Genomic DNA, 71,678 nt, shown 5'->3' on the forward strand with positions numbered 1-71,678 from the left:
AATGTAGAAGGTATTTTTCCGTCCTTGAGGCTTCAACATAGATGTATCTACCAAATCATAAACTGTACAGGAATTCACAACCCATTAATTTATAACTTTTATACATGATCAAATGTACGACATGTGATAACCAGGTATGTAGAGCTAAGTACATACACTGCTGGATTACCTCCCAGAGTTCATAGCGTTTTAATTCATGTTCACCGACTTCTGACGATCTGTGAATAGCAGACTTCTATCGTTTCTTTGCACATCAGATCAGATGTGTTCTTTGATGCATGGCAATACAAAGGAATGTCCTCCTGCTGACATTCTGCAGTCTGACTCACTGCTCCAGTGTAGAAATGGAGAACGTAGATATCCCAGCACATCTGGCCTAGAAATAGAGCACTTAGACATCACAGCACATCTGACTGCCATTACTCTCACAGGAGAAATAACTCTCTGTAACTCAGTGGCCCCTAGACTCAGTAGTCCCAGCATGAGTTGGGGTCATACTAAATGTATTAACTGTAAGTCACTTTCGGTAAAAGTCTATGACGAATGAATAGTAACAAACATATTTCTTTGTTATTAGAGTATATCGACCAAAGCAAAGCTGTAGGTTCTTTCTCATTCAATGTTTCTAGCCAGAACCCAGAGAACTTTGAAGGAATGAACTGCAAGTCACCGCTATGTCCCGACCCACCTTTGGGAACCAGTGTAGCTTCATGTATTTTTTGGGGGGAAATTCACTTTCAGCTCACACTCTCCTTTCCACCCTTTCTCTCTCTTTTTTTCTCTCTCTTTCTCTCCTCTTTTCTGCTTGAGAGCAGAGTAGGCGAGAGGGATAGGTCCTGACATCTCCTGTATGACCTGGAGGCATGTGAAGCTGAGCTGTGTTGTTTTGGTGTGTGTGTGTGTGTGTGTGTGTGTGTGTGTGTGTGTGTGTGTGTGTGTGTGTGTGTGTGTGTGTGTGTGTGTGAGGGTGTGTGTGTGTGTGTGTGTGTGTGTGTGTGTGTGTGTGTGTGTGTGTGTGTGTGTGTGTGTGTGTGTGTGCAGTCTTCTAGCAAGTCTGCTGAAGCACTCATATCCAACCACACGGAGTGGGTACATTCTTAAAGATGGAATGAGTTTTCCTCTCCAACAAATCATTTCATGTGTAAATACTGTTGTTTTTCCCGGAACACATTGAACATGTTGACCTAGCTGGACAAAATGGATTCACTATTTTGTCTTTCTGTGCAAATGCCTTGTCAATTGTCAACTTTTGTCAACTTTTGAGTCTAAACGTTCTTTAAAAGTTTTTTTCTCATTACTATTCTTCTCTTTTCTCTTTTCTTTCTCCCTCTCTATCTCTCCTCCTCTGGAATGTGAAGTGTGGAAGGCTCCTCCCCTGTGTTTAGTGAAGAGAGGGAGAGGGGGATAGAGGGAGAGGAGGAGAGGGGATAAGAGAAGAATGCCTACAGAGGAGTGAGAGGGAGAGGAACAGACGGGAGCCAGGAGGTGTGCTGTGTAACTGCTTCTGAGACTCCAGACTCCTGCATGCATCTGCGGTTCCTTTCCTTGGTCTCTGCCAGGAGGCTGCTTAAAAACCCTGAGCCCACAGCTATATCCTCCTCCTCTCTTCTCTCTGACACACCACCAAACAAGACTAAGTTCTATACACATCTGCACACCAAAGTGTTCACCACAGATTCTACAAACCAAAACTTTCTACACAGCAAAGATTTCGACAATCTTTTCTTCAGTCTCCTGGCTCTTAGAGACTCTTCACGCTCTTAGAGACTCTTCAAGACAGACTGACTCCGGCGGAGACTTCTTCTAAACCTGAGGACTGTTGGATGCTCATCTAGCACATGCAGGTCATCTGTTAGCTGACTACTCTGACTGGTCTGTGTGAGAGACTGTGGGTGGCCTGAGGATTTTGTGCATCACGGAAACATTAGGTGGCCTATTTGGTCTGCAACCTTGCCTTTGTTTTGTTGGTGCAACCAGAGTGACTGAGGAATCTTCTCTTGCACGGCAGATAAGGCCTTTGTAGAGCTGGGGTCAGGTTGCACTGCGAGTTCTGGTCCTGGTTCTGAGTGTAGTAAGAAGATGAGGGGTGCAGTGTTGAGTTTGTGGGTGTCTCTGGCCCTGTGCTGCTGGGTTCTATGCTGGGCTGGAGGTGTAGAGGGACAGGAGACTGCACGTGTCCAGACACAGGTGAGACAGGCTGGACCTGTGGCACATGGGAGAGAGGTGGAGGAAGACAGGGAGGTGGTTATGATGGACGACCCTGGCGTGGAGGTGGAGGAGAGCAAACCAAAGAAGAAGAAATCTCCTGAGGAGGTAGAGGCAGGTAAGAGGTGGCTCCTTCAGTTCTTCTTCTTCTTCTTTTTTTGTCCTCTTTCTCTCCTTGACTGTATCTTCATGGTGGGCCATCAACCAGCAATCCCTGTAACAACCTCTTGGGAACAAACTTACCAAAGGCTTGGCCCAGTTTTCCCCTTGTTGCGTCTTGCTCACAAACATGCGTGGAGACCTTGACAGAGGCACTGATCCTGGTCCAGTAGAGCTCCCAGATGAATGCATCCCACACACTCCTCTCTGAAACGTGTGCATAGAGCCAACCAATGTAGTGTGTCTCATCCAAACCCAACATGCCTGATGCTATCGAATCTGAGAGAGGAGGGTAACTGAGCTGCAGCACTTTTCTATCATGTTGTTTCTCTATAGTTTAGATATGTAATAATAGTACTAAGTCATTCCTTGAGCATCTTACTGTCAAAAATTACAATTTCTCACTCACAATTTCTCACAGGCAGTGGGAAACATCCCAGTTCAGCAGTGTGCATGTGTGTGTGTGCTTGTGTGTGTGTGCGTGCTTGCATGTGTAGATGGCAAACACATCTGGTCTGGCTCATGGTAGAAGCGGGGTGGTAAGGGGTAGAAGCAGGGTGGTAAGGGGTGGTTCAGTGGGTTTCCTTTCCATCCCTTCATCATCCTTCTTTTTATAACCCTTCTCTCTTTACCCTCCTCTTACGTCCCTCTTCCCCATCCCCCCTTTATCTCCATCCTCTCTACACTCTCCATTGCATGGGGAAAACACACAGTTATCTGTCAACAATATGTTTTCAGTGAGACTGTTGACGTCTAGACTCTGTAGTGCAGTAGTCTTTATTATCCACCAATTATCTCCGAAGACCAATTTTCTAAGAGGCATGTATACATATACATATACATACAGTTCACTTAAAAAGTTTTACAACTTTCTGTTGTAGTGGAAAAGTGGGAAGATTCCCTACAGTGGATTCAACCGGTTCGTAACCATGTGGTGTTTAGCTGATGCAGAGTTGTGTTCACTCTCAGCGGGAAGAAAGTGTATGTTTCCGGTTTTCAAGGATACAGTATTTTCAACTTAACTTCCTGTTTCCCCTGAGAAACGGATCCGGGGGGACTCCGCTCAGGTGTCTTTTCACGCTTTCTACATTAGGTTAGGTTGTGAGTAAGTGTGTGGTGCGTGTGTGTGTGTTGTTGCGTGTGTGTCTGCATGCATGCCTGTGTGCGTGTGTGCGTATGTGTGGCAAACACTACAGTAATTCAGGGATGAGGGAGAGGGTTACTGTGATATACACTTACTTAGCAGTCTGACAGCATTTTCGTGGCAGAACCAACACATCTTGGGTTTCACACTTTATATCATTTATCTGAGAGAAAATATTGCATTGTTTGGCTATCTGATTGAATACATTATAACATCTTTCTGCATACCCAGGCCGTCAATTTCCAGAAGATTTGTGTAAAATACAAAAACATTTCACAGTAAGCAGAGAGACTTTATGACTGGGCCCAATTGTAACAATGGAATTGATGTTTAATGTCTGCACTATTACATTTTCCACTGCAAGCCACAACTCTGCTAGTTCTTTCCAAATCCGTTCCAGGCTGTTAGAATGAGGCTACATAAAAAAGGCTGAGTTTGCAGAACCGGGAACCACTGAGTGATCTTTCATTATGGTTGTGCTGCAGGGAGATACAATTATGAACAAAAATTGCTTGATTTATGTATTTAACTTGTGATAAAATGGCATGATTCACAGTGCCAAAGATGTCTCACAGGGATCCAGGAGTGCTTCCTTGTTTATACCTTCAGATATCCACGTATCTTCATGGACAAAACAGCCTTCTTCAGGCTTGAGTTCTCACTTATTCATTGGTTAACAGCACTTGAGGAAAATCCTTACCTACCAATAGAATGTTAGTGGAAAAGGTGCGTAGACAGAGAAAGAGCAGACCGTTTCCTGGGCAGTGTGTTTAGCTGGCCTGGCTGTGTGTGTGAGGATGTTGACATTTATATTTTAGACAGCTAGGTAATGCTGTGATCATGGAACCATACATAGCAGGGCTGCAGGAGCAGGTCTACTGAAGTCTACTGGGAGAAAACAAGCACTTCTTTGTCTGTATCAGTCCTGTGTCTGTCTGCTAGTCTGGGGATAGTTATGTTGCTACTCTGTCTGTTACAGTCCTGTGTCTGTCTGCTAGTCTGGGGATAGTTATGTTGCTACTCTGTCTGTTACAGTCCTATGTCTGTCTGCTAGTCTGAGGGCAATTACATGGATGGCAGTGGTTGACTAGTCTCTTTCCACAGCTGCAGTGTCTCTGAGTATGGCAAGTCTCTGAACACTTTTGATTACAAACTAGTTTAAAAAAAGGTTTGTTAACCATAAGTAAACTTCTTTTAAATCATTATATGAAATAGTAGTATTCCACAATACTTTCCTGGGTGAGCACTGTAGCTCTACAACTCAACTTTTTGCTTGGTGCGGGGACTGAAATGTAAATTATTATACCATTAATGAAGCATTATCCACAAGCCACAACGAACCAACCAGGAACAGTTGGACAGCTGTCGACACTCAGAGAGTTGAAGGACCGTCAACACAGTGGGTTTGAGCTTGGCCAGCTGGCTGCCTGGCCTGCAAACCAAAACAAATCAGTGACCTGGCTGACCCTGTCTGTCCGTACAAGGGTTCAGCTTCATTACTGAACCATTGAGCCCTGTGGGAGAGGGGGAATGTGTTCAGACCTGTCCTTCAGGAAATAGGAAAGAGAAGAGAGGGAAAGATAGGGCAAAGGGATACCTGTGGAGAGATTTCTCTCTCTCTCTCGCTGTAGCTAGTGGTCCCGTTTTCTGTTCCAACCTTTTATTCTCTTTCTCTAATTTGCTGGATGGAGCTAGGGTGTAGTAATGGTGGTTGTCATTTTTAATTTGAACGCTTTTTCTCACACTATCTCTCTCTCTCTCTCTCTCTCTCTCTCTCTCTCTCTCTCTCTCTCTCTGTCTCTCTCTCTCTCTCTCTCTCTCTCTTCAGCCAGGGCAAAGAAAGCTGCAGAGAGGGAGGCCAAAGCCAAGAAGCAGAAAGCCCCCAAGTCACCGAAAGCCACCAAGGCACCCAAGAAGCCCAAGGCTACCAAGGCACCTAAAGCCACCAAGGCACCCAAGAAGCCCAAGGCTACCAAGGCACCTAAAGCCACCAAGGCACCCAAGGTCACCAAGCCCAAAGCTACAAAGGCCTCCAAGACGACTGGAAGGAAGGACGAAGGGGTGAATCCGGTGGCCAGAAAACCCACTTTGGAGGAAGAGGAGGAGAAACTGCTGATTGAGCTGGGCTGGGACAGATGTACTTATAGAGGCTTTAATAATAATGTTACAGATGTACTTATACAGAGGCTTTATAATAATAATGTTACAGATGTACTTATACAGAGGCTTTAATAATAATGTTACAGATGTACTTATACAGAGGCTTTAATAATAATGTTACAGATGTACTTATACAGAGGCTTTAATAATAATGTTACAGATGTACTTATACAGAGGCTTTGATAATAATGTTACAGATGTACTTATAGAGGCTTTAATAATAATGTTACAGATGTACTCATACAGAGGCTTTAATAATAATGTTACAGATGTACTTATACAGAGGCTTTAATAATAATGTTACAGATGTACTCATACAGAGGCTTTAATAATAATGTTACAGATGTACTTATACAGAGGCTTTAATAATAATGTTACAGATGTACTTATACAGAGGCTTTAATAATAATGTTACAGATGTACTTATAGAGGCTTTAATAATAATGTTACAGATGTACTCATACAGAGGCTTTAATAATAATGTTACAGATGTACTTATACAGAGGCTTTAATAATAATGTTACAGATGTGCTTATACAGAGGCTTTAATAATAATGTTACAGATGTACTCATACAGAGGCTTTAATAATAATGTTACAGATGTACTCATACAGAGGCTTTAATAATAATGTTACAGATGTACTTATACAGAGGCTTTAATAATAATGTTACAGATGTTTATTTGATTTATACAGCGCTTTTCTAGGACCCAAAGATGCTTTGCAATATCACGTTAGTCTTTCAGTGCAGCTGGGCTGTAGGTTGAGTAGACAATATAGTCTTTTAATATAGTGTGTTGGTTTGTGACTGAATAGAACGGTTGGTGACTTAACAGAACTCTCTCTGCAGTGATTCCACCTGTGACTCCCAAGGCGCCCAAAGAGCCAGGCCAGGGTAAGAGATGGTTTGATATAAGACAATGGGATCACATATGAGAAATCAGCTTATCTCTGTGCTATGAGCTGGTTCTTTTCGCGTTAGACCTTTGAAAACAAGCAGGTCACGTCAATGTAACTTTTCAGTATAATCTCATTCATTCGCAATGCGCAGGTATTGTAGCCAATAGTTCTCTGTTGACTCTGCGTTGGGGTTTGTGTGTGTGTGTTTTTTCTGTCCAGTAGACAGGAGACCCTCAGGGCCCACACCTCCCTCTACTGGCTCCAAGACTCTGACAGAGCATGACCAAGATTACTGGGATGCCAAGCGTGCGTCTGACTTGACTCAACAGTCACTTTCACTCCAATCTTCTCTGTTTTGATGCATGAGTTCAGCTTGGCAGAGATTATGATCATACGTCATCTATAAGAAATGACAAAAAAAGCAAGACACTAATATTGTCAAAGCCTAATGTTCGTGACAGTTGAGAGGAAACACGTTCGTGTAGAGTACAGAAACAGAAAACTGTTGTTGTTCAGCCCTTTAAGACATCTAAACGTCTGTTTACAGCTGACAGTGAGAGGACCACCACTGAGGTCATTATGTATGTACCAGGTAACAGCCAATCCCGTCACGTAACAAATTACAGAACTAGTTTCAATCGTTTATTTTGCATTTATTTAACATGCACACAAATAAATACATTTTTCTTTCAGAGGAAACCACCGTGCCGCCCATGCCCTGGTACGAAGAGTATGATTATGCAGATTGTAGGTACACCACCTGTCTGTCTGGTTATTTATCATGCTGTGTAAGAGCACTCCCATCTGTAACATCTAACCTCTTGCTCTCTTTCTCTCTCCACAGTGGCAGCTAAGAAGCTAGAGGAGGAGGCAGAGAAAGCTCGCAAGGAGAAGGAGGAAAAAGGTCTGAATCCCTTTGATCTTTCTGTCAGGAAGAACCCTGTAGCTCTGTCCCTTTAGGACACCCTTACGTGTTAATTCATCACTTAGACGACTGGGTTGTTTATGGGACAAGGTATGTTATATCCTGTGGATTGCGATGTTGTCAATATCGGGGAGTGGAAGGACAGAAGTCAATCTCCATGTGGCTGTTGGAGAGAGAATGGGGTGGATTGAGAAAGAGAGAAAGGGGGAGAGGGAGAGCGATAAGGAAAATAATAGGGTTTATCAAAACAGCTGCTGTCACGTGTTGGGGCCCTGGGCCTCAGTATCAGTGAGACAGACAAGGGGGGAGGGATGAAGAGAGGGAAGAAGGGAGGGAGGGTAGGAGGGGGGTTGGGGTTAATTTTGAGTGTGTGCAGAGCAGGCTGAGCGATTTCAAGTGTACATTTGATGATGTAAAGTGGAGTTAAATTCACCACTCAGTGTAGGCCTATCAGTACAGTTTCATAGAGTAAACTGAGCCGTCTGTTTATGAGAATATGCAGACTTATTGGAGGGTAATGGAATGGCAGTAACTGTGCAGTGCTATACCGGCAGCACATATGAAAGTACAGTATTTGATACTTGCTGAGCTGGAGAGTAATGGCGGTGTCTTGCACCACAGTGGAGCGGCTGAGGAAGATGTGGGAAGAGGAAGAGGAGGAGAGGCTGAGGCAGATCCCGTTACACGCCGAGTCCAAGAGTAAGAAAATCACCTCAATACCGGTTTTCATAATCATATTCATCAATGATCAGCTTCAACTTTACTTGAACCCCTAACCCTATACTCCCAACCCTTCCCTACAGTAAATGTCTCGGGCACAGTCTTTGATATGTGAGTGTTTATCTGTCGCAGTTAGATACTGTTGGAATGCTGGCCTGTTTTCTTCTGTTTCCTGTAGTAACCTTGTTTTCTCCCCAATCAGCCTTCTGATCCGGCCAGAAATAGATGTTTACTGTACAGTCAGACTGGGAGACGACTCGCCTGTTCTCTCTCTTTCTCACTCTCTCTTTCTCTTCCAAGTGCCAGATCTGAGACTCGTGTTATGGCCTCCGAGACCTCATAAAAAGGAAAAAGAATGCTATGAGAAAGCAAAAATCTTTTGCCGCACTTGAAAACAACCATTCCCTTATTTCCCTTTCAGAATTCAAAAAAGCTTTGTGTGTGTTTGTGGGTAAGTGTGCGTGCGTGTGTTTGTTTGTGTAAGATGTGGTCAGTATTGGACTGTGTTTTTAGCCTGTTGCTCTTGACGACTACAGACCAAAACATTTAGCATGGCTGACTGAACTGTTTGTTTTGGAGTGTGTCCCATTAGTTTTCAGTTGTCTTGTTTGGTTTTCTCAGAATGCCCTCCTCTAGGCCTGGAGTCCCATCGTGTTGATGATGACCAGCTGCTGGCCTCGTCTCAGTCTCACCACGGCTTCTCAGCTCAGAGAGGCAGGCTCAACATGCAGGTACACAGAGTACACTATACTACACTACACTATAGTATAGAGATACACAGTACTACACCATAGTATTGCCTTGTCTCAGTCTCACCACGGTTTCTCTGCTTAGAGGGGCAGGCTCCACATGCAGGTACACACTGTATTCTATAATATATACTACATAACATACACACCATAGTACTGCAGATATTTAAACTTAGAATACTACATACTGGACACCAAATAAAATAAAATGTTATTGGTCACATACACGTGTTTAGCAGATGTTATTGTGGGTGTAGCAAAATGTTTGTGTTCCTAGCTCCAACAGTGCAGTAGTATCTAACAATTCACAACAATACACACAAATCTAAAAGTAAAAGAATGCAATCAAGAAATATATAAATATTAGGACGAGCAATGTCGGAGTGGCATTGACTAAAATACAGTAGAATAAAATACAGTATATACATATGAGATGAGTAAAGCAGTATGTAAACATTATTAAAGTGACTAGTGTTCCATTATTAATGTGACCAGTGATTCCAAGTCTATGTATATAGGGCAGCAGCCTCTAAGATGCAGGGTTGAGTAGCCAGGTGGTAGCCAGCTATTTAACAGTCTGATGGCCTTGAGATAGAAGCTGTTTTTCAGTCTCTAGGTCCCAGCTTTGATGCAACTGTACTGACCTTGCCTTCTGGATGATAGCGGGGTGAACAGGCCGTTCCTCGGTTGGTTGATGTCCATGATGATCTTTTTGGCCTTCCTGTGACATTGGGTGCTGTAGGTGTCCTGGGGGTCAGGCAGTGTGCCCCCGGGGATGCGCCGCACCACCCTCTGGAGAGCCCTGCGGCTGTGGGTGGTGCAGTTGCCGTACCAGGCGGGGACACAGCCTGACAGGATGTTCACAATTGTGCATCAGTAAAAGTTTGTGGGGGTCTTACAGGCCAAGCCAAATTTCTTTAGCCTCCTGCCGTTGAAGATGCGCTTTTACGCCTTCTTCGCCACACTGTCTGTGTGGGTAGTCCATTTCAGATTGTCAGTGATGTGTACGCGGAGAAAATTGAAGCTTTCCACCTTCTCCACTGCGGTCCCATCGATGTGGATAGGGGCTTGCTCCCTCTGCTGTTTCCATTGTTGGTAATCAGGCCTACTACGGTTGTGTATTCTACAAACTTGATGATTGAGTTGCAGGCATGTGTGGCCAAGCAGTCATGGGTGAACAGGGAGTACAGGAGGGGGCTGAGCATGCACCCTTGTGGGGTCCCTGTGTTGAGGGTCAGCGAAGTGGAGGTGTTGTTTCCTACCTTCACCACCTGGGGGCGGCCCGTCAGGAAGTCAAGGACCCAGTTGCACAAGGCGTGGTGCAGACCCAGGGCCCCGAGCTTAATGATGAGCTTGGAGGGTACTATGGTGTTGAAGGCTGTGCTATAGTCAATGAACAGCATTCTTACGTAGGTATTCCTGCTGTCCAAATGGGATAGAAGAGTGTGCAGTGCGATGGCGATTGCTTTGTCTGTGGATCTATTGGGTCGAATTGAAGTGGGTCTAGGGTGTCATGTAAGGTAGAAATGATATGATCATTAACTAGCCTCTCAAAGCACTTCATGATGACAGAAGTGAGTGTAACGGGGCATTTAGTTCAGTTACATTTGCTTTCTTGGGTACAGGAACAATGGTAGACATCTTGAAGTACGTGGGGACAGCAGACTGGGATAGGGGGAGATTGAATATGTCCGTAAACACTCCAGCCAGCTGGTCTGCGAATGCTCTGAGGACGCGACTAGGGATGTCGTCTGGGCCGGCAGCCTTGCGAGGGTTAACACGCTTAAATGTTGTACTCACATCGGCCACGGAGAATGAGAGCACACGGTCCTTGGGTGCAGGCTGCGTTGGTGGCACTGTGTTATCCTCAAAGCGGGTGAAAAGGGTGTTTAGCTTGTCTGAGAGTAAAACATTGTTGTCCGCGACGTGGCTGGTTTTCCCGTTGTAATCTGTGATTGTCTCTTGTCTGAGCCGTTGAATTGCGACTCCACTTTGTCTCTGTATTGACGTTTTGCCTGTTTGATTGCCTTACGGAGAGAATAATTACACTGTTTGTATTCGACCATATTCCCAGTCACCTTGCCATTGTTAATGCGATGGTTCACGCTTTTGCATTAAGTTTTGCGTGAATGCTGCCATCTATCCATGTTTTCTGCTTTGGGTAGGTTTTAATAGTCACAGTGGGAACAACATCCCCTATACTCTTCCTGATGAACTCAGTCACCGTCAATGTTATTCTCAGAGGCTACCCGGAACATATCCCAGTCTGCGTGATCAAAACAATCTTGAAGCATGGATTCCAATTGGTCAGACTAGCGCTGAATAGACCTTAGCATGGGTACATCCTGTTTGAGTTTCTGCCTATAGGAAGGAAGGAGTAAAATGGAGTTCGGATCTGATTTGCTGAAGGGAGGGCGGGGGAGGGCCTTGTAGGCATTTCGAAAGGGGGAGTGTTTTACCAGAGTGAGTACTACAGCAAATGTGTTGATAGAACTTTGGTAGTGTTTTCCTAAAATGTTCTTTGTTAAAATCTCCAGCTACAATAAATGCGGCCTCAGGATATGTGGTTTCCAGTTTGCATTATGTCCAGTGTAGGTCCTTGAGGGCCGTCGTGGTATCGGCTTAAGGGGGAATATACACGGATGTGACTATAACCAAAGAGAATTCTCTTGGGAGGTAATACGGTCTGCATTTGATTGTGAGGTATCCTAGGTCGGGTGAACAAAAGGACTTGAGTTTCTTTATGTTATCACAATCACACCATAAGTAGTTATTAATCATGAAACATACATCACCGCCCTTGTTCTTCCCGAAGAGTTTTTTATTCCTGTCTGCACGATGTACTGAGAACCCAGCTGGCTGTATGAACGGGGACAGTATATTCCGAGAGAGCCATGATTCTGTGGAAGAGAGTATGTTACAGTCCCTGATGTCTCTCTGGAAGGAGATCCTCACCCTGAGCTCGTTTACTTTATTGTCCAGAGACTGAACATTAGCGAGTAATATACTTGGAAGTGGTGGATGATGTGCACACCTCCTGAGTCGGACTAGAAGTCCACTCCGAATAGTTGTTCTCTGCTGGCGGCGTCTTGGAGCAGCCTCTGGGATAAGTTCAATTGCCCTGGGGGGTACGAACAAAGGATCCAATTTGGTAAAGTCATATTCCTGGTCGTAATGCTGGTGAGTTACCGTCGCTCTGATATCCAAAAGTTATTTTCGGCTGTATGCAATAACACAAAAAATGTTCTCGGCTAATAATGTAAGAAATAACACAAAATACTAAATATTGCAAAGTTGCTTTGGAGCTAGAAGCAGAGCTGCCATGTCTGCCGGCGCCATCTTGCCACCATAGTACTGGAAAATGGGCACAGGTTCCTCTCAAGGTTCATTCCTCCCTAGGGAGCTTTTCCTTCCAGCTATCTCCTCAGTTATATCTTTAGGGGATGCTGCATGATTGACCAGTGAGAGGATTATTTTGTCTCCCCAGAGTTCCGGTGATGACGACGGTGTGTACGGGGGTGCGTGGTGCGCAGAGCCAGAGGAGAATAACCACTGGTTTGAGGTGGACGCTCGCAGAGAGGTGGAGTTCACTGGAGTAATTGTACAGGGCAGGAATTCAGACACAGCGTAAGTCCTGCTGTCCGGGATCACTGCCCCGGGGTCACTGCACTGTTCACACAACCAGGGCCAGTTGGAATCCCCATTAGCCTGCACAATTGATTTGAAATGAACAACACATGAAATGAATCCAAACCAAACAACATACACATCAATAGGTTTTTTATCCATTAGATAAGCAGAATGCTGCAAAAGTGATTATCGGGAAAAAGTAATAGGAAATTGAATATTTCCTGTGGAACCAACTGGCACTATGAATGTTAAAGATTACACAATTTGGATATTCGTATGACTTGTAAAGTCTCTTTCTCGCTCTCTCTCTCTCTCTCTCTCTCTCTCTCTCTCTCTCTCTCTCTCTCACTCTTCTCTCTCTTTCTGTATTTCAGGGAAGATTTTGTGTCCACGTTCCACGTGTCCTTCAGTAACGACAGTCGTGATTGGACGGTGCTCCACGATGGCTATGCTGAGTGGGTGAGTAACCTCTTAAGATTGGTCAGCGCAGCTGCCAATTTATTATCCAATTTATCTCTCAACTTTCCTCCTCTCTAATCTTTCCCCTCTCCATCCCTCCAGTTGTTCTATGGCAATGTGGATAGGGACACTCCAGTGATGGTGCAGTTTGATTGGCCAATCGTGGCACGTTACATCCGTATCCTTCCCCAGAGCTGGAACGGTAGCCTGTGTCTCAGAGCTGAGGTCATGGCCTGCCAACTGCCAAGTGAGTACAATACAATACATAACCCCATCACATCAGTGAAAACATCCCCTCCAAAAACACCAGAACCTCATCACATCCCTAACTCCATCACCTCCCGAACCTTGTGGTGGCTAATTTCTGCATTACCAAATGAGGAGAGTTATAAACTTCACACACCAGTCAGAGTTATACTTAAACTACATATTTAATAATAAGAGCTTTGCAAAAGCCCTTGACTTTCAATGATGCGCTATCTCTAATGAACCATTGAAAAGTGTCTACACAAAAGTACAAAGATCTTTTATAGCCAAGATACACCCCTCTCAACGTACATGACGAACCACAGATACATAGAATGGGTCACAAGGTTAAGTTTTGTATGAAAGATATCTATAAAACATAGCAGACAGCAACTGCTGTGTCAACAGTTTTCATTGTATAGACCAGTGTCTGGTCCTCCTACTCCAAACTGGAACCGTCTCTCCCTGGTACGGTATAGAACAGAACCATGTTATCTGGAATGCTCTTTAGGCTTTATTACCCAAAGACATCGTAAATCTCCTCTGTCAGTGCTATCTCATAGAGGCCCATCCTCAGTAAGACACACACACATATGTAGACAATGTTCCATTCTGTCCTCCTCCCTTCCTGATATTCTGCATAGCACCAGGGATATGTGAAAGACAAGCCTGACCTCTCCCCTCTCTGGGCCCCAAGTGACTGAGCCCCAGCTGAGGGAAAAGTGCAACTGCCAACATTCATTATCCAAATGGATACATTCTAATGACAAGTATGTCACATAAGCATATTATGCAAATAAAACATCTTAATTATCTATGTTACCCAACTAATTCTGATTCATCCGCCACAACTAAAATGATCATAATCACGCCAACAACCATCCCCGTTACTCTCCCATGAATGATATCGCCCATATGAATTCCACCACATGCTTCCAATGTTTGTCCTCCCTTCACTCCCCGCAGGCAGCTTCCGTAGTGAGAATGAGGTCCACCCCACAGACGACCTGGACTACAGACACCACAACTATAAGGACATGAGACAGGTGAGTCTGAAATGAGAGTGGGGCACAGGTGGGTATGTCAGGTGAGATAGCCACTGTCCCTCTTTCATCTCTCCCTCATCCCTCTCCTCTCTCTCTCCTCCTCTCCCACTCTTTCCTCCTGCTCCCTCTCCTCCTCTGTCACGCCCACCTAACACATCACTCTCCTCGCTCCCTCCATCTTTCCATCTTTCCCTCGATCTCTCCCATCTCCCTCCCTCCATCACTCCCACATCTCTCTCCTCCCTTCCTCTCTCCCACCTCCCTTCTCTCTCCTCCCTCCCTCTCTCCTTCCCAGATGATGAAGGTGATAAATGAGGAGTGTCCTAACATCACAAGGATCTATAACATTGGGAAGAGTTCTGCTGGCCTGAAGATGTACGCCATGGAGATCTCTGACAACCCCGGGGAACACCAGTCAGGTGTGTGTGTGTGTGTGTGTGTGTGTGTGTGTGTGTGTGTGTGTGTGTGTGTGTGTGTGTGTGTGTGTGTGTGTGTGTGTGTGTGTGTGTGTGTGTGTGTGTGTGTGTGTGTGTGCGAGTGAGTAATAGGTGCGAGTGAGTAATAGGTAATAGCCATACAGCAACAGAACTCGCACACATACTAAGTGATCACAAAACACTGTCACATAAAGACATCATCTTACTCAACAGGTGAGCCGGAGTTCCGCTACACGGCGGGTCTCCATGGCAACGAGGCGCTGGGGCGGGAGCTGCTCCTCCTGCTGATGCAGTTCATGTGTAAGGAGTACAATGACGACAACCCCCGAGTGCGCCGCCTGGTGGAGGGTGTGAGAATACACCTGGTTCCCTCACTCAACCCAGACGCCTACGAACTGGCTTACGAGATGGTGAGGGACCTGGGCTCATTCCAGAAAGATGCTCCAACAAGGGATATATATTAATTGATGAAACTGGAACCAATGTAACATTACATAATGTTCCATATCCAATTTCTCTCCCCTCTAGTCCCAAACTGCCTGCTCTAAGAAGTGTATTTGCAATAATCTCTCCAATAGAGATCGCATTTTCTCACCTCTCCTCTCTCGTCTCCAGGGCTCTGAGATGGGGAACTGGGGTCTGGGCCACTGGACGGAGGAGGGATACGATATCTTCCAGAACTTCCCGGACCTCAACAGTGTTCTGTGGGGGGCAGAGGACAGGGGCTGGGTCCCACGCATTGTACCCAATCACCACATCCCACTCCCAGAGAACTTCCTCAATGGCTCTGTGGGTGTTTGGGCTCGAGACGTTGTTGTTGTTTCTGTTATTGATTTTGTACTGTTCAATTTCCAATTACACTACAGTCTCTATTTTCTCTCTCGCTTTGTCTCACTCTTTCTCTCTCTCTCTCTGCAACTTCCAATTATACTACAGTTTCAATTTCTGGGGTTACATCTCTATTTTCTCTCTCTCTCTCTCTCTTTGTAGGTTGCCCTGGAGACCAAAGCTGTCATTAACTGGATGGAGCGGACCCCATTTGTGTTGGGAGCCAATTTGCAGGGGGGAGAAAAAGTGGTGGCATACCCGTTTGATATGCAGCGGCCTCCAAAGGCTGCAGGGGTGGGTTCAGTTGTGACTGAAATAAGATAAAGCAGGAAAAATAATATCCTATATTGGGAATCTTTATCTAGGGAATTTCAGACGTACCCATAGATTTATATCTGCACAGGGACCCAAGAGAATAGGATCCCATTTCCAGCCCTGCTATCTTCTATTACATTAACATAATCTGATTCCTGTGTCTTTCAACAGACGTTGGGGTCTCGGCGTGGGTCTCGAACCGGTATGGACCATGAGATGAATGAGGAAACCTGGGCCCGGATGCAGCGTCAGAACGGGGACGCGCTACGGGAGACGGCAGATGACACCATGTTCCGCTGGCTGGCCATGTCGTACGCCCACAGCCACTTGACCATGACGGAGACCCAGCGGGGCTCCTGCCACACCGACGACATCTCTGGGGGACAGGGCATCATCAACAGGGCCAGCTGGAAACCTGTGGTGGGGAGTGAGTATCAATGGGGACGGGGACAGACGTGAAGAGTGGAGGAGAGGCGAGAGAAGAGAGGAATCTGAAGGAGGGCGCGAGAGAGAGATAGGGAGAAAAAAGGAGAGAGAGTATTGAGGTAACAAAAGTTTATTACAAAAACAGTGGGGCAGGCAAATGACAGGTCAAGGGCAGGCAGAGGTCAGTAATCCAGAGCAGAGTCCAAAAGGTACAGAACAGCAAGTAGGCTCAGGACAGGCAGAGGTCAGTAATCCAGGGTGGTGTGACAAGGTACAGAACATCAGGCAGGCTCAGAGCAGGCAGAATGGTCAAAACCGGGAAAACAGGAACTAGAGCAAGACAGGAACACGGGGAAAATGCTGGTATGCTTGATGAAACAAAATGAACTGGCAACAGACAAACAGAGAACACAGGTATAAATACACTGGGGATAATGGGGGAGATGTGCGACACTTGGAGGTGGGTGGAGACAAGCACAAAGATGGGTGAAACAGATCAGGGTGTGACAGAGAGAGGAAGAAAGAAGTATGAAGAATCAGGTTAAAGAGAGAGATAGAGAGAAGCAGAAAGCGTTAAGAAACTCCTAATTAACACTATCTCATGTTTTATACTTCCCTCATGATTTAAACCCCCAGGTATGAATGACTTCAGCTACCTGCACACCAACTGCTTTGAGCTGTCCGTCTTCCTGGGCTGTGACAAGTTTCCACACGAGAGTGAGCTACCTCTGGAGTGGGAGAACAACCGAGAGGCACTACTGTCCTTCATAGAACAGGTCAGAATACACACTACAAAGACAACATAAATTAATGTTTAATATTATCTTGTTTTTAATGTATTTTACTGTGCCTTTTGTTACTTTATGTTATTTTATGAAAGTTTGGTATTTGGTATTTTGGTATTTTATTAGGAGCCCCATTAGCTGTTGCAAAAGCAGCATCTACTCTTCCTGGGGTCCACACAAAACATGAAACATAATACAGAATGACATAATACAGAACATCATTAGACAAGAACAGCTCAAGGCCAGAACTACATACATTTTTAAAAAGGCACACGTAGCCTACATATCAAGGTATACACACAAACTATCTAGGTCAAATAGGGGAGAGGCGTTGTGCTTCGAGGTGTTGCTTTATCTGTTTTTGAAACCAGGTTTGCTGTTTATTTGAGCAATATAAGATGGAAGGAAGTTCCATGCAATAAAGGCTCTATATAATACTGTATGTTTTCTTGAATTCGTTCTGGATTTGGGGACTATGAAAAGACATGTCTGGTGGGATAAGTGTGTGTGTCAGAGCTGTGTGTAAGTTGACTATGCAAACAATTTGGGATTTTCAACACATTAATGTTTCTTATAAAAAGAAGAAGTGATGCAGTCAGTCTCTCCTCAACTCTTAGCCAAGAGAGACTGGCATGCATACTATTTATATCAGCCCTCTGATTACAATTAAGAGCCGCTCTGTTTTGGGCCAGCTGCAGCTTAACTAGGTCTTTCCTTGAAGCACTGGACCACACGCCTGGACAATAATCAAGATTAGACAAAACTAGAGCCTGCAGAACTTGCTTTTTGGAGTGTGGTGTCAACAAAGCAGAGCATCTCTTTATTAGGATAGACCTCTCCCCATCTTTGCAACCATTGAATCTATATGTTTTGACCATGACAGTTTACAATCTAAGGTAACTTAGTAATTTAGTCTCTTCAGTCTCTTGTTCAACAGCCACACCATTCATTACCAGATTCAGCTGAGGTCTAGCACTTAAGGAATGATTTCTACCAAATACAATGCTCTTAGTTTTAGAGATGTTCAGGAGCAGTTTATTACTGGCCACCCATTCTAAAACAGACTGCAACTCTTTGTTAAGGGTTTCAGTGACTTCATTAGCTGTGCGTATATGGTTGAATCATCAGCATACATGGACACACATGCTTTGTTTAATGCCAGTGGCAGGTCATTGGCAAAAATAGAAAAGAGTAGAGAGCCTAGAGAGCTGCCCTGCGGTACACCACACTTTACATATTTGACATTAGAGACGCTTCCATTAAAGAAATCCTTTGAGTTCTATTAGATAGATAGCTCTGAATCCACGATATGGCAGAGGTTGAAAAGCCATAGCACTTAAGTTTTTTCAACAACAGGTTATGGTCAATAATATCAAAGGCTGCACTGAGATCTAACAGACCAGCTCCCACAATCTTCTTAATATCAATTTCTTTCAACCAATCATCACTCATTTGTGTCAGTGCAGCACATGTTGATTGCCCTTCTCTATAAGCATGCTGAAAGTCTGTTATTAATTTGTTTACAGAGAAATAGCATTGTATTTGGTCAAACACAATTTTTTTCCAACAGTTTGCTAAGAGCTGGCAGCAAGCTTATAGGTCTGCTGTTAGAACCAGTAAAGGCCGCTTTACCACTCTTGGGTAGCGGAATTACTTTGGCTTCCCCCCAGGCCTGAGGACAAAGACTTTCCTCTAGGTTCAGATTAAAAATAGGACAGATAGGAGTGGCTATAGAGTCAGCCAACATCCTCAGTAGCTTTCCATCTAAGTTGTCAATGCCAGGAGGTTTGTCATTATTGATCATTAACAATAATTTTTCCACCTCTCCCACACTAACTTTACAAAATTCAAACTTGCACTGCTTTACTTTCATATTTGTGTTTTTATGCATGAATATAATTGCTCACTGTTTGTCGTGGGCATTTCCTGCCTAAGTTTGCCCACTTTGCCAATGAAATAATCATTAAAATAATTGGCAACATCAAATGGTTTTGTGATGAATAAGCCATCTGATTTGATGAAAGATGGAGTTGAATTTGACTTTCTGCCCATAATTTCATTTAAAGAACTCCAAAGTTTTTTTCCATCATTCTTTATATCATTGATCTTGGCTTCATAATAAAGTTTCTTCTTTTTGTTGAGTTTAGTCATATAATTTCTCAATTTGCAGTAAGTAAGCCAGTCAGATGTACAGACAGACTTATTAGCCACTCCTTTTGCCCATCTCTTTCAACCATACAGTTTTTCAATTCCTGATCAATCCATGGAGCCTTAACAGTTCTAACAGTCAGTTTCTTAACAGGTGCATGTTTATCAATTATTGGAAGAAGCAATTTCATAAATTCATCAAGTGAAGTGTCTGGATGCTCCTCATTAATCACATCAAACCAACAAATATTTTTAACATCATCCACATGAGTAACAGAAAAATCTCTTATAATCTCTTATAAACTATTTTAGGCCCAGCTGTTGGGACTTTGGCATTCCTGGATATAGCCACTATATTGTGATCACTGCATCCAATGGGTATGGATATAGCTTTAGAACAAAGTTCTACAGCATTAGTAAAAATGTGATCAATACATGTGGATGATCTTGTTCCTGTAGTGTTTGTAAACACCCTGGTAGGTCAATTAATAACCTGAACCAGGTTACAGACAGTGGTTACAGTAAGAAGCTTCCTCTTGAGCGGACAGCTTGGTGAAAACCAGTCAATATTCAGGTCCCCAAGAAAGTAAGGGTGGCAGGTAGCCTAGTGGTTAGAGTGTTGGGCCAGTAACCGAAAGGTTGCTGGATTGAATCCCTAAGCTGACAAGGTAAAAATATGTTGTTCTGCCCCTGAGGAAGGCAGTAACCCACTGTTCCCCGGGTGCCGAAGACGTGGATGACGTTTATGGCAGCCCCCGCACCTCTGATTCAGAGGGGTTGGGTTAAATGCGGAAGATACATTTCAGTTGAAGTCATTTAGTTATACAACTGACTAGGAATCCCCCTTTCCCTATATGCCACTGAGTAAATGCTGTACTTGATTGAATTGCGCCCAGTGATGTCATCTGAGCGTTGAGCCCTGATAGAGGTTCTGTTTCCTGTGCCAGGTGCATCGTGGGATAAAGGGTATAGTGAGGGACATGGAGGGCAAACCTCTGGCCAATGCCACCATCTCTGTGGAAGGTATCAAGCACGACGTCAAGACTGGTAAACCTGCATTTAACCACACACACACACAGCACATCGCAGAGGAAGACCAAAGACAAATGTACATGGTAGTTCCTTCCAAAATGATTATATAACATGACATTTCTGATCCTCTCGCTCTCTCTTTCTGCTCCCTCCCTTTCTCACCCCCTCTTCCTCCCTCTTCATCTGTCTCTATCTCTTTTTCTCTCTCCCCTCTCCCCCCCGTAGCTGCAGCCGGAGACTACTGGCGGTTGTTGAACCCTGGGGAGTACCGTGTGATGGCCCGCGCCGACGGCTACACTCCCCAGATCCGGCTGTGCATGGTGGGCTACGACTCCGGAGCCACCCCCTGCAGCTTCACCCTGGCCAAGTCCAACTGGGATCGCATCAAGCAGATCATGGACCTCCACGGCAAGAGGCCAATACGGCTTGTCACCAAGGCACCGCCCCAGGCAGGAATTGACATCAGTGGTGGAGCCGTTGGCAGCATGAACACCACAAAGACGGACACCGGTGGCAGGGCGGCCGACTCCCAGAATGCTAAGAATCTCCGCCGCTTACGGCTGATGCGCCTGCGCCAGCTGCGCCTGCGGAGACTCAGGGCCAACCTCTCCACCACCACGACCGTTGCCACCACGACCACCACACCGGCCCCCACGACGACGGCGGAGCTGGTGACCGAGAGCACTACTTCCTGGTATGACTCGTGGTTCCCTGTGGAGAGTTCGTACACAGAGCCCACGCAGGCCGAGATCCTCACAGAAATCCAGGATTCAGAGCCCACACAGGACTACACCTTTGATTACAAGTTTGATGATTACTAAATTTAATTGAATTGCTAAAGTAACAAATTACAGTTTGTAAATACACAATCATGGGCTAAAAGGCATTATTCAAATTGTGGGAAATAAAAAACAACTTTAATTCTGTCCTGTGTTGAAAGACAATATTGTAACTGCATTTTTGTAGCACTTTTTATATTAAAATAATAATACTTTCTTTGTGCTCTTCTATTAATGTCTCATGATGGTTTTACATTTATTCTGATATATTTTTGTGACGCACACACATTGATCAGAGAATAGGTCACATTCTTTCTGTGCTGATCAGGGAGTCAAAGGCATGTTATTGGTATTATTTACTCAAGCAAGCCTACTCTGAGATATCTAGCCTTGCTATTATGTTGCGGGTCAATTTGATTCATTTCCACTTTTGAGTTGTCTAAAATACTAGTTAACCTCTCTTTTTCTCCATGAAATTAAATTACTTTTCCTCATTTAGGGTCATGAACCTCATGAAGTCATGAAACTTCAAAATGTGGACACACTGATGTGTTGTGGGATGTCTGTCTAGACTGTGTATAAAACATGATGTTGGAGGTCATTTTGACCCAGAGGCTTTCATGTGTATAGATAAATCCAAAATAAACAAGTGTCTGATGTATTTTGTTTTGACTGGTTCTGATTGCACTTTTATAATTATGCTTCGGTTAAAATGAGTTTCCCAAGCTTCTCCTTCTCAGAGCGAGAGCAGCTGATCTCTGACACAGACACTCAAAAATGAGCTCCGAAAGATGTTCAGTCAATGAAGCCTTATCCCAAATTCTGGACTGTGACCGTCAAATAGAAGAAGAGGTTTCAGAGACAGAGGACATTTCAGAGATGGAGGACGATGCTGTTGGTGATCCAGATTGTGAATTTTTCTTTGGTGAAGAGGATTCAGAGGAGGAGTCTGCCATACCATCCCCTCCATCAGATGAGAGAGAGAGAGCATGCAACAACCATCATCCAGAGAAGAGAGGACAAGGAAGTCTAAAGATGGTAAAATAGAATGGTCACCATCACCACAACGAAGTCAAGGTAGACTGTCAGCTTCCAATGTAATCAGAGTTGATCCAGGGCCTACACGATTTGCTGCCACTCGAGTCCATGATATACAATCAGCTTTTGAGCTCTTTTTACCCCCAAGCAATAGAGAAGATTGTACTGGACATGAACTTGGAGGGGAGCCGTGTGTTTCAAGAGAACTGAAAGCCACTAGATCGGATTGACTTGCATGCGTACATTGGATTGTTGATATTAGCTGGAGTGTACAAGTCAAACAGAGAAGAAAAGGCCAGCCTGTGGAATGAAGAAAATGGAAGGCCAATATTTCGGGCAACAATTTCTCTGCAAGAATTCCAAATAATTTCTCCGGTGATTCGCTTTGATAACCGTGATACTAGACCCGGTCAATGTGAAAGAAAAACTAGCTGCAATCAGAGATGTATGGTATAAATGGTTGGAAATTCTACCGTTACTGTACAATCCTGGTACTCATGTTACAGTGGATGAACGCTTTGTTCCATTCTCCCATGCGCCACAGGTCCAGCCTGTCTCACCTGTGTCTGGACACATGCGGTGTTCTGTCCCTCTACACCTCCAGCCCAGCCCAGAACCCAGCAGCACAGGGCCAGAGACACCCACAAACTCAACACTGCACCCCTCATCTTCTTACTAGCCTCAGAACCAGGACCAGAACTCGCAGTGCAACCTGACCCCAGCTCTACAAAGGCCTTATCTGCCGTGCAAGAGAAGATTCCTCAGTCACTCTGGTTGCACCAACAAAACAAAGGCAAGGTTGCAGACCAAATAGGCCACCTAATGTTTCCGTGATGCAGAAAATCCTCAGGCCACCCACAGTCTCTCACACAGACCAGTCAGAGTAGTCAGCTAACAGTTGACCTGCATGTGCTAGATGAGCATCCAACAGTCCTCAGGTTTAGAAGAAGTCTCCGCCGGAGTCAGTCTGTCTTGAAGAGTCTCTAAGAGCTTGAAGAGTCTCTAAGAGCCAGGAGACTGAAGAAAAGATTGTCGAAATCTTTGCTGTGTAGAAAGTTTTGGTTTGTAGAATCTGTGGTGAACACTTTGGTGTGCAGATGTGTATAGAACTTAGTCCTGTTTGGTGGTGTGTCAGAGAGAGAAGAGGAGAGGAGGAGGATATAGCTGTGGGCTCAGGGTTTTTAAGCAACCTCCTGGCAGAGACCAAGGAAACTTAGATGCATGGAGGAGTCTGGAGTCTTATCAGCAGTTACACAGCACACCTCCACCTCCGGAGTAGGGCTGTTTAAATTATGTTTAGTCACCTGTCTCTTTTAAAAAGTCAATCAGGAGATTCGATTAAGCTGGACCGGGTGCCCAGGTGGGTGGAGTTTGCACCAGGTGAAAAGTGAATTTGTTTTGGATCCAGGCTACTGCCCCGCTCTGGCCGACGGTGAAGTCGGCTCAAAACAAAGTGATGTAGGTTAAGCACGTGGAGTAATGAGTAGGAATCTGTTTCTATTTGCAAAAGTGATTGCTTTCGATTAAAACGCTTTATCTGCCTATCCAATGAAAACTAGTTTGAAAATTCAAACATATACAGTATATACTGTATATAAAAGGATCACGTCTAGAGGAAACCTGGCACCATCCCTATGGTGAAGCATGGTGGTGGGAGCATCATGCTGTGGGGATTTCTTTCAGTGGCAGGGACTGGGGGACCAGTCAGGATCGAGGGAAAGATTAACGGAGCAAAGTACATAGATCCTTGATGAAAATCTGCTCCAGAGGTTTCTGGACCTCAGGTTCCCCTTCCAACCGGACAACGACCCTAAGCACACAGCCAAGACAACACAGGAGTGGCTTCGGGACAAATCTCTGAATGTCCTTGAGTGGCCCAGCCAGAGCCTGGACTTGAACCCGATCGAACGTCTCTGGAGAGACCTGAAAATACCTGAGCAGCGACGCTCCCCATCCAACACGATAGAGCTTGAGAGGATCTGCAGAGAAGAATGGGAGAAATTCCCCAAATACAGGTGTGCCAAGCTTGTAGCATCATACCCAAGGCTGTAATTGCTACCAAAGGTGCTACAAGAAAGTGCTAAGTAAAGGGTCTGAAAACTTATGTTATATGTGATATTTCAGTTATTTATTTTTAATACATTTGTAAAAAATAAATATAAACCTGTTTATGCTTTTTTTATTTGTGGGGTATTATGTGTAGATTGATAGGGGATTATTTATTTTATTTAATCCATTTTGGAATAAGGCTGTGACGTAACAAAATGTGGAAAAAGTCAAGGTGTCTGAATACTTTCCGAATGCACTGTATATTCATAGTATGTCTACCTCAATTATCTTGTACCACTGCACACTGACTGGGTACTGGCACTCCCTGTACATAGCCGTGTTATTTTCTACTCCCTATGTGTGTGTATATATATATATATATATATATATATATATATATATAGTAGTCCAAGGGCATGACTAATATATATATAGCCATGTTATTTTAAATCAGTATTTAACTGTGCATTTATTCCTCGTGTCAGTTTCTATTTAATTTTTTAAAATCTTATCTTTAACTCTGCATTGTTGGAAAAGGACCTGTAAGTAAGCATTTTACTGTTAGTCTACACCTGTGGCTACAAAACATGTGACAAATACAATTTGATTTGATGCCATGTTGTCCTCTTCATCAGGTTCTGTTTTTATCTGTCCAGTTGAGGGGCTGGGTAGTCTCCCTCTGTTTTCTTCACTTTGGGTTAGGCTTCTCACACAAGCAATAGTGAATATGGGGTCTTTAGCGTCAAACTCCATAGCTTGAAACTGCTCTTCCTTCTGACCGGTCCTGAGTTCGTCCTGTTTCTCTTTTAATATGTGTGGGCTCTGGGTCCTCTTGCCCTAGACTGGGGCTCCACTCCTGTTCAGTGCAGCTTCCCAGAGGAAACCTCTTCACAGACTGGGGGAGTGAGTTGATGGGCCAGGGGGTCTGAAAAATGAAATATAGCCACCTATAAATCAAGGAATAATTAGTGATATTTCAATCAGACATGGTTTCCATAGTTATCTTTATGTACCCTGAGGTTCAAGCAGAAATACTGCTAGCTGGAACATAGAGTCAACAGTCCAACAAAAGACTCTAATGACTACTAGCTTATGTTAGTGCAGCTAGCTAGCTAACATTGGTGAATCTGCTGCTGATACACTTGATCTGATTTGATTATTCTTTTAACAAAACATTGTCTGATTTATGTTATATTTAGCTAGTTGATACAAACCTGTCCTCTTTTTGCGGTTGATTGTGCTGTTTTCTGGTTATGGTGACTTAATTGCACACACGACTGGAAGTAAGAACTGATCAAGTTGTTTGACTTGGGTCAGTACAATCCAGAATCCATGGGACATCCCTACCCACTAAACTTAACCCTTTTAAATTAATGGGTAGTGACGTCCCAAGGATCCCAGATAGCATGGAACATTAGACTTTTGGGGTGATTGTGTTCTAATTCTCTACCTAAATCCCCCGGACTTGCCTTCTCTCTACATGTAGGCCTGGACTGTGAACTGATTCTATGCCTGTCTCTGGAAACTGGATGGCCCAAAAAAATGAGTCATGCCCTTGGACTACTAAAATAATCCATGGTATAACTCCCTCCAGGCCATGGCACGCCCATGCCTCCGAGTACACGCTTCATGGAGAAGGGTAGTGAATCACACCACAGCACAGCCCCACTATGTGCCAAATGTTCTATACCATCATTCAGGTTAAGCTGCCTACCAACCATGTGTGCAGCATGCCTTTGACACTTGGAACATTCTATCCAATATCCTTGTTTCATGGTTAAAACCCATGAAATGTAAAACAAGATATGGCCTTGCGATTATGATCTATTCAATTCTTTTAAACCATGTCATGACTTTTGGAAATTCCTCTAGCTTTTCTACAGTGTCCACTCGTATAGCACCACTTTGTGAATACATCCAAAGCATGTCCCCAAACAACCTTTCTTTAGAGGGAGAGACCTCTGGGACTGACATGATTAATAGCAAACTGCTTAAAGAGCACAAACCATTTAATAAATCTTACACTTTGTTGAATTCTTATGTTACAAAGAAACAATACCCACACGTAACCATCTGAAATCACAGACATTTCAAGGTACATCATATGTGTAGTAAAACAGGTGTTGCATTTCAGTTACGGAAGTAAATTGAGATTCCAATTCAATAATAGAAAATGACTTATTGAAACGAAGTGGCAATTTTCATTCTTCGAATTAGGATTTGGAACACTAGTGAAGGTAATTTGCATCAGTGGAAGTTCAGAGTAATGCAGTCATTATTACATTACTGTGATAAACACCTGTTGTGTTGAGGGAAGGCACATTCCGTTGAGTTCACAGAACGTTTTCTAACCAGACAATGTTTCCTAACCAGACAACTCGTATGTCGGTTCACTGACAGAGGAGTAATGGTGCTGCTGGTAGGTTCCTCAAACCTGGGTGGTATTCATTAGTGCACACCGGTTCAAGACGGAGCAAAACTCAAATAAGCGTTTCTTATTGGAAAAGTTCAGGCAGTCCCGCCCTGTTCCAGTCAGTTTTCTTCCGTTTGGGGTCTAGTGAATACCACCCTGATGTTGGACACTCCGGCTGCATCTCAGTAGTCTACAATGGCTTCCTCAGCTCGTCTCCTCTCCATCCGAACTGATCTGGAAACTGGTGACGTCCTAGGCTAGCTGTGCAGAGCAGTCGGATTGGTGCACGTTGACACGGAGGCCTAGGATTTGCCAGCCTTGCCCCCTCGGCTCCTCCCCCCAATGTAGCGGAAACTCTTCAAGGGGTTCTTGCCTCGGAAGTCCTTCTAGGAAGAAAAAGGGATGAGACGGGTTTAGACGGATCAGAGTATCCATTACAGTTTTGAAAGTAAACGCTTGCTTATTGTTTGTTGCTCCCAGTGTGAAGGAAATAATGGGAAAAAAGCTAATGGAATGTCTGCAACTGTTTGCAACTCCCCAGCGTGGTCTTTGTTGAGCTAGGTTAGGGTTAAGGCTAGGGGTATAGGGTTAGGGATTATGCTAGGGTTAGAGTTATGTCTGGGCTAGAGTTAGTTCGGAACCTTACCTTAAAGGTTGTCTTGACGACCCCGTCAGGTTTGGGCTTCTCTCTCCTCTTCCTCCTCTTCCTGCCGGACATTGGGTTGGCCACTCCCCTCAGCATCGGAGGGACTGAATCGGGCCAATGAGAATATTGTTTACATATCACCATAAGCTGAGTGTAAGGTTGAAAACCATTATTGATAGGAGAGAGGTCCCTAAGCAATGTGTGTGTCTTACTGAGGTATTCTGGTACGTTCTTCAGGTGTGGCTTGATGACAGCAGGGTGCAGGTCTTTGTCGTGCCTCAGCAGCTGCAGGTCTCGGGGGTTGTCCTCAAAGTATGTCTGAGTGACAGAACAACTGACCAATCAGTGCCATGGAAAAGGAAGCGAAACAGAAAGGGGAGAAGGAGAGAGAGAGAAGCCCACTCACCTTGAGTTTCTCTGAGTTGAGCAGCTCCTGTTTGATCTCTTTCAGTCTGGCCTCCCTCACCGCCTGCTTAGTCACTGACCGCATGGCATCCTAGACACACACATGTATTCATACCAAATCAAAACTCTTATACTACCTGGTGTATAGCCCACAGCTTTTCATACCGCACCTGCCCACACCCACTGGTTCTGTCCAACTCCCAACTGCAAAAACTGGTCCCGAACCCAACCGCAGTCCCACAATGTTATTTTAGGCGTATGTGGCTCACTTGCCAGCCATATCAAAACACGCAAAAATAACCTAAGTAGTAGATTAAATTACCAGACATTCTCACATGGCCCATTATATTAGGCTAATCAGTATTACTGGGCTATATCAGCCAATAGGCTAGACGTAGTTTGAAGAGAGCAGAGTTGGAGAGACTTGCACTTTCTCTTGAGCTACGTTTTATAGCCTAACTTTTAGGAGCAGGACGATTTTCAGATGGAGACAAATGTGGGTGATCAATATTTATTTATAGGCAATGTAGTAAACTATAGCCTAATCATATTTAAGAAGTACATTTCCTTGGAAAGTTGCCCCATACTTCTCTGCCCATGCATAGGCTGTATCCTACTCTAATTGAGACCACACACACACAAACCTGATCTCGCAGGTATGGCTACTGAACCGGAAGCAGCGAGAATGACGACAGCGACACTTTCTACGTTTTGCATTGTCGTATAGGATATAGCCGACCTCCTAAGAGGACGATTTGCAGGCAGAGACAAAATGGGTCATTTGTATGAAAATGAAAACCGCTCGCGTCGCTCACCATGCTAGCCTACACACGCGCGTTCCGCCTTTATCCCATCATGCCATTTTTGAATTGCTCACTCACGTTGGTTGAGCGGCCTCCACATCTTTCCGTGATCCATATTTATTAGTGAAACTCAGTCTAATTCTATTTAAAACTACATTTCCTTGGAGAGATAACCGCCACGTGACTCTCCGACCCACGCAAAGGCAGCCTACTCTCTTTCATTGACACCACACATATACTTAGCGCGCTTGATCTCGCACGCCGACCAGGGTTACTTAACTTCAGGAGCGAATTGTACAACAAAAAAACATGCTTTTAACACAATAGATAGGCCAACTCATGCAAAGCAGAAACACAACCGTTCCCAAATGATCTGCGGAACAACAAAAATAGTTGGAATCCCAAAGTTGTCCGTCTGACCGCACACTCCCGACCGCAGCGTGAAAAATCCAGACCGCTCAGCAATGATCTCTGTTGGGACCCGCAGCCCTCTAGTGTGAGGTGGACAGGTGTGATATAACATCCCAGGTGTACTGTACGTACCCGGCAGCGGTATCTGAAGCCCTCAATCTCCTCCATTTTAAACCCGTACGGCTTCAGAGCGCACTCGGCGTTATCTGAAAAACGCACAACACAGAGATGCTAGGTCAGACACACACAGACTACCGTTACATCCGCACGGAGAATAGGTCCGTCACAAATACAGACTACCTCAGATAGAAACACAGTGCCTGAGCGTACCTCCCATGAGTGCGTCCTCCACATCTGCCAGTAGGGGGAGCTCTGTGTGTGAGATGAAGGTGAGAGCGGTGCCTGGGTTGTCTGCTCGTGCCGTTCTACAGAAGGAAAAGGTTGAATTGTTGAGCTTTACCCAATACCTTCATCCTTTGAGCGGAGAGCTCAGGGGCAAATTTTTAATGGCACCCTCTTCTAGAGCTCTGCTCAAAAGTAGTGCACTACAGGAGCAATAGGGCGTGATTTGAGATGTAGCCTTTGTGGGTTATTTCAGAGGTGCAGGCTTGTTTCTTCAAAATTGGGCAATACAATTGTATTCTGTTGACACTGACCGTCCAACACGGTGGATATAGGACTCCACGGTGGTGGGGAAGTCAAAGTTGATGACGTTGGAGACATTCTGGAAGTCTATTCCTCTGGAGACGCCGTACTCCTTGTCCTTGGCTCTGTGGGAGTCAGGTGTGAGAGGTCAAGGGTCATTGTACCATCACCTGGGGTTTATTACCTATGAACCGAACCAAACGAAGCGGGGAGCTATGTGAATTTGTCCAATAGAAACTCGATTCCGTTGCGAAACGTTTTGCTACAGTGTACACTAATGATTACCCCCCCACCCCACCCCGCATTAGCGCAGAGTTGAAGAACAGCTTCCTAACTAAGTGGCTCCTTCTCTGCTACAACAAATAGCTTCAGTCCAACTGGGCACAAACAGTATCATTTCAACTCTGGATAAGGCGTTAAGAATGACCGACTGCTAAATTACTAAATTGTATGTTGCGGTATCCCATACCTCCCTGCATTCTTCTTCTTCTTCCCTTTCCCCTCGGCGGCCTGCACTGTGGTGGTGGGATCAGCCAATGCCTGCTCGTCCGTGGCGATGATATAATCATAGAACCCCTGGTTAAACTGGGTGATGATGTGACACCTGGGGAGACGGGGCGAGAGAGCACAGGAAAGTGTTCAGATTTTGATGGATAAACAGATGGATGTCAATCAACACCCGCATGGTTCCTTCCCACCCTTCCTCCTCACCTGGAGTGGACAGGCAGCTCAGAATTGAGTACACAGGTGGGGATGCTGAACTGTTCCAGGAACAGTTTGAGTCTGTAGCACCTTTCCACTGCCCCAACAAACACCAGGGTCTTGCCCTGAACCAGGTGCAGTTTCAACAGGGTGTAGATGAGCAGGAACTTATCCTCTTCCTCACACTGAACACTGTACTGCTGCAGCTGGGAGCTGTCTGGCAGCTGGGAGCCCTGCAGCTTTAGAATCACCTAGGACACACACACACACACACACACACACACACACACACGTATGAGAGGAATTCTGACAGAGAATATGCTATTAAAGCAGGGCCGTGTTCAGTTGGGCACACCGTCGAAAAACGTTTTGAAAAGGAAGACTAAAATGAGCACTACTCTTGTTTGTGTTTTTCTTACAGGATTGTGCAGCAGCAGTTCCTTCAGGGCCTGGACATCCTCACTGAGAGTAGCGGACATAAGGAACGACTGGTAGATCTTCGGCAGGTGGCTGATGGAACGACACATACAAATTTACAAAAAAAGTTACATGGGAAAGGGAGATTTCCCTCTAAACAGGTTTCCATCCAACCTTTTTATGCGAGTAAAGTAAATGTCACGACAGGCCTGATGGAAACAGGAAATGTGTCAACTAAAGAAAATTACCCTAGACTAGGTGGGGTCTTTTTTGTGTCTGCAAAGATAGTTCTACGAGAAATGGCGGCGGAAACCCCTTTATTGCGAAAAGATTGATATAATAACCATTGTATCGAAGCAAACGGAGTCAAGGAACGATATGTCGTGTGGTCCTCCCACCGCGATTCGAGTAAGCACGCACTTTATTAGGCTACAGATGAAATAAGTTGTGACGAACTTCACAGGGTGGTGGAAGTGCACGGTGACGAGGTTTGATGCTGCTTTTCAAATGAATATCGAGGGTCTTACTCTGGTGGCATGATTGACTGCCATGTGACAAATTTTGTTTTTGTTATCTTGCTCTTATCCATAATAATCTCATCATATAGGTAGTCTTCCCGCACTATCTGCAAGCTATTGGCTAGAGAACACCTGCTAAGACCAGAGTGGGCAAACATTTAACCGCAAAAGTTATTTGTATGTGCACTGTTATTGTGCACTGTCATCGCGCACAGTCCTTTATGCCAAACACGTCAATTTGATGGAAACATCTCGTTGGGGAAATGAGCATATTGATTTTAGAATATTCACATACATCTTTTGCCAATTGGATGGAAATCTAGCACATTTCAACATAACCACTCACAAACAGTAGTCCATCATAGATTAGTGACACTATCAGAGTGTGTGTACGTCTCTCCGTCTTGGTGTCTTACCACAGCAGGCTCTTGAGGTCAGCCTCGAAGCCGAAGGAGAAGAGCAGGTCAGCCTCATCTATGACTAGGGTCTCCAGCGAGGCCTGCAGGTCCAGGCTATGGGCACTGAGGTGGGCCAGCACCCTAGAGGGGGTCCCCACTACCACATCTGGCTTCTCCATCAGGATGGGCCTGCCATGAAAACACACACACACACACGCATAAAGACTACACATCCTTCTTCCCAGGCATTGATACAGAGACCAAAACAATGTATCCTGTAACAATATGTCAGATGACAGTTGAGCAAACAGACCTCTGGGCAGACAGGTCAGCCTTGCCGGAGATGTCTGCCACCCTCACGTCTCTGGCACAGTAGACAGTCAGCTGGCGGATCATGGCCTGTACCTGCTGCCCCAGCTCCTTGGTAGGAACCAGGATCAACGCTCTCACTGCCTGCTCACGGACATTCTGGAGAGAACACACACACGCGCGCAAGGTTCAAGCTGCTCCCCCTCGCTACATCGCCTACCACTATGATAACTACGGATTAGTCTTAGCCCAATCGAAGGGCTATGCCACTACTACCAGAGATGGTCTAACGCACAGGTGTCAAACTCATTCAACGTATGGAAGACTCAAGTCTCTTTGGGTTTCCACTCCTCCCTTGTACTTGATGGACCAAAGAATAATCAATTAAGATCACTGGTTAGTTAGGAACTGCACTCACCTGGTTGAAGTCTTACTTGGCCACGCTCTAGCCTCTAGGAATCAGAGTGAAAGACTCCTCTCTCTCGTCTAACATTTTGTGAACAGTCCCATGAATGTACTCTACCTGTTGTTCTGATTTTGTCATGTAGGAGGTAATCGGAGACAAAATACCCAGAGAGTAGAGTTATTAACCTGACTTTCAGTATGCTGGTCTGTACATCGGTTTGTATTTTCAATGCGAACGCAATTAGCATGCGACTTGCATAGTATGTCAACAATGGCCGAGTTTAACCCGAAGCACAGACCAAATGTTATCCCACGCAATCAGCAGGCAAATTTCACAAGCACTTCCAGGTGACTGCAAAGGAACACGCTTCGGTCGACAACGATCGGTTACATGCAGCTATTGTTCACAAATTGTGCATCACATGAAACTCATCAGAACCTACCGGTGCTACAAAACGTTGGGTAAACAACATTTTTCCTGTGGCTACCCCAACCACACTTCCTACAGCCAAACGTACCAACAGCACAGACAACCAGTAAAGTACGCTTAAATATCATTTTATTCAACATTCTGGCTTGTTGAAACTATTGAAGATTTTTTAAAGCAAATTATTTTGGACTGATAGCCATGGAGTACCCATGGTAACAGTGATGTATAGACCGCAGCCATACCACCCTTCATCCGTGGAATAAGTTTGACACCCATGGTCTAATGTTATAAACCCCTTGATACAGTATGGCCTTTACTACTACTACTTCTCACTTGTTTGGATGACAAGATACGCTGGATGACGGGCACAGCGTAAGCAGCTGTTTTTCCTGAGCCAGTCCTGGCCCGGGCTAGAATGTCCTTGCCCTCCAGAGCCAGTGGAATGGCTTTCTCCTGGATCAAAGTGGGCTGAGCCCAGCCCAAGTCCGCCAGCGCCTAGGTGGGGGAAAAAAATAAGTGTCTTAGTTACTAGCTAGGAAATCATATCAGAACAAAATGCTGTGGGACGTTATATGGCCTCATTCGTTTATTTCTGAAATATTCTGCTTGACAACTTCTTGAATTTCCTGTATTTAAGGTGATTGTTTAAATAACTAGCTAACTAGTTACATATCGAAATAACGTAGTTACATGGCTAACTAGGTTAATTCTACGTCCCATTTAAAATCGAATACGTTGATATCCAGACAGATTGATAGGCAAAGTAAACACTTTTACATGGTAATTTGTAAGTCGCTCTGGATAAGAGCGTCTGCTAAATGACTTAAATGTAAAATGTATCTAGCTAACAGTTAGCTATCGTTAGCGGGGTATGTTAGCTATCCTAGCAATGTCTAGTATCAACTGGCGTATAGTTCTCAGATTTATATCACAATTGAGGTCAGGCAATTGAACAATTAATTTATCCTCATATAGTTTCACAGGAGAGAAGAACATCTACCTTCAAAATGCGATCATCTATGCCCATTTCATGGAACTGCAGCCTGTCGGTAGCCATTTCTTGTCTCTACTGCTTCCACCAGGCTTCGACACGTGTGTACGTCGCTTGACTTCTACGTCATCCATCACTTGAGCAGGGACGCGTAGACATTTTCTATTTGTTTTTACGAAAGGCAACATTATTCCCGTCAATTAATACATTTTCGAATCTATATTTTGGCCGTTTTTAATTCGTTAAAATATTTACAAATCACGTATGCAATCATAAATAAAATTGATTATTATACCACAACTCAATTTTGTAAAGACCAGTAAACTCTGGATGGCGATATTAGACTACTTTTCCTTAAAAGCACACGTTTTTAATCTCGAAACATGATATATATTCCTTTCTCCAAGCAGCAGGATACTATGCTGACCGCAGGAGCCACGGGGCACGAACGCAGATATTTTTCTCACTCAAAATATGTCCCCTGCAAAGTGCAGTGCAACTGTTTTTCACAGCATTGCAACCATCTATGAAAAAATAAATGAATAATTTTGACGTATTTAAGCAAAACTTAGCAATGCAATACACTGTATATGGGATACTTATTGGGTTGTAGAGAAAAAAAGTACTGTCTCATAAACTGGGGTGTGAAATACTCAGTAGGGTCTCTACTAACCAAATATTGTTTTGGGGGACTATGTTACATTACCTGCTGCTGGCTTTTCACTCCGCCCCTCCATAGCCCCCAATAAAATACGTTATATTTGGTAAAAAAAATATTGGCTTGTAGAGAGTACTGTTCTACCGGTCTCGACTAAAGTGGGGGTGGAAAATAGAAAGTAGGGTCTCTACTAACCAAATATGGTTCGTTTTGGAGGTAAACTGTAGCGAACATATCCAGCAGCACTTCGTTCTCCACCTCCTCCATAGCCTCAAATGCAATACACTGTAATACACTGTACATGGGATACATAGGTTATTGGGTTGTAGAGAGAACTACTCTACCTGGCTCAGCTAAAGTGGGTGGGTCTCTATTCTCTACTAACCAAATATGGTTCGTTGTTGAGGAGGACTGTGTCTTACATATCCAGAATCGCAGCTTTAAATGACCTGGTAATATCCACGGTCCTGAAATCAATACACACTCAACAAAAAATAAAAGAAACCAAAACGAAAATCTCATTTATTTACAAGTGAAATGTAATGAATATTAACAAGGCTATTAGGACACAGTATAATCACACTTTCTGAACAGGAATGGAGAAAAGGATTTACAAGTTGTAGGCTGATATGTGCTGCTCATCTGTCAAGGTTTGTTGGTAGGGTCACATAATTCCATCCATGTCAGCAGGAAGGCTCAGATAATGAATTATACTCATGAGGAAACATTCTATAACTGCAGGTGGCAGTAAATCACCAACCTTGACTTTATACCTCGTCAAACAACACACTCCAGATGGCAGTATGTACCCTTTCAGTTTGTTTACCAACTCATTTTTATTTTTTACTAGGCAAGTCAGTTAAGAACAAATTCTTATTTACAATGACCAGCTCCAAAGACCTGTAGAGAGAGAGCATGAGGGAAAGGGGGATAACTAGTCACAACAATGCATTCAACTGAAATATGTCTTCCGCATTTAACACAACCCCTCTGTCAACATCCACATCTCAGGGCCCATTTAACTGCCTTGTTCAGGGGCAGAGCGACAGATTTATACCTTGACAGCACAGGGATTTGATCTAACAACCTTTACTGGCCCGGTTACTGGCCCAACGCTCTAACCACTAGGTTACCTGCCGCCCCTCGTAGAAGTATTAGTAGAAAATGGACTACTTCAAAATGGAGATGGGTTAGGGTTTGGCCGGGGTAGGCTGTCATTTTTTTAAAGCACTCGGCCATCCCGTTCTGTGAGCTTGTGTGGCCTACCACTTCGTGGCTGAGATGCTGTTGCTCCTAGATGTTTCCACTTCACAATAACAGCACTTACAGTTGACCGGAGAAGCTCTAGCAGGGCAGAAAGTTGACGAACTGACTTGTTGGAAAGGTGGCATCCTATGACGGTGCCACGGTGAAAGTCACTGAGCTCTTCAGTACGGGCCATTCTACTGCCATTGTTTGTCTATGGGGATTGCTAGTTTTAATCACTCATCATTATTAATGATTAACGACTAAAACTGCTGTAATTTCTAAATGTAATCTACAAAACAAACTAAAATAAAATAAAAACCATCATGAATTATGTTTCGTTTTAGTTTTTTGGGGGGCAAAAATCTAATGGCGTTTTCAAGTTTTTTTTGGGTGAGAGAGATATATTTGTATATATCCAGCGTACACTTAAATCCTGGGAAAATTGGTTCCTGTTTCAGTCATGTCTTTTGTCATGTTCGTGTGGGTAAAACAAGAACACCCTAATGATTGGTTGACAATAGAGCCTCCCGCGAATCAGGTGATGGCTGCATGGGGCAGTTGGTGAGAAGCAACTGCAGTCAAAATGACCTTGGATCACATCATTTTTGTAAAGTTCATGTACAGTGCCTTCAAAAAGTATTCAAAACCCTTGATGTTTAACTGCCTGAATTTAAAATGGATGAAATTTAGATTTTTTTGTCACTGTCATACACACAATACCCCATAATGTCAAAGTGGAATTATGTTTTTCAACATTTTTACAAATTAATTGAAAATGAAAAGCTGACATTTCTTGAGTCAATAAGAATTCAACCCCTTTGTTATGGGAAGCCTAAAAAAGTTATAATGTGCTTAACAAGTCACAATAAGTTGCATGGACTTACTCTGTCTGCAATATTAGTGTTTAACATGATTTTTAAATTACTACCTCATCTCTGCATCCCACACATACAATTATCTGTAAGGTCCCTCAGTCAAGCAGTGAATTTTAAACACAGATTCAACCACAAAGACCAGGGAGGTTTTCCAATGCCTCGCAAAGAAGGGAACCTATTGGCACATGAGTAAAAATATTAAAAAAAGCAGACATTGAATATCCATTGAGGATGGTGAATTTATTAATTATACTTTGGATGGTGTATCAATACACCCAGTCACTACAAAGTTACAGGCGTCCTTCCTAGCTCAGTTGCCGGAGAGGAATGAAACCGTTTAATGGCAGTGATAGGAGAAAACTGAAGATGGATCAACAACATTTTAGTTACTCCACAATGATAACCTAATTGACAGAGTGAAAAGAAGGAAGCTTGTACAGAATACAAAATATTCCAAAACATGCATCCTGTTCGCAACAAGGCACTTAAAGAATGTGGCAAAGCATTTCACTTTTTGTCCCAAATACAGTGTTATGTTTGGGGAAAATCCAATAACACAATAACACATTACTGAGTAGCACTCTCGATATTTTCAAGCATAGTGGTGGCTGCATCATGTTATGGGTATGCTAGTAAGAACTGGGGAGTTTGTTAGGATAAAAAAATGAATGGAGATAAAAACAGGCAAAATCCTAGAGAAAAACCTTGTTCAGGGTGCTTTCCATCAGACACTGGGAGATGAATTCACCTTTCAGCAGGACAGTAACCTAAATCTACACTGGAGTTGCTTACAAGAAGACAGTGAATGTTTCTGAGTGGCCGAGTTACGGTTTTGACTTAAATCTGCTTGAAAATCTATGGCAAGACCTGAAAATGGATGTAGGCACTGTAGGTGTAAAGGACATCACGCTGCTTGCTTAGCGAGTATCACTTCCTCCTGATTATGCTCGCACCGAGGCTCGAACCCAGTATCTATGCCTTGCTAGCACACGTGACCACCCTCCCGAAGTATCTTACCAGTCGGCACCACACTAACAGCTAGCTATTTGCTGGCATAAGTGGGGACACTTCAGGCTGAGGAGTACGTTTTACACATCCCCATGTACTACACTTGCACCTGTCTGACAATTTTTCTCCCCAGAATGCAACACACTTTGAAAGGCGGTGACCAACGATGGTCATCGACTTGACAAAAGTGATCTGCTTGATCGTGGCCATTGAGATGAGCATGCTGCAAGGCTTTGCTCTCACAAAGTCACACAGAGTATCTGTGCATATGCAGAGCTTCACGCTGCTACAACGTGGTAACCAAAACGGCGGAGATGTTGAGCCTCGTGCTTCCATGCTCCTGGTTGTTGTGGAAAATTACCCACTGCTACAGTTTACTTTGTGCGTCTGCATCATCTTGTGTCATCTCGCTAAGTCAACCTTTAAACTTAACCTAACCTATGACCTGACTAATCACCTTATGCAAACAAAAGGCAGACAACAGGGTTGAATAGAGAGACAAAGATTTTAAAAAAAGGTCAACTCGGCCAGGTAAACTACTCCTCATCCTCTCTTTCTTCCTCTTCCTCCATCTCTCCTCAGACGTCAAAGTGTCCTCCTCCTCTTCTGCCCTCCATGATGCCAGCACACTGACAGAAACCAGGCATGCTGGGTAGCAAGCCGCAGCCTCTGCTCAAATCTCCCAAGATCCCCCCTCTCATCCCCAGCATATGCCACTCTGAGGCCAAGCGTGAGTAGACCAAAATCGCACCCTATTCTCCATATAGTGCACTAATTTGGCCAAGATCCACCTAGGGTCACAGAAAGGCCATAGAAGTTGTGAACTATATAGGGAATAGGGTTCCATTTAATATCTCTCTCTCTCTTTGCAATGTCAATCTCTCACTCTCACTCTCACATTCTCACTCACTCACTCACTCACTCACTCACTCACTCACTCACTCACTCACTCACTCACTCACTCACTCACTCACTCACTCACTCACTCACTCTCTCAGAGGGATTGCTGCAGACTCCATTTTGTGTGTGTGGGGGGGGGATTGATGTTTGATGGCTGGGGCAGAGGCACCAGAAAGAGACCCGCTGAGGTGTGTGATTTGTCTCTTTGTTCACCTCAAAGGAAGATGTATGTTCTGTGAGATTGGGCCATGTGTACGTGTATGTGTGTTTCAGGGTGGACAGCAGAGTGAGGGGTTGTGACCAGAAGAGGAGGAGGTGGAAGGAGGAGGAGAATTGAGCTCATCCCCCCAAAAACTCCACTACCACACCTCAAAGTCCTGCCCTCTTCCCCTGCTTCCCCAGAGATTGGTGAGTCCACCTGTCATTCATTAATTTATCCAATCAGTCATTCAACAAATTTGTACATCTGGTAATTGATCCTCCCCTCCCTTCTCCCTGTCTCCCTCAGTGTGTCCTGTGACAGTCTAGAGCTACAGCGTCGCTACCCCCACCTCCCTCTTCTGCCACCTGACAATCAACTGGATTGACAGCTTTCCTACTTGTTTTGTTTTGCCCTTTTCCGCTCTATGTGGTACTCCATCTACAAACCAGTGACAGTGAATTGGAATGAACAACCCTCCCTCTCTCTCCAGCAGGTATAAGTGTTTCTGTTACCTGATGTCTGGCGGATGGTACCTACAGAGGAGGACTACAACACATTCAGAACTCAACATCAGATGTGTGTGACCTTGTGTTTGTGAGTGAGTTCCATCCGTATCCTCTAGTAGTCACAGCTCGCTGCTGTTCTAAAGCTTTGAGAATGTCTGTGTATCAGGAGGGGGCCCCTCTCCCTGCCAACCTGTGCCTGGTTACGAAGCGTAGTCCTGGGCTAGCCCTCTGCCCCCCCCCCCCCCCCAACATGATAGATGTATTGTTTTCTAAACCTGCTTTAGTCCTGCTCACTTTATCCTTTTTCTCTCTTTTTCAGGAGGATGAGTGGATAAAGAAAGAGAGCAGCGGAGGATAGGGAGGAGGAGACTGATGACGACAGAGAAGAGAAACAGAGGAAGAGAGAGAGCGAGAAAGAAGTCGGTATGAAGATACAAAAAGACTGGTTTGGGGAAAGTTATATGCCAGAGGCTGTGTGTACTAAAATTGCATTATATTGTTCTTAATTCTTTTCAGAGAAGTTGGGAGAGGGGATAACATATGAGAGATTAGACTGCCTCTTAAAGCACAATGTAAGTCCCACATACACTGTGAAGACTAGAGTCGCTCAAGAGAGAAAACTACTATACTTCATGGTTTCTCATCTCTCTCCCCCCTTTCTCACTCATCTCTCTCCCTCTCTGTAGGTGCTGTCGCGTGGGGTGTTGTTGGCCTGTGTGTTCTTTGACCGACAGCTCACCGGCAGCGTCAGGCGAGCTGACCTTGACAACATCTAACTGTCACTAGGGCTGTGGCTCACACCTACCCAGGTGCAGGAGTTGTTGAATAAGGTGTGTGTGGAGGGACAATGTCCATACAAGATAGCCTCTCGCTGGGAGGAGCCAGAACCTAATATCTGCATGGAAGGCTATGCATTCTCTTATCTAAAATTAGATGAGAATTCTAAGGAATTCCTATGGCCAAGCCTTCTCTGTGTCTATGTGTCAGGCGATTGCCTCAAGGCCAGGATGTAAAGTGGATATTCCAACGGCCCTAGAGCTATGAGATCAGAGGTGTTTACACAATCAATTTAAATAACGAGAAATGGCCTCACTTTTACTCTCCTGTTGGATGATAACATTGTGAATGACCATTATACACACGCACACACACACACACACACACACACACACACACACACACACACACACACACACACACACACACACACACACACACACACACACACACACACACACACACACACACACACACACACACACACACACACTGAGCGAAAGAGTGGTGGCCAATAAAGATAAGGATCTGTACTTTACTCTGTTTCTACAAGATAAATATAGATATTGAATAGATAATGACATAATGGACAAACAGAGATACTGGATACATCTACCTTCTTTACATGCCACAGTTTATGTAGGGTACGTTTTTGACCATGACACCACTTAGGATAGACAATGACAAAGTCCTTGTTTGAACCTTTACACAAACACGTTCATAAACAGTCATGTAACATACAGTCGTGGCCAAAAGTTTTGAGAATGACACAAATATACATTTTCACAAAGTCTGCTGCCTCAGTTTGTATGATGGCAATTTGCATATACTCCAGAATGTTATGAAGAGTGATCAGATGAATTGCAATTAATTGCAAAGTCCCTCTTCGCCATGCAAATGAACTGAATCCCCCAAAAACATTTCCACTGCATTTCAGCCCTGCCACAAAAGGACCAGCTGACATCATGTCAGTGATTCTCTCGTTAACACAGGTGTGAGTGTTGACGAGGACAAGGCTGGAGATCACTCGGTCATGCTAATTGAGTTCGAATAACAGACTGGAAGCTTCAAAAGGAGGGTGGTGCTTGGAATCATTGTTTTTCATCTGTCAACCATGGTTACCTGCAAGGAAACACGTGCCGTCATTATTGCTTTGCACAAAAGGGCTTCACAGGCAAGGATATTGCTGCCAGTAAGATTGCACCTAAATCAACCATTTATCGGATCATCAAGAACTTCAAGGAGAGCGGTTCAATTGTTGTGAAGAAGGCTTCAGGGCGTCCAAGAAAGTCCAGCAATCGGGGCACCACCAGTACAGAGCTTGCTCAGGAATGGCAGCAGGCAAGTGTGAGTGCATCTGCACGCACAGTGAGACAAAGACTTTTGGAGGATGGCCTGATGTCAAGAAGGGCAGCAAAGAAGCCACTTCTCTCCAGGAAAAACATCAGGGACAGACTGATATTCTGCAAAAGGTACAGGGATTGGACTACTGAGGACTGGGGTAAAGTCATTTTCTCTGATGAATCCCCTTTCCGATTGTTTGGGGCATCCGGAAAAAAGCTTGTCCAGAGAAGATAAGGTGAGCGCTACCATCAGTCCTGTGTCATGCCAACAGTAAAGCATCCTGAGACCATTCATGTGTGGGGTTGCTTCTCAGCCAAGGGAGTGGGCTCACTCACAATTTTGCCTAAGAACACAGCCATGAATAAAGAATGGTACCAACACATCCTCCGAGAGCAACTTCTCCCAACCATCCAGGAACAGTTTGGTGACTAACAATACCTTTTCCAGCATGACGGAGCACCTTGCCATAAGGCAAAAGTGATAACTAAGTGGCTCAGGGAACAAAACATAAATATTGTGGGTCCATGGCCAGGAAACTCCCCAGACCTTAATCCCATTGAGAACTTGTGGTCAATCCTCAAGAGGCGGGTAGACAAACAAAACCCCACAAATTCTGACAAACTCCAAGCATTGATTAAGCAAGAATGGGCTGCCATCAGTCAGGATGTGGCCCAGAAGTTAATTGACAGCATGCCAGGGCGGATTGCAGAGGTCTTGAAAAAGAAGGGTCAATACTGCAAATATTGACTCTTTGAATCAACTTTATGTAATTATCAATAAAAGCCTTTGACACTTATGAAATGCTTGTAATTATACTTCAGTAATCCATAGTAACATCTGACAAAAATATCCAAAGACACTGAAGCAGCAAACTTTGTGGAAATTAATATCTGTGTTATTCTCAAAACTTTATCCACGACTGTTTACAAACATGTTAAGTCTCTCTCTTTGTGTGTTCAAGTAACTGTGGGCTGTTACGTGGAGCTCCTATAAAGGAGAGGGCGTATGGCTGGAAGTCTGGAGGGTCCAGGGAGGCAACACCAGGCGTGGGGGGTGAGGCGGTGTCCGACAGGGGCAGTGTGGTCAACATCCCCAGCCTGCTGCAGGCCCTGGAGGCAGCAGACGGGACAAGGCAAGCCCCGGAACTCAGCATCACAGCCCTACAGGACACACTGGGTTATACATGCACACGTACCTCTCTCTATTTTCATTCTCTCTCTCACACACACCGCTCACACGCTCACTCGCTCACTCCTCACTCACTCACTCACTCACTCACTCACTCACTCACTCACTCACTCACTCACTCACTCACTCACTCACTCACTCACTCACTCACTCACTCACTCGTGACGACTTTAGAACAGGAAACCAGGGCCATTTGGAGGAAGTGAGCGCATGGAGACACATCAAATCAAATTTTATTAGTCACATGCGCCGAATACTACAGGTGTAGACCTTACAGTGAAATGTTTACTTACGAGCCCCTAACCAACAATGCAGTTTAAAAAATACGAATAAGTATAAGAAATAAAAGTAACAAGTAATCAAAGAGCAGCAGTAAAATAACAATAGCAAGACTATATAAAGGGGGTACCGGTACAAAGTCAATATGCGGGGACACCGGTTAGTCAAGGTAATTGAGGCAATATGTACATGAAGGTAGAGTTATTAAAGTGACAATGCATAGATGATAACAACAGAGAGTAGCAGCGGTGTAAAGGGGTAGTCTGGGTAGCCATTTGATTTGATGTTCAGGAGTCTTATGGCTTGGGGGTAGAAGCTGTTTAGAAGCCTCTTGGACCTAGACTTGGCGCTCCAGTACCGCTTGCCATGTGGTAGCAGAGAGAACAGGCTATGACTAGGGTGGCTGGAGTCTTTGACAATTTCTAGGGCCTTCCTCTGACACCTCCTGGTATAGAGGTCCTGGATAGCGGGAACCTTCGCCCCAGTAATGTACTGGGCCGTAAGCACTACACTCTGTAGTGCCTTGCGGTCGGAGGCTAAGCAGTTGCCATACCAGGCAGTGATGCAACCAGTCCTCTTGATGGTGCAGGTGTATAATCTTTTGAGGATCTGAGGACCCATGCCAAATCTTTTCAGGCTCCTGAGGGGGAATAGGTTTTGTCGTGCCCTCTTAACGACTGTCTCGGTGTGCTTGAACCATGTTAGTTTGTTGGTGATGTGGACATCAAGAAACTTGAAGCTCTAAACCTGCTCCACTACAGCCCTGTCGATGAGAATGGGGGTGTGCTCGGTCCTCTTTTTCCTGTAGTCCACAATCGTCTCCTTTGTCTTGATCACGTTGAGGGAGAGGTTGTTGTCCTGGCACCACACGGCCAGGTCTCTGACCTCCTCCCTATAGGCTGTCTCGTCATTGTCGGTGATCAGGCCTACCACTGTTGTGTCATCTGCAAACTTAATGATGGTGTTGGAGTCGTGCCTGGCCGTGCAGTCATGAGTGAATAGAGAGTACAGGATGGGACCGTGCACACACCCCTGAGGGGCCACTGTGTTGAGGATCAGCGTGGATGTGTTGTTACCTACCCTTACCACCTGGGGGTGGCCCGTCAGGAAGTCCAGGATCCAGTTGCAGAGGGAGGTGTTTAGTCCCAGGGTCCTTCGCTTATTGATGAGCTTTGAGGGCACTTTGGTGTTGAACGCTGAGCTGTAGTCAGTGAATAGCATTCTCACATAGGTGTTCCTTTTGTCCAGGTGGGAAAGGGCAGTGTGGAGTGCAGTAGAGATTGCATCATCTGTGGATCTGTTAGGGCGGTATACAAATTGGAGAGGATCTCGGGTTTCTGGGATAATGGTGTTGATGTGAGCCATGACCAGCTTTTCAAAGCACTTCATGGCTACAGACGTGAGTGGTACGGGTCGGTAGTCATTTAGGCAGGTTACCTTAATGTTTTTGGGCACAGGGACTATGGTGGTCTGCTTAAAACATGTTGGTATTACAGACTCTGACAGGGAGAGGTTGAAAATGTCAGTGAAGACACCTGCCAGTTGGTCAGCGCATGCTCGAAGTATATGTCCTGGTAATCCGTCTGGCCCTGTGGCCTTGTGAATGTTGACCTGTTTAAAGGTCTTACTCACATCGGCTGCGGAGAGCGTGATCACAGTCTTCCGGGAACGGCTGGTGCTCTCATGCATGTTTCAGTGTTATTTGCTTCGAAGCGAGCATAGAAGTAATTTAGCTCATCTGGTAGGCTCGTGTCACTTGGCAGCTCTCGGCTGTGCTTCCCTTTGTAGTCTGTAATGTTTGCAAGCCCTGCCACATCCGACGAGCATCAGATGGTTTAGTACGATTCGATCTTAGGTCTGTATTGGCGCTTTACCTGTTTGATGGTTCGTTGGAGGGCATAGCAAGATTTCTTATAAGCTTCCGGGTTAGAGTCCCACTCCTTGAAGGCGGCAGCTCTAGCCTTTAGTTCAGTGCAGATGTTGCCTGTAATCCATGGCTTCTGGTTTGGGTATGTACTCACGGTCACTGTGGGGACGAAGTTATCGATGCACTTATTGATGAAGCCAATGACTGATGTGGTGTACTCCTCAATGCCATCAGAGGAATCACGGAACGTATTCCAGTCTGTGCTAGCAAAACAATCCTATAGCTTAGCATCTGCTTCATCTGACCACTTTTTTATTGATCGAGTCACTGGTGCTTCCTGCTTTAATTTTTTCTTGTAAGCAGGAATCAGGAGGATAGAATTATGGTCAGATTTGCCAAATGGAGTGCGGGGGAGAGCTTTGTATGCATCTGTCACGCCCTGACCTGAGAGAGCCTTTTTTATGTCTCTATTTAGGTTTGGTCAGGGTGTGATTTGGGTGGGCATTCTATGTCCGTTTTTCTATGCTTTGTATTTCTTTGTTTTGGCCTGGTATGGCTCTCAATCAGGGACAGCTGTACATCGTTGTCGCTGATTGGGAGTCATACTTAGGCAGCCTGTTTTCCTTTCGGGTTTGTGGGTAGTTCATTTCGGTTTAGTGTTTTGCACCTGACAGAACTGTTTGGCTGTCGGTTTCTTGTTTTTTTTTGTTTAAGTGTTCTATCTTTAATAAATTCATGATGAGCACTAACCACGCTGCGCCTTGGTCTACTCTCTTCAACGACGGTCGTTACAGCATCTCTGTGTGTGGAGTAAAGGTGGTCCAGAGTTTTTTTTTCCTTAGGAGCGTTTCCTCTGGGTGTGCGTTTTCCTGTTTGCTTATGGCAGAATACTGCTCATTGAGTGCGGTCTTAGTGCCAGCATCAGTCTGTGGTGGTATGTAGACAGCTACGAAAAATACAGATGAAAACTCTTTAGGTAGATTGTGTGGTCTACAGCTTATCATGAGATACTCTACCTCAGGCGAGCAAAACCTTAAGACTTCCTTAGATATCATGCACCAGCTGTTATTTACAAAAAATACATAGTCCGCCGCCTCTTGTCTTACCAGACGCCGCTGTTCTATCCTGCTGATACAGCGTATAACCAGCCAGCTGTATGTTGATAATGTCGTTGTTCAGCCACGACTCTGTGAAGCATAAGATATTACAGTTTTGAATGTCCCGTTGGTAGTTTAATCTTCTGCGTAGGTCATCGATTTTATTTACAAAGATGGCACGTTTGCTAGGAGAATGGAAGGCAGTTTATACGATTCCCTACAAATTCTCAGAGGGCAGCCCACCCTCCGGACCCTTTTTCTCCGCCTTCTCTTCACGCAAATGATGGGGATCTGGGCTTGTTCCCGAGAAAGCAGTATGTCATTCATGTCGGTTTCGTCGGACTCGTTAATGGAAAAAAAGGATTCTGCCAGTTCGTGGTGAGTAATTGCAGTTAACATGTCCAGAAGTTATTTTCTGTGATAAGAGACGGTAGCAGCAAAATTATGTACAAAATAAGTTAAAAAACAAGTTACAAACAATGCAAAGAAAAAACAAAAAAACACAATTGGATAGGAACACGTAAAACTTCAGCCTTCTTCTCCAGCGCCATCTTTTTCACATTGGTGTTCCCGTTAGTGAAATGAAAGAAAATTAAGTATGGGGCAGAGGGATAAGGCATTCTGCTTAGTAAGCATAGTGAGTAGGAATGAAGGTCAGTCAATCTGGAAAATTTCAAGAACTTTGAACATTTCTTCAAGTGGAGTCACAAAAACCATAAAGCGCCACAGGAAATTATGAAACTGGTTCTCATGAGGACCGCCACAGGAAAGGAAGACCCAGAGTTACCTCTGCTGCATAGGATAAGTTCATTAGAGTTACCTGCCTCAGAAATTGCAGCCCAAATAAATGCTTCACAGAGTTCAAGTAACAGACACATCTCAACATCAATTGTTCAGAGGAGACTGCGTGAATCAGGCCTTCATGGTCGAATTTCTGCAAAGAAACCACTACTAAAGGAGACTTGCTTGGGCCAAGAAACACGAGCAATGGACATTAGACCGGTGGAAATCTGGCCTTCGGTCTGATGAGTCAAAATGTTGAGATTTTTGGTTCCAACCGCCGTGTCTTTGTGAGATGCAGAGTAGGTGAATGGATGATCTCTGCATGTGTGGATCCCAACGTGAAGCATGGAGGAGCAGGTGTGATGGTGTGGGGGTGCTTTACTGGTGACACTGTCTGTGATTTATTTAGAATTCAAGGCACACTTAACCAGCATTGCTACCACAGACTTATGCAGCGATATGCCATCCCATCTGGTTTGCTCTTAGAGGGACTATCATTTGTTTTTCAATAGGACAATGACCCAACATACCTCCAGGCTGTGTAAGGGCTATTTGACCAACAAGGAGAGTGATGGAGTGCTGCATCAGATGACCTGGTCTGCACAGTCACCCGACCTCAACCCAATTGAGATGATTTGGGATGAGTTGGACCGCAGATTGAAGGAAAAGCAGCCAACAAGGGCTCAGCATATGTGGGAACTCCTTCAAGACTATTGGAAAAGCATTCCAGGTGAAGCTGGTTGAGATACTGTCAAGAGTGCACAAAGCTGTCATCAAGGCAAAGGGTGGCTACTTTAAAGAATCTCAAATATAAAATATATTTTGATTTGTTTAACACTTTTTTGGTTACTACATGATTCCATATGTGTAATTTCATAGTTTTGATGTCTTCACTATTATTCTACAATGTAGAAAATAGTACAAATAAAGAAAAAACACTGAATGAGTAGGTGTGTTAACTTTTGACTGGTACTGTATATACTTTAGTATACTGTACTTGAAATACCAGGATGTCATATCAACACAAAATAAAATCACTATACTGGTCAAATAATATAAATACCATCAACGGATAAATACTATACAATCAAAAACCAGTGCACGTTTTCTGGAATCTGGAACAGAATTTAGCTGTTTAGGAAAGGAATGTTTTTTTGTAGATCTAATTAAGTTATAATTAGAATTCAGTTTAAGTCTGACTGAGCAATAAGAGGGCAGACAGACGGCCTCTTGACTTCATATTCTACCACTAATAAAAGTATCCACTGTGAATAAACTGATAGAAATCAGTGCAGTTTTTACCTGATGAAATGTTACTTTAAACAAAGAAAAGGAAGTACTCGCGGGAAAACCACGTGTTTGGAAATGTGACTGTCACCATGTCAGAGGCCGTGTGATTCAGAGTGTGTGCCTGTGTCAAAAACGGTGTTATGCTTCCGTCAGCGATTGGGCAGGAAGGCATGTGACAGAACAACCATTTCAGCTCTTGATCACTCCACCAGACAGGTCCTTTGAAGCTCAGTTGGTAGAGCATGGCGCTTGTAACACCAGGCTTTTATGTCTGATCACACGAGAACAGAATTTATCACCGGCTTCAGTCAGTTTCTATAGTTTTCAATATATATATATTTTAAATCAAAATAAAAGCCAGAAAAACAGACAGAACATACACAATGTCCAGATAGAAACACAGTGTGTAGAACAGACATGCCTGTCTGTCATGCAGAGCTAGTAGTGGCATCAGGTCTGTGTGTTGCAGCCCATCGAGTCAGCTCCAGGATGAGGTGTTTTTGGGTGAGAAGAGACACAACTGGAGGGGGTATGCCCTCTAAGACCAATAGTAAGACTGACTGATCCTGCAGCCTGTTCTCTCACCAGACTACCATTAAACATCATTTGAGGCCCAGATCCTTTAGCGAACTGGTGGAATGAACACAACTCAACTCAAGCTATCTTTGGCTACAATTGCTGCTCAAGCTTTTTACCACCCAGCTAGCACACAACGTTCTGAGAACCATATGTTTCTTAGAGCTTGGTGAGAGCGTATTTGACCTATGGTTATTTTGCATACAACCTTCCCACAACATTCTGTGAATGTTGCAGGGTAGTTGCTTGGCTTTGGAACATCCTTAGCACATTTATTAAGGAAATGTACAAAAAAAAATACTTTTTGGGTATTTCATTACATTAACTGAACGTTTCCTAAAAGTTCAAATATGGTTACATTTCATTAAAATGTTGGTAATGTTCTAGGACCGTTCTCCAACTGGTTTAACATTGAGAATGTTCTCAAAAAGTTAATAGAATGTTAAGGAACAACGTTCTTTTGTGTGAATTTCAGTACTTCAGCATAATATTTCCTACAGGTTTCCTCATGGTTCTATTTAAAGTCATGTCCTCAAATTGTTCTGAGAACGTTAAGAAAAAATTCCATAAAAACCACAAGAAAACTTTTGTAACATTGAGAGAATGTTTTAAGAATATTATTTAAAGGGATAATCCACCCCAGAAATAAAAATCATGAACCTCCTGTCAATTTGGTGAAAGCTTATTTTTTAAATATTTTATTTCACCTTTATTTAACCAGGTAGGCCAGTTGAGAACAAGTTCTCATTTACAACTGCAACCTGGCCAAGATAAAGCAAAGCAGTGTGACAAAAACAACAACACAGAGTTACACATAAACAGACATACAGTTAAAAACACAATAGAAAAATCTATGTACAGTGTGTGCAAATGTAGAAGAGTTGGGAGGTAAGGCAATAAATAGGCCATAGAGGCAAAATAATTACAATTTAGCATTAACACTGGAGTGATAGATGTGCTGATGCTGATGTGCAAGTAGAGGTACTGGGGTGCAAAAGAGCAAGAGGATAAATAACATTAACAATATGGGGATGAGGTAGTTGGGTCTGCTATTTACAGATTGGCTGTGTACAGGTAAGCTCCTCTGACAGCTGATGTTCGACTCCAGCTTCAGTGATTTTTGCAATTCGTTCCAGTCATTGGCAGCAGAGAACTGGAAGGAAAGGCGGCCAAAGGAAGTGTTGGCTTTGGGGATGACTAGTGAAATATACCTGCTGGAGCGCGTGCTACGGGTGGGTGTTGCTATAGTGGCCAGTGAGTTGAGATGACAGTGGGTTTGGCGACGAATATGTAGTGAGGGCCAGCCAACGAGAGCATACAGGTCGTAGTAGTTGGTAGTATTTGGGGCTTTGGTGACAAAACGGATGGCACTGTGATAGACTACATCCAGTTTGCTGAGTAGAATGTTGGAGGCTATTTTGTAAATGCCATCGCCTTAGTCAAGGATCGGTAGGATAGTCAGTTTTATGAGGGTATGTTTGGCAGCATGAGTGAAGGAGGCTTTGTTGTGAAATAGGATGCCAATTCTAGATTTAATTTTGGATTGGAGATGCTTAATGTGAGTCTGGAAGGAGAGTTTACAGTCCAACCAGACACCTAGGTATTTGTAGTTGTCCACATATTCTAGGTCAGAAGCGTCCAGAGTAGTGATGCTAGTCGGGCGGGCAGGTGCGGGCAGCAATTGGTTGAAGAGCATGCACTTAGTTTCACTAGCATTTAAAAGCAGCTGGAGGTCACGGAAGGAGTGTTGTATGGCATTGAAGCTTGTTTGGAGGTTTGTAAGCACAGTGTCCAAAGAAAGGCCAGATGTACACAGAATGGTGTCGTCTGCGTAGAGGTGGATCAGAGAATCACCAGCAGCAAGAGCGACATCATTGAGATATACAGAGAAAAGAGTCGGCCTGAGAATTGAACCCTGTGGCACCCCCATAGAGACTGCCAGAGGTCCGGACAACAGGCCCTCCGATTTGACACACTGAACTCTTTCTGTGAAGTAGTTGGTGAACCAGGATGTCATTTGAGAAGCCAATGCTATTGAGTCTGCCAATAAGAATGCGGTGATTGACAGAGTCGAAAACCTTGGCCAGGTCGATGAAGACGGCTGCAGAGTTCTGTCTATTATCAATAGTGGTCATGATATCGTTTAGGACCTTGAGCATGGCTGAGGTGCACCCATGACCAGCTAAGAAACCAGATTGCATAGTGGAGAAGGTACGGTGGGATTCAAAATGGTTGGTGATCTGTTTGTTAACTTGGCTTTCAAAAATTTTAGAAAGGCAGGGCAGGATAGATATAGGTCTATAACAGTTTGGGTCTAGAGTGTCTCCCCCTTTGAAGAGGGGAGGGGTAGCCAGGAAGAAAGCATGCCAGCCTTAGAAAAATGCTTATTGAAATGATTGATTATAGTAGATTTATCGGTGGTGACAGTGTTTCCTAGCCTCAGTGCAGTGGGCAGCTGAGAGGTGCTCTTATTCTCCATGGACTTTAAAGTGTCCCACAACTTTTTGGAATTAGTGCTACAGGATGCACATTTCTGTTTGAAAAAGCTAGCCTTAGCTTTCCTAACTGACTGAGTATATTGGTTCCTGACTTCCCTGAAAAATTGCATATCGCAGGGGCTATTCAATGCTAATGCGGAATGCCACAGGATGTTTTTGTGCTGGTCAAGGGCAGTCAAGTCTGGGGTGAACCAAGGGCTATATCTGTTCTTAGTTCAATTTTTTTTGAAGGGGCATGCTTATTTAAGATGGTGAGGAAAGCACTTTTAAAGAGCAACCAGGCATCCTCTACTGACAGGATGAGGTCAATGTCCTTCCAGGATACCCGGGCCAGGTCGATTAGAAAGGCCTGCTTGCTGAAGTGTTTTAGGGAGCGTTTGACAGTGATGAGGGGTGGTTGTTTGACCGCGGACCCATTACGCATGCAGGCAATGAGGCAGTGATGGCTGAGATCCTGGTTGAAGACAGCAGAGGTGTATTTAGAGGGCAAGTTGGTCAGGATGATATCTAAGAGGGTGCCCATGGTTACGGATTTAGGGTTGTACCTGGTAGGTTTCTTGATCATTTGTGTGAGATTGAGGGCATCTAGTTTAGATTGTAGGATGGACGGGGTGTTAAGCATGTCCCAGTTTAAGTCACATAACAGTATGAACTCTGAAGATAGATGGGGGGCAATTAATTCACATATGGTGTCCAAGGCACAGCTGGGTCTGAAGGGGGTCTATAACAAGCGGCAACGGTGAGAGACTTGTTTCTGGAAAGGTGGGTTTTTAAAAGTAGAAGCTCGAATTGTTTGGGCACAGACCTGGATAGTACGACATAACTCTGCAGGCTATCTCTGCAGTAGATTGCAACTAAGCCACCTGTGGCAGTTCTATCTTGTCGGATAATGTCATAGTTGGGGATGGAAATTTCAGGATTTTTGGTGGCCTTCCTAAGCTAGGATTCAGACACGGCTAGGACATCCGGGATGGCGGAGTGTGCTAAAGCAGTGATTAAAACAAACTTAGGGAGGAGGCTTCTAATGTTAACATGCATGGAATCAAGGGTTTTACGGTTACAGAAGTCAGCAAATGAGAGCGCCTGGGGAATGGGAGTGGTGCAGGGGCTAAGGCTTGAGCTAATGCTCAAGTTAACATTAGTAAGTAAGCCAAAACACTGTTAGTCTGTCGAAATAACATTCGCCGTTTTCCACTTGTCAGCCACATAGTTGCACTTGAACTAGAATACAAGCAAGCGATGTTCCCACCAAAAAAATGTCACTGAGCAAATGTCAGGTCTGCTGAGTGCAAACTTGAACAATGTGAAAATTCTGTGCAACTTTAAATCAAATCAAATTGTATTGGTCGCATATACGTGTTTAGCAGATGTTATTGCGGGTGTAGCAAAATGCTTGTGCTTCTTGCTCCGACAGTGCAGTAATATCTAACAATTACACAACATATACCCAATACACACAAATCTAGTAAAGGAATTCAGAACATACAAATGTATGAACGAGCAATGTCAGAGCAGCATAGAATAAGATACAGTAGAATAGTATAGGATACAGTATATACACATGAGATGAGAAACGCAAGATATGTTGACATTATTAAAGTGACGAGTGTCCCATTTATTAAAGTGGCCAGTGATTTCAAGTCTATGTATATAGGCAGCAGTGTCTATGTGCTAGTGATGGCTATTTAACAGTCTGATGGCTTGAGATAGGAGGTGTTTTTCAGGCTCTCGGTCCCAGCTTTGATGCACCTGTACTGACCACGCCTTCTGGATGATAGCAGGGTGAACAGGCAGTGGCTCAGGTGATTGTTGTCCTTGATGATCTTTTTGGCCTTGCTGTGACATCGGGTGCTGTAGGTCTCCTGGAGGGCAGGTAGTTTGCCCCCGGTGATGCGTTGGGCAGACCACCCTCTGGAGAGCCCTGCGGTTGTGGGCGGTGCAGTTGCCGTGCCAAGCGGTGATACAGCTGAACAGGATGCTCTCGATTGTGCATCTCTAAAGGTTTGTGTGGGTTTTAGGTGACAAGCCAAATTTCCTCAGCCTCAAATAAAATAAAATAGCATTTTTCACATGTGCCGAATACAACAGGAGTAGACCTTACAGTGAAATGCTTACTTACAAGCCGTTAACCAACAATGCAGTTTTAAGAAAAATACATGTTAAGTAAAAAAATTGAAAATAAAGTAACAAATAATTAAAGAGCAGCAGTAAAATAACAATAGCAAGGCTATATACAGGGGGTACAGGTACAGAGTCAATGTGCGGGGGCACCGGTTAGTCGAGGTAATATGTAGAGTTAAAGTGACTATGCATAGATAATAAACAGAGAATAGCAGCAGAGTAAAAGAGTGTGTGGGGGGGGGGCAATGCAAAAAGTCCTGGTAGCCATTTGATTAGCTGTTCAGGAGTCTTATGGCTTGTGGGTAGAAACTATTGAAAAGCCTTTTGGACCTAGACTTGGCGCTCCGGTACCGCTTGCCGTGCAGTAGCAGAGAGAACAGGCTATGACTAGGGTGGCTGGAGTCTATGTCAAATTTTAGGGCCTTCCTCTGACACTGCCTGGTATAGAGGTCCTGGATGGCAGGAAGCTTGGCCCCAGGGCCGTTCCCACTACCCTCTGTTGAAGCTGGCGCTATTGTGCCTTCTTCACCACACTGTCTGTGTGAGTGGACCATTTCAGTTTGTCAGTGATGTGTACGCTGAGGATCTTGAAGCTTTCCACCTTCTCCACTGCGGTCCCGTCGATGTGGATAGGGGGATGCTCCCTCTGCTGTTTCCTGAAGTCAACGATCATCTGCTTTGTTTTGTTGACTTTGAGTGAGAGGTTATTTTCCTTGCACCGCACTCCCAGAGCCCTCATCATTGTCTCGTCATTGTTGGTAATCAAGCCTACTACTGTTGTGTCATCTGCAAACTTGATGATTGAGTTGGAGGCGTGCCACGCAGTCATGGGTGAACAGGGAGTACAGGAGGGGACTGAGCACGCACCCTTGTGGGGCCCCAGTGTTGAGGATCAGTGAAGTGGAGGTGTTGTTTCCTACCTTCACCACCTGGGGGGGGGGGGGGGGTACTATGATGTTGAATGCTGAGCTATAGTCAATGAACAGCATTCTTACATATGTATTTCTCTTGTCTAGATGGGATAGGGCAGTGTGCAGAGTGATGGCGATTGCATTGTCTATGGATCTATTGGGGCAGTAAGCAAATTGAAGTGGGTCTAGGGTGACAGGTAAGGTAGAGGTGATATTATCCTTGACTCGTCTCTCAAAGCACTTCATGATGACAAAAGTGATTGCTACGGGGCGATAGTCATTTAGTTCAGTTACCTTTGCTTTTTTGGGTACATGAACAATGTTGGCATCCTGAAGCATGTGGGGACAGCAGATTGGGATAGGGAGAGATTGAATATGTCCGTAAACACACCAGCCAGCTGGTCTGCGCATGCTCTGAGGATGCTACAGTCGATATGTTGATAGAACTGCTGTTAGAACTTCGGAATCCTTTTTCTCCAATTTGCTTTGTTAGCTACAATAAATGCAGCCTCAGGATATGTGGTTTCCAGTTTGTATAAAGTCCAGTTGAGTTCTTTGAGGGCAGTAGTGGTCTCAGCTTGAGGGGGGGATATACACGGCCGTGGCTATAACCGATGAGAATTCTCTTGAGAGACAATACAGTTGGCATTTGATTGTGAGGTATTCTACATAGCTCAACATTAATAACACAGCCCCCAACAACCCAACCTTGCTGTATTTACAGAAAACAACCCAACTATTGACTCAATGCTTGCAACCCAGCAATTGGGTCATCCAAACAACGCAACATTTTAGAGTGTAACTTACCTCTCAAAGCCATGCATGGAAGAAGCCTTGACCTGTCTGGTGCACACATATTTCTCGGCCCTCAGTTTGATTGAAGGCCTTCATCTGTATTTTTTCCTTGTAACTGATTGCTTCCAGTAAGAGAGAATTAACATCACATGATCAAGATGAGCTAGCTACTAATTTAAAGCAATGAAAGATCTCATTGTTACAAAGAATGTATGCATGGGCTACATTTATGATAATAATGCATGCATTTACTTACCTAATCAATCTTTAAGACGATACACAAATGTATTTCAACAACAAAAAAAGTGTTACAACTGAGTGCACCACAAACATATGTCCAGGGTGAATAGAGAGTACAGGATGGGACCGTGCACACACCCCTGAGGGGCCACTGTGTTGAGGATCAGCGTGGATGTGTTGTTACCTACCCTTACCACCTGGGGGTGGCCCGTCAGGAAGTCCAAGATCCAGTTGCAGAGGGAGGTGTTTAGTCCCAGGGTCCTTAGCTTATTGATGAGCTTTGAGGGCACTTTGGTGTTGAACGCTGAGCTGTAGTCAGTGAATAGCATTCTCACATAGGTGTTCCTTTTGTCCAGGTGGGAAAAGGCAGTGTGGAGTGCAGTAGAGATTGCATCATCTGTGGATCTGTTAGGGCGGTATACAAATTGGAGAGGATCTCGGGTTTCTGGGATAATGGTGTTGATGTGAGCCATGACCAGCTTTTCAAAGCACTTCATGGCTACAGACGTGAGTGGTACGGGTCGGTAGTCATTTAGGCAGGTTACCTTAATGTTTTTGGGCACAGGGACTATGGTGGTCTGCTTAAAACATGTTGGTATTACAGACTCTGACAGGGAGAGGTTGAAAATGTCAGTGAAGACACCTGCCAGTTGGTCAGCGCATGCTCGAAGTATATGTCCTGGTAATCCGTCTGGCCCTGTGGCCTTGTGAATGTTGACCTGTTTAAAGGTCTTACTCACATCGGCTGCGGAGAGCGTGATCACAGTCTTCCGGGAACGGCTGGTGCTCTCATGCATGTTTCAGTGTTATTTGCTTCGAAGCGAGCATAGAAGTAATTTAGCTCATCTGGTAGGCTCGTGTCACTTGGCAGCTCTCGGCTGTGCTTCCCTTTGTAGTCTGTAATGTTTGCAAGCCCTGCCACATCCGACGAGCATCAGATGGTTTAGTACGATTCGATCTTAGGTCTGTATTGGCGCTTTACCTGTTTGATGGTTCGTTGGAGGGCATAGCAAGATTTCTTATAAGCTTCCGGGTTAGAGTCCCACTCCTTGAAGGCGGCAGCTCTAGCCTTTAGTTCAGTGCAGATGTTGCCTGTAATCCATGGCTTCTGGTTTGGGTATGTACTCACGGTCACTGTGGGGACGAAGTTATCGATGCACTTATTGATGAAGCCAATGACTGATGTGGTGTACTCCTCAATGCCATCAGAGGAATCACGGAACGTATTCCAGTCTGTGCTAGCAAAACAATCCTATAGCTTAGCATCTGCTTCATCTGACCACTTTTTTATGGATCGAGTCACTGGTGCTTCCTGCTTTAATTTTTTCTTGTAAGCAGGAATCAGGAGGATAGAATTATGGTCAGATTTGCCAAATGGAGTGCGGGGGAGAGCTTTGTATGCATCTGTCACGCCCTGACCTGAGAGAGCCTTTTTTATGTCTCTATTTAGGTTTGGTCAGGGTGTGATTTGGGTGGGCATTCTATGTCCGTTTTTCTATGCTTTGTATTTCTTTGTTTTGGCCTGGTATGGCTCTCAATCAGGGACAGCTGTACATCGTTGTCGCTGATTGGGAGTCATACTTAGGCAGCCTGTTTTCCTTTCGGGTTTGTGGGTAGTTCATTTCGGTTTAGTGTTTTGCACCTGACAGAACTGTTTGGCTGTCGGTTTCTTGTTTTTTTTTGTTTAAGTGTTCTATCTTTAATAAATTCATGATGAGCACTAACCACGCTGCGCCTTGGTCTACTCTCTTCAACGACGGTCGTTACAGCATCTCTGTGTGTGGAGTAAAGGTGGTCCAGAGTTTTTTTTTCCTTAGGAGCGTTTCCTCTGGGTGTGCGTTTTCCTGTTTGCTTATGGCAGAATACTGCTCATTGAGTGCGGTCTTAGTGCCAGCATCAGTCTGTGGTGGTATGTAGACAGCTACGAAAAATACAGATGAAAACTCTTTAGGTAGATTGTGTGGTCTACAGCTTATCATGAGATACTCTACCTCAGGCGAGCAAAACCTTAAGACTTCCTTAGATATCATGCACCAGCTGTTATTTACAAAAAATACATAGTCCGCCGCCTCTTGTCTTACCAGACGCCGCTGTTCTATCCTGCTGATACAGCGTATAACCAGCCAGCTGTATGTTGATAATGTCGTTGTTCAGCCACGACTCTGTGAAGCATAAGATATTACAGTTTTGAATGTCCCGTTGGTAGTTTAATCTTCTGCGTAGGTCATCGATTTTATTTACAAAGATGGCACGTTTGCTAGGAGAATGGAAGGCAGTTTATACGATTCCCTACAAATTCTCAGAGGGCAGCCCACCCTCCGGACCCTTTTTCTCCGCCTTCTCTTCACGCAAATGATGGGGATCTGGGCTTGTTCCCGAGAAAGCAGTATGTCATTCATGTCGGTTTCGTCGGACTCGTTAATGGAAAAAAAGGATTCTGCCAGTTCGTGGTGAGTAATTGCAGTTAACATGTCCAGAAGTTATTTTCTGTGATAAGAGACGGTAGCAGCAAAATTATGTACAAAATAAGTTAAAAAACAAGTTACAAACAATGCAAAGAAAAAACAAAAAAACACAATTGGATAGGAACACGTAAAACTTCAGCCTTCTTCTCCAGCGCCATCTTTTTCACATTGGTGTTCCCGTTAGTGAAATGAAAGAAAATTAAGTATGGGGCAGAGGGATAAGGCATTCTGCTTAGTAAGCATAGTGAGTAGGAATGAAGGTCAGTCAATCTGGAAAATTTCAAGAACTTTGAACATTTCTTCAAGTGGAGTCACAAAAACCATAAAGCGCCACAGGAAATTATGAAACTGGTTCTCATGAGGACCGCCACAGGAAAGGAAGACCCAGAGTTACCTCTGCTGCATAGGATAAGTTCATTAGAGTTACCTGCCTCAGAAATTGCAGCCCAAATAAATGCTTCACAGAGTTCAAGTAACAGACACATCTCAACATCAATTGTTCAGAGGAGACTGCGTGAATCAGGCCTTCATGGTCGAATTTCTGCAAAGAAACCACTACTAAAGGAGACTTGCTTGGGCCAAGAAACACGAGCAATGGACATTAGACCGGTGGAAATCTGGCCTTCGGTCTGATGAGTCAAAATGTTGAGATTTTTGGTTCCAACCGCCGTGTCTTTGTGAGATGCAGAGTAGGTGAATGGATGATCTCTGCATGTGTGGATCCCAACGTGAAGCATGGAGGAGCAGGTGTGATGGTGTGGGGGTGCTTTACTGGTGACACTGTCTGTGATTTATTTAGAATTCAAGGCACACTTAACCAGCATTGCTACCACAGACTTATGCAGCGATATGCCATCCCATCTGGTTTGCTCTTAGAGGGACTATCATTTGTTTTTCAATAGGACAATGACCCAACATACCTCCAGGCTGTGTAAGGGCTATTTGACCAACAAGGAGAGTGATGGAGTGCTGCATCAGATGACCTGGTCTGCACAGTCACCCGACCTCAACCCAATTGAGATGATTTGGGATGAGTTGGACCGCAGATTGAAGGAAAAGCAGCCAACAAGGGCTCAGCATATGTGGGAACTCCTTCAAGACTATTGGAAAAGCATTCCAGGTGAAGCTGGTTGAGATACTGTCAAGAGTGCACAAAGCTGTCATCAAGGCAAAGGGTGGCTACTTTAAAGAATCTCAAATATAAAATATATTTTGATTTGTTTAACACTTTTTTGGTTACTACATGATTCCATATGTGTAATTTCATAGTTTTGATGTCTTCACTATTATTCTACAATGTAGAAAATAGTACAAATAAAGAAAAAACACTGAATGAGTAGGTGTGTTAACTTTTGACTGGTACTGTATATACTTTAGTATACTGTACTTGAAATACCAGGATGTCATATCAACACAAAATAAAATCACTATACTGGTCAAATAATATAAATACCATCAACGGATAAATACTATACAATCAAAAACCAGTGCACGTTTTCTGGAATCTGGAACAGAATTTAGCTGTTTAGGAAAGGAATGTTTTTTTGTAGATCTAATTAAGTTATAATTAGAATTCAGTTTAAGTCTGACTGAGCAATAAGAGGGCAGACAGACGGCCTCTTGACTTCATATTCTACCACTAATAAAAGTATCCACTGTGAATAAACTGATAGAAATCAGTGCAGTTTTTACCTGATGAAATGTTACTTTAAACAAAGAAAAGGAAGTACTCGCGGGAAAACCACGTGTTTGGAAATGTGACTGTCACCATGTCAGAGGCCGTGTGATTCAGAGTGTGTGCCTGTGTCAAAAACGGTGTTATGCTTCCGTCAGCGATTGGGCAGGAAGGCATGTGACAGAACAACCATTTCAGCTCTTGATCACTCCACCAGACAGGTCCTTTGAAGCTCAGTTGGTAGAGCATGGCGCTTGTAACACCAGGCTTTTATGTCTGATCACACGAGAACAGAATTTATCACCGGCTTCAGTCAGTTTCTATAGTTTTCAATATATATATATTTTAAATCAAAATAAAAGCCAGAAAAACAGACAGAACATACACAATGTCCAGATAGAAACACAGTGTGTAGAACAGACATGCCTGTCTGTCATGCAGAGCTAGTAGTGGCATCAGGTCTGTGTGTTGCAGCCCATCGAGTCAGCTCCAGGATGAGGTGTTTTTGGGTGAGAAGAGACACAACTGGAGGGGGTATGCCCTCTAAGACCAATAGTAAGACTGACTGATCCTGCAGCCTGTTCTCTCACCAGACTACCATTAAACATCATTTGAGGCCCAGATCCTTTAGCGAACTGGTGGAATGAACACAACTCAACTCAAGCTATCTTTGGCTACAATTGCTGCTCAAGCTTTTTACCACCCAGCTAGCACACAACGTTCTGAGAACCATATGTTTCTTAGAGCTTGGTGAGAGCGTATTTGACCTATGGTTATTTTGCATACAACCTTCCCACAACATTCTGTGAATGTTGCAGGGTAGTTGCTTGGCTTTGGAACATCCTTAGCACATTTATTAAGGAAATGTACAAAAAAAAATACTTTTTGGGTATTTCATTACATTAACTGAACGTTTCCTAAAAGTTCAAATATGGTTACATTTCATTAAAATGTTGGTAATGTTCTAGGACCGTTCTCCAACTGGTTTAACATTGAGAATGTTCTCAAAAAGTTAATAGAATGTTAAGGAACAACGTTCTTTTGTGTGAATTTCAGTACTTCAGCATAATATTTCCTACAGGTTTCCTCATGGTTCTATTTAAAGTCATGTCCTCAAATTGTTCTGAGAACGTTAAGAAAAAATTCCATAAAAACCACAAGAAAACTTTTGTAACATTGAGAGAATGTTTTAAGAATATTATTTAAAGGGATAATCCACCCCAGAAATAAAAATCATGAACCTCCTGTCAATTTGGTGAAAGCTTATTTTTTAAATATTTTATTTCACCTTTATTTAACCAGGTAGGCCAGTTGAGAACAAGTTCTCATTTACAACTGCAACCTGGCCAAGATAAAGCAAAGCAGTGTGACAAAAACAACAACACAGAGTTACACATAAACAGACATACAGTTAAAAACACAATAGAAAAATCTATGTACAGTGTGTGCAAATGTAGAAGAGTTGGGAGGTAAGGCAATAAATAGGCCATAGAGGCAAAATAATTACAATTTAGCATTAACACTGGAGTGATAGATGTGCTGATGCTGATGTGCAAGTAGAGGTACTGGGGTGCAAAAGAGCAAGAGGATAAATAACATTAACAATATGGGGATGAGGTAGTTGGGTCTGCTATTTACAGATTGGCTGTGTACAGGTAAGCTCCTCTGACAGCTGATGTTCGACTCCAGCTTCAGTGATTTTTGCAATTCGTTCCAGTCATTGGCAGCAGAGAACTGGAAGGAAAGGCGGCCAAAGGAAGTGTTGGCTTTGGGGATGACTAGTGAAATATACCTGCTGGAGCGCGTGCTACGGGTGGGTGTTGCTATAGTGGCCAGTGAGTTGAGATGACAGTGGGTTTGGCGACGAATATGTAGTGAGGGCCAGCCAACGAGAGCATACAGGTCGTAGTAGTTGGTAGTATTTGGGGCTTTGGTGACAAAACGGATGGCACTGTGATAGACTACATCCAGTTTGCTGAGTAGAATGTTGGAGGCTATTTTGTAAATGCCATCGCCTTAGTCAAGGATCGGTAGGATAGTCAGTTTTATGAGGGTATGTTTGGCAGCATGAGTGAAGGAGGCTTTGTTGTGAAATAGGATGCCAATTCTAGATTTAATTTTGGATTGGAGATGCTTAATGTGAGTCTGGAAGGAGAGTTTACAGTCCAACCAGACACCTAGGTATTTGTAGTTGTCCACATATTCTAGGTCAGAAGCGTCCAGAGTAGTGATGCTAGTCGGGCGGGCAGGTGCGGGCAGCAATTGGTTGAAGAGCATGCACTTAGTTTCACTAGCATTTAAAAGCAGCTGGAGGTCACGGAAGGAGTGTTGTATGGCATTGAAGCTTGTTTGGAGGTTTGTAAGCACAGTGTCCAAAGAAAGGCCAGATGTACACAGAATGGTGTCGTCTGCGTAGAGGTGGATCAGAGAATCACCAGCAGCAAGAGCGACATCATTGAGATATACAGAGAAAAGAGTCGGCCTGAGAATTGAACCCTGTGGCACCCCCATAGAGACTGCCAGAGGTCCGGACAACAGGCCCTCCGATTTGACACACTGAACTCTTTCTGTGAAGTAGTTGGTGAACCAGGATGTCATTTGAGAAGCCAATGCTATTGAGTCTGCCAATAAGAATGCGGTGATTGACAGAGTCGAAAACCTTGGCCAGGTCGATGAAGACGGCTGCAGAGTTCTGTCTATTATCAATAGTGGTCATGATATCGTTTAGGACCTTGAGCATGGCTGAGGTGCACCCATGACCAGCTAAGAAACCAGATTGCATAGTGGAGAAGGTACGGTGGGATTCAAAATGGTTGGTGATCTGTTTGTTAACTTGGCTTTCAAAAATTTTAGAAAGGCAGGGCAGGATAGATATAGGTCTATAACAGTTTGGGTCTAGAGTGTCTCCCCCTTTGAAGAGGGGAGGGGTAGCCAGGAAGAAAGCATGCCAGCCTTAGAAAAATGCTTATTGAAATGATTGATTATAGTAGATTTATCGGTGGTGACAGTGTTTCCTAGCCTCAGTGCAGTGGGCAGCTGAGAGGTGCTCTTATTCTCCATGGACTTTAAAGTGTCCCACAACTTTTTGGAATTAGTGCTACAGGATGCACATTTCTGTTTGAAAAAGCTAGCCTTAGCTTTCCTAACTGACTGAGTATATTGGTTCCTGACTTCCCTGAAAAATTGCATATCGCAGGGGCTATTCAATGCTAATGCGGAATGCCACAGGATGTTTTTGTGCTGGTCAAGGGCAGTCAAGTCTGGGGTGAACCAAGGGCTATATCTGTTCTTAGTTCAATTTTTTTTGAAGGGGCATGCTTATTTAAGATGGTGAGGAAAGCACTTTTAAAGAGCAACCAGGCATCCTCTACTGACAGGATGAGGTCAATGTCCTTCCAGGATACCCGGGCCAGGTCGATTAGAAAGGCCTGCTTGCTGAAGTGTTTTAGGGAGCGTTTGACAGTGATGAGGGGTGGTTGTTTGACCGCGGACCCATTACGCATGCAGGCAATGAGGCAGTGATGGCTGAGATCCTGGTTGAAGACAGCAGAGGTGTATTTAGAGGGCAAGTTGGTCAGGATGATATCTAAGAGGGTGCCCATGGTTACGGATTTAGGGTTGTACCTGGTAGGTTTCTTGATCATTTGTGTGAGATTGAGGGCATCTAGTTTAGATTGTAGGATGGACGGGGTGTTAAGCATGTCCCAGTTTAAGTCACATAACAGTATGAACTCTGAAGATAGATGGGGGGCAATTAATTCACATATGGTGTCCAAGGCACAGCTGGGTCTGAAGGGGGTCTATAACAAGCGGCAACGGTGAGAGACTTGTTTCTGGAAAGGTGGGTTTTTAAAAGTAGAAGCTCGAATTGTTTGGGCACAGACCTGGATAGTACGACATAACTCTGCAGGCTATCTCTGCAGTAGATTGCAACTAAGCCACCTGTGGCAGTTCTATCTTGTCGGATAATGTCATAGTTGGGGATGGAAATTTCAGGATTTTTGGTGGCCTTCCTAAGCTAGGATTCAGACACGGCTAGGACATCCGGGATGGCGGAGTGTGCTAAAGCAGTGATTAAAACAAACTTAGGGAGGAGGCTTCTAATGTTAACATGCATGGAATCAAGGGTTTTACGGTTACAGAAGTCAGCAAATGAGAGCGCCTGGGGAATGGGAGTGGTGCAGGGGCTAAGGCTTGAGCTAATGCTCAAGTTAACATTAGTAAGTAAGCCAAAACACTGTTAGTCTGTCGAAATAACATTCGCCGTTTTCCACTTGTCAGCCACATAGTTGCACTTGAACTAGAATACAAGCAAGCGATGTTCCCACCAAAAAAATGTCACTGAGCAAATGTCAGGTCTGCTGAGTGCAAACTTGAACAATGTGAAAATTCTGTGCAACTTTAAATCAAATCAAATTGTATTGGTCGCATATACGTGTTTAGCAGATGTTATTGCGGGTGTAGCAAAATGCTTGTGCTTCTTGCTCCGACAGTGCAGTAATATCTAACAATTACACAACATATACCCAATACACACAAATCTAGTAAAGGAATTCAGAACATACAAATGTATGAACGAGCAATGTCAGAGCAGCATAGAATAAGATACAGTAGAATAGTATAGGATACAGTATATACACATGAGATGAGAAACGCAAGATATGTTGACATTATTAAAGTGACGAGTGTCCCATTTATTAAAGTGGCCAGTGATTTCAAGTCTATGTATATAGGCAGCAGTGTCTATGTGCTAGTGATGGCTATTTAACAGTCTGATGGCTTGAGATAGGAGGTGTTTTTCAGGCTCTCGGTCCCAGCTTTGATGCACCTGTACTGACCACGCCTTCTGGATGATAGCAGGGTGAACAGGCAGTGGCTCAGGTGATTGTTGTCCTTGATGATCTTTTTGGCCTTGCTGTGACATCGGGTGCTGTAGGTCTCCTGGAGGGCAGGTAGTTTGCCCCCGGTGATGCGTTGGGCAGACCACCCTCTGGAGAGCCCTGCGGTTGTGGGCGGTGCAGTTGCCGTGCCAAGCGGTGATACAGCTGAACAGGATGCTCTCGATTGTGCATCTCTAAAGGTTTGTGTGGGTTTTAGGTGACAAGCCAAATTTCCTCAGCCTCAAATAAAATAAAATAGCATTTTTCACATGTGCCGAATACAACAGGAGTAGACCTTACAGTGAAATGCTTACTTACAAGCCGTTAACCAACAATGCAGTTTTAAGAAAAATACATGTTAAGTAAAAAAATTGAAAATAAAGTAACAAATAATTAAAGAGCAGCAGTAAAATAACAATAGCAAGGCTATATACAGGGGGTACAGGTACAGAGTCAATGTGCGGGGGCACCGGTTAGTCGAGGTAATATGTAGAGTTAAAGTGACTATGCATAGATAATAAACAGAGAATAGCAGCAGAGTAAAAGAGTGTGTGGGGGGGGGGCAATGCAAAAAGTCCTGGTAGCCATTTGATTAGCTGTTCAGGAGTCTTATGGCTTGTGGGTAGAAACTATTGAAAAGCCTTTTGGACCTAGACTTGGCGCTCCGGTACCGCTTGCCGTGCAGTAGCAGAGAGAACAGGCTATGACTAGGGTGGCTGGAGTCTATGTCAAATTTTAGGGCCTTCCTCTGACACTGCCTGGTATAGAGGTCCTGGATGGCAGGAAGCTTGGCCCCAGGGCCGTTCCCACTACCCTCTGTTGAAGCTGGCGCTATTGTGCCTTCTTCACCACACTGTCTGTGTGAGTGGACCATTTCAGTTTGTCAGTGATGTGTACGCTGAGGATCTTGAAGCTTTCCACCTTCTCCACTGCGGTCCCGTCGATGTGGATAGGGGGATGCTCCCTCTGCTGTTTCCTGAAGTCAACGATCATCTGCTTTGTTTTGTTGACTTTGAGTGAGAGGTTATTTTCCTTGCACCGCACTCCCAGAGCCCTCATCATTGTCTCGTCATTGTTGGTAATCAAGCCTACTACTGTTGTGTCATCTGCAAACTTGATGATTGAGTTGGAGGCGTGCCACGCAGTCATGGGTGAACAGGGAGTACAGGAGGGGACTGAGCACGCACCCTTGTGGGGCCCCAGTGTTGAGGATCAGTGAAGTGGAGGTGTTGTTTCCTACCTTCACCACCTGGGGGGGGGGGGGGGGGTACTATGATGTTGAATGCTGAGCTATAGTCAATGAACAGCATTCTTACATATGTATTTCTCTTGTCTAGATGGGATAGGGCAGTGTGCAGAGTGATGGCGATTGCATTGTCTATGGATCTATTGGGGCAGTAAGCAAATTGAAGTGGGTCTAGGGTGACAGGTAAGGTAGAGGTGATATTATCCTTGACTCGTCTCTCAAAGCACTTCATGATGACAAAAGTGATTGCTACGGGGCGATAGTCATTTAGTTCAGTTACCTTTGCTTTTTTGGGTACATGAACAATGTTGGCATCCTGAAGCATGTGGGGACAGCAGATTGGGATAGGGAGAGATTGAATATGTCCGTAAACACACCAGCCAGCTGGTCTGCGCATGCTCTGAGGATGCTACAGTCGATATGTTGATAGAACTGCTGTTAGAACTTCGGAATCCTTTTTCTCCAATTTGCTTTGTTAGCTACAATAAATGCAGCCTCAGGATATGTGGTTTCCAGTTTGTATAAAGTCCAGTTGAGTTCTTTGAGGGCAGTAGTGGTCTCAGCTTGAGGGGGGGATATACACGGCCGTGGCTATAACCGATGAGAATTCTCTTGAGAGACAATACAGTTGGCATTTGATTGTGAGGTATTCTACATAGCTCAACATTAATAACACAGCCCCCAACAACCCAACCTTGCTGTATTTACAGAAAACAACCCAACTATTGACTCAATGCTTGCAACCCAGCAATTGGGTCATCCAAACAACGCAACATTTTAGAGTGTAACTTACCTCTCAAAGCCATGCATGGAAGAAGCCTTGACCTGTCTGGTGCACACATATTTCTCGGCCCTCAGTTTGATTGAAGGCCTTCATCTGTATTTTTTCCTTGTAACTGATTGCTTCCAGTAAGAGAGAATTAACATCACATGATCAAGATGAGCTAGCTACTAATTTAAAGCAATGAAAGATCTCATTGTTACAAAGAATGTATGCATGGGCTACATTTATGATAATAATGCATGCATTTACTTACCTAATCAATCTTTAAGACGATACACAAATGTATTTCAACAACAAAAAAAGTGTTACAACTGAGTGCACCACAAACATATGTCCAGGGTGAATAGAGAGTACAGGATGGGACCGTGCACACACCCCTGAGGGGCCACTGTGTTGAGGATCAGCGTGGATGTGTTGTTACCTACCCTTACCACCTGGGGGTGGCCCGTCAGGAAGTCCAAGATCCAGTTGCAGAGGGAGGTGTTTAGTCCCAGGGTCCTTAGCTTATTGATGAGCTTTGAGGGCACTTTGGTGTTGAACGCTGAGCTGTAGTCAGTGAATAGCATTCTCACATAGGTGTTCCTTTTGTCCAGGTGGGAAAAGGCAGTGTGGAGTGCAGTAGAGATTGCATCATCTGTGGATCTGTTAGGGCGGTATACAAATTGGAGAGGATCTCGGGTTTCTGGGATAATGGTGTTGATGTGAGCCATGACCAGCTTTTCAAAGCACTTCATGGCTACAGACGTGAGTGGTACGGGTCGGTAGTCATTTAGGCAGGTTACCTTAATGTTTTTGGGCACAGGGACTATGGTGGTCTGCTTAAAACATGTTGGTATTACAGACTCTGACAGGGAGAGGTTGAAAATGTCAGTGAAGACACCTGCCAGTTGGTCAGCGCATGCTCGAAGTATATGTCCTGGTAATCCGTCTGGCCCTGTGGCCTTGTGAATGTTGACCTGTTTAAAGGTCTTACTCACATCGGCTGCGGAGAGCGTGATCACAGTCTTCCGGGAACGGCTGGTGCTCTCATGCATGTTTCAGTGTTATTTGCTTCGAAGCGAGCATAGAAGTAATTTAGCTCATCTGGTAGGCTCGTGTCACTTGGCAGCTCTCGGCTGTGCTTCCCTTTGTAGTCTGTAATGTTTGCAAGCCCTGCCACATCCGACGAGCATCAGATGGTTTAGTACGATTCGATCTTAGGTCTGTATTGGCGCTTTACCTGTTTGATGGTTCGTTGGAGGGCATAGCAAGATTTCTTATAAGCTTCCGGGTTAGAGTCCCACTCCTTGAAGGCGGCAGCTCTAGCCTTTAGTTCAGTGCAGATGTTGCCTGTAATCCATGGCTTCTGGTTTGGGTATGTACTCACGGTCACTGTGGGGACGAAGTTATCGATGCACTTATTGATGAAGCCAATGACTGATGTGGTGTACTCCTCAATGCCATCAGAGGAATCACGGAACGTATTCCAGTCTGTGCTAGCAAAACAATCCTATAGCTTAGCATCTGCTTCATCTGACCACTTTTTTATGGATCGAGTCACTGGTGCTTCCTGCTTTAATTTTTTCTTGTAAGCAGGAATCAGGAGGATAGAATTATGGTCAGATTTGCCAAATGGAGTGCGGGGGAGAGCTTTGTATGCATCTGTCACGCCCTGACCTGAGAGAGCCTTTTTTATGTCTCTATTTAGGTTTGGTCAGGGTGTGATTTGGGTGGGCATTCTATGTCCGTTTTTCTATGCTTTGTATTTCTTTGTTTTGGCCTGGTATGGCTCTCAATCAGGGACAGCTGTACATCGTTGTCGCTGATTGGGAGTCATACTTAGGCAGCCTGTTTTCCTTTCGGGTTTGTGGGTAGTTCATTTCGGTTTAGTGTTTTGCACCTGACAGAACTGTTTGGCTGTCGGTTTCTTGTTTTTTTTTGTTTAAGTGTTCTATCTTTAATAAATTCATGATGAGCACTAACCACGCTGCGCCTTGGTCTACTCTCTTCAACGACGGTCGTTACAGCATCTCTGTGTGTGGAGTAAAGGTGGTCCAGAGTTTTTTTTTCCTTAGGAGCGTTTCCTCTGGGTGTGCGTTTTCCTGTTTGCTTATGGCAGAATACTGCTCATTGAGTGCGGTCTTAGTGCCAGCATCAGTCTGTGGTGGTATGTAGACAGCTACGAAAAATACAGATGAAAACTCTTTAGGTAGATTGTGTGGTCTACAGCTTATCATGAGATACTCTACCTCAGGCGAGCAAAACCTTAAGACTTCCTTAGATATCATGCACCAGCTGTTATTTACAAAAAATACATAGTCCGCCGCCTCTTGTCTTACCAGACGCCGCTGTTCTATCCTGCTGATACAGCGTATAACCAGCCAGCTGTATGTTGATAATGTCGTTGTTCAGCCACGACTCTGTGAAGCATAAGATATTACAGTTTTGAATGTCCCGTTGGTAGTTTAATCTTCTGCGTAGGTCATCGATTTTATTTACAAAGATGGCACGTTTGCTAGGAGAATGGAAGGCAGTTTATACGATTCCCTACAAATTCTCAGAGGGCAGCCCACCCTCCGGACCCTTTTTCTCCGCCTTCTCTTCACGCAAATGATGGGGATCTGGGCTTGTTCCCGAGAAAGCAGTATGTCATTCATGTCGGTTTCGTCGGACTCGTTAATGGAAAAAAAGGATTCTGCCAGTTCGTGGTGAGTAATTGCAGTTAACATGTCCAGAAGTTATTTTCTGTGATAAGAGACGGTAGCAGCAAAATTATGTACAAAATAAGTTAAAAAACAAGTTACAAACAATGCAAAGAAAAAACAAAAAAACACAATTGGATAGGAACACGTAAAACTTCAGCCTTCTTCTCCAGCGCCATCTTTTTCACATTGGTGTTCCCGTTAGTGAAATGAAAGAAAATTAAGTATGGGGCAGAGGGATAAGGCATTCTGCTTAGTAAGCATAGTGAGTAGGAATGAAGGTCAGTCAATCTGGAAAATTTCAAGAACTTTGAACATTTCTTCAAGTGGAGTCACAAAAACCATAAAGCGCCACAGGAAATTATGAAACTGGTTCTCATGAGGACCGCCACAGGAAAGGAAGACCCAGAGTTACCTCTGCTGCATAGGATAAGTTCATTAGAGTTACCTGCCTCAGAAATTGCAGCCCAAATAAATGCTTCACAGAGTTCAAGTAACAGACACATCTCAACATCAATTGTTCAGAGGAGACTGCGTGAATCAGGCCTTCATGGTCGAATTTCTGCAAAGAAACCACTACTAAAGGAGACTTGCTTGGGCCAAGAAACACGAGCAATGGACATTAGACCGGTGGAAATCTGGCCTTCGGTCTGATGAGTCAAAATGTTGAGATTTTTGGTTCCAACCGCCGTGTCTTTGTGAGATGCAGAGTAGGTGAATGGATGATCTCTGCATGTGTGGATCCCAACGTGAAGCATGGAGGAGCAGGTGTGATGGTGTGGGGGTGCTTTACTGGTGACACTGTCTGTGATTTATTTAGAATTCAAGGCACACTTAACCAGCATTGCTACCACAGACTTATGCAGCGATATGCCATCCCATCTGGTTTGCTCTTAGAGGGACTATCATTTGTTTTTCAATAGGACAATGACCCAACATACCTCCAGGCTGTGTAAGGGCTATTTGACCAACAAGGAGAGTGATGGAGTGCTGCATCAGATGACCTGGTCTGCACAGTCACCCGACCTCAACCCAATTGAGATGATTTGGGATGAGTTGGACCGCAGATTGAAGGAAAAGCAGCCAACAAGGGCTCAGCATATGTGGGAACTCCTTCAAGACTATTGGAAAAGCATTCCAGGTGAAGCTGGTTGAGATACTGTCAAGAGTGCACAAAGCTGTCATCAAGGCAAAGGGTGGCTACTTTAAAGAATCTCAAATATAAAATATATTTTGATTTGTTTAACACTTTTTTGGTTACTACATGATTCCATATGTGTAATTTCATAGTTTTGATGTCTTCACTATTATTCTACAATGTAGAAAATAGTACAAATAAAGAAAAAACACTGAATGAGTAGGTGTGTTAACTTTTGACTGGTACTGTATATACTTTAGTATACTGTACTTGAAATACCAGGATGTCATATCAACACAAAATAAAATCACTATACTGGTCAAATAATATAAATACCATCAACGGATAAATACTATACAATCAAAAACCAGTGCACGTTTTCTGGAATCTGGAACAGAATTTAGCTGTTTAGGAAAGGAATGTTTTTTTGTAGATCTAATTAAGTTATAATTAGAATTCAGTTTAAGTCTGACTGAGCAATAAGAGGGCAGACAGACGGCCTCTTGACTTCATATTCTACCACTAATAAAAGTATCCACTGTGAATAAACTGATAGAAATCAGTGCAGTTTTTACCTGATGAAATGTTACTTTAAACAAAGAAAAGGAAGTACTCGCGGGAAAACCACGTGTTTGGAAATGTGACTGTCACCATGTCAGAGGCCGTGTGATTCAGAGTGTGTGCCTGTGTCAAAAACGGTGTTATGCTTCCGTCAGCGATTGGGCAGGAAGGCATGTGACAGAACAACCATTTCAGCTCTTGATCACTCCACCAGACAGGTCCTTTGAAGCTCAGTTGGTAGAGCATGGCGCTTGTAACACCAGGCTTTTATGTCTGATCACACGAGAACAGAATTTATCACCGGCTTCAGTCAGTTTCTATAGTTTTCAATATATATATATTTTAAATCAAAATAAAAGCCAGAAAAACAGACAGAACATACACAATGTCCAGATAGAAACACAGTGTGTAGAACAGACATGCCTGTCTGTCATGCAGAGCTAGTAGTGGCATCAGGTCTGTGTGTTGCAGCCCATCGAGTCAGCTCCAGGATGAGGTGTTTTTGGGTGAGAAGAGACACAACTGGAGGGGGTATGCCCTCTAAGACCAATAGTAAGACTGACTGATCCTGCAGCCTGTTCTCTCACCAGACTACCATTAAACATCATTTGAGGCCCAGATCCTTTAGCGAACTGGTGGAATGAACACAACTCAACTCAAGCTATCTTTGGCTACAATTGCTGCTCAAGCTTTTTACCACCCAGCTAGCACACAACGTTCTGAGAACCATATGTTTCTTAGAGCTTGGTGAGAGCGTATTTGACCTATGGTTATTTTGCATACAACCTTCCCACAACATTCTGTGAATGTTGCAGGGTAGTTGCTTGGCTTTGGAACATCCTTAGCACATTTATTAAGGAAATGTACAAAAAAAAATACTTTTTGGGTATTTCATTACATTAACTGAACGTTTCCTAAAAGTTCAAATATGGTTACATTTCATTAAAATGTTGGTAATGTTCTAGGACCGTTCTCCAACTGGTTTAACATTGAGAATGTTCTCAAAAAGTTAATAGAATGTTAAGGAACAACGTTCTTTTGTGTGAATTTCAGTACTTCAGCATAATATTTCCTACAGGTTTCCTCATGGTTCTATTTAAAGTCATGTCCTCAAATTGTTCTGAGAACGTTAAGAAAAAATTCCATAAAAACCACAAGAAAACTTTTGTAACATTGAGAGAATGTTTTAAGAATATTATTTAAAGGGATAATCCACCCCAGAAATAAAAATCATGAACCTCCTGTCAATTTGGTGAAAGCTTATTTTTTAAATATTTTATTTCACCTTTATTTAACCAGGTAGGCCAGTTGAGAACAAGTTCTCATTTACAACTGCAACCTGGCCAAGATAAAGCAAAGCAGTGTGACAAAAACAACAACACAGAGTTACACATAAACAGACATACAGTTAAA

At 44.1% G+C, this 71,678-nt stretch overlaps 2 protein-coding genes across 4 annotated transcripts; one reads left to right on the forward strand and one right to left on the reverse strand.

The window, feature by feature from the left end:
- The first annotated feature begins 1,411 nt into the window (after nt 1-1,411).
- Nucleotides 1,412-21,309, forward strand: LOC106562983 (inactive carboxypeptidase-like protein X2). 2 transcript variants are annotated; one of them, XM_014128151.3, is made up of 21 exons: nt 1,412-2,323; nt 5,337-5,645; nt 6,518-6,562; nt 6,787-6,873; nt 7,115-7,159; nt 7,261-7,314; nt 7,412-7,471; nt 8,114-8,191; nt 8,834-8,943; nt 12,449-12,588; nt 12,966-13,050; nt 13,153-13,297; nt 14,263-14,342; nt 14,638-14,761; nt 14,993-15,189; nt 15,395-15,568; nt 15,770-15,901; nt 16,094-16,349; nt 16,985-17,124; nt 20,229-20,328; nt 20,539-21,309. In XM_014128151.3, the coding sequence occupies exons 1-21, from the start codon at nt 2,080-2,082 to the stop codon at nt 21,132-21,134; spliced, it is 3,201 nt and encodes a 1,066-aa protein (XP_013983626.1). In that variant the 5' UTR covers nt 1,412-2,079; the 3' UTR covers nt 21,135-21,309. The 2 variants fall into 2 exon arrangements, with proteins under 2 accessions (XP_013983626.1, XP_013983627.1); XM_014128152.3 differs by having other exon boundaries at nt 6,790-6,873.
- Nucleotides 21,310-26,170: 4,861 nt separating this feature from the next.
- Nucleotides 26,171-33,815, reverse strand: ddx56 (DEAD (Asp-Glu-Ala-Asp) box helicase 56). 2 transcript variants are annotated; one of them, XM_014128154.2, is made up of 14 exons: nt 33,682-33,815; nt 33,015-33,176; nt 31,851-32,005; nt 31,556-31,726; nt 30,624-30,714; nt 30,214-30,455; nt 29,972-30,106; nt 29,514-29,627; nt 29,188-29,282; nt 28,990-29,063; nt 27,645-27,734; nt 27,451-27,556; nt 27,239-27,342; nt 26,171-26,975 (listed from the first exon to the last, which is right to left on the reverse strand). In XM_014128154.2, exons 1-14 carry the CDS (start codon nt 33,736-33,738, stop codon nt 26,895-26,897), a joined length of 1,677 nt encoding a protein of 558 aa, XP_013983629.1. In that variant the 5' UTR covers nt 33,739-33,815; the 3' UTR covers nt 26,171-26,894. The 2 variants fall into 2 exon arrangements, with proteins under 2 accessions (XP_013983629.1, XP_013983628.1); XM_014128153.2 differs by having other exon boundaries at nt 26,171-26,978.
- Between the last annotated feature and the right edge of the window lie 37,863 nt (nt 33,816-71,678).

Source organism: Salmo salar, chromosome 11 (genome assembly GCF_965601325.2).
Source record: "Salmo salar chromosome 11, fSalSal1, whole genome shotgun sequence".
Taxonomy (NCBI): Eukaryota; Metazoa; Chordata; class Actinopteri; order Salmoniformes; family Salmonidae; genus Salmo; species Salmo salar.

What these genes read in the sequence shown, in the direction of transcription:
- LOC106562983 (XM_014128151.3), top strand. Translation starts at nt 2,080, where the DNA reads ATGAGGGGTGCAGTGTTGAGTTTGTGGGTGTCTCTGGCCCTGTGCTGC. An exon ending in CATGGCCTGCCAACTGCCAA is followed by an intron (nt 13,298 to 14,262) that starts GTGAGTACAATA and finishes CACTCCCCGCAG; the next exon opens with GCAGCTTCCGTAGTGAGAAT. An exon ending in ACGAACTGGCTTACGAGATG is followed by an intron (nt 15,190 to 15,394) that starts GTGAGGGACCTG and finishes TCTCGTCTCCAG; the next exon opens with GGCTCTGAGATGGGGAACTG.
- ddx56 (XM_014128153.2), bottom strand. Translation starts at nt 33,738, where the DNA reads ATGGCTACCGACAGGCTGCAGTTCCATGAAATGGGCATAGATGATCGC. An exon ending in TAGATGATCGCATTTTGAAG is followed by an intron (nt 33,177 to 33,681) that starts GTAGATGTTCTT and finishes TCCCCCACCTAG; the next exon opens with GCGCTGGCGGACTTGGGCTG. An exon ending in GAGCTGCCTGTCCACTCCAG is followed by an intron (nt 30,107 to 30,213) that starts GTGAGGAGGAAG and finishes CCGTCTCCCCAG; the next exon opens with GTGTCACATCATCACCCAGT.